This window comes from Triticum aestivum, chromosome 1D, assembly GCF_018294505.1.
Source record: "Triticum aestivum cultivar Chinese Spring chromosome 1D, IWGSC CS RefSeq v2.1, whole genome shotgun sequence".
NCBI classification, from domain to species: domain Eukaryota; kingdom Viridiplantae; phylum Streptophyta; class Magnoliopsida; order Poales; family Poaceae; genus Triticum; species Triticum aestivum.
Window position 1 is genome coordinate 326,667,421 of NC_057796.1, and position 72,089 is coordinate 326,739,509.

At 45.3% G+C, this 72,089-nt stretch overlaps 1 protein-coding gene and 3 non-coding genes across 4 annotated transcripts; all 4 read right to left on the reverse strand.

Moving 5' to 3' along the window:
* Positions 1–29,951: 29,951 nt before the first annotated feature.
* On the reverse strand, positions 29,952–30,068 carry LOC123183880 (small nucleolar RNA snoR100). The gene has a single exon (XR_006492869.1). It is a non-coding gene; the product is annotated as a small nucleolar RNA snoR100 (small nucleolar RNA).
* A 75-nt stretch (positions 30,069–30,143) lies between these two features.
* LOC123183822 (small nucleolar RNA Z155) lies at positions 30,144–30,222 on the reverse strand. The gene has a single exon (XR_006492815.1). It is a non-coding gene; the product is annotated as a small nucleolar RNA Z155 (small nucleolar RNA).
* Positions 30,223–30,326: 104 nt separating this feature from the next.
* Positions 30,327–30,430, reverse strand: LOC123183786 (small nucleolar RNA R41). Its single transcript, XR_006492804.1, has one exon. It is a non-coding gene; the product is annotated as a small nucleolar RNA R41 (small nucleolar RNA).
* Positions 30,431–42,761: 12,331 nt separating this feature from the next.
* LOC123181804 (cysteine-tryptophan domain-containing zinc finger protein 5) lies at positions 42,762–53,533 on the reverse strand. The gene is made up of 13 exons (XM_044594179.1): positions 53,157–53,533; positions 50,998–51,070; positions 50,776–50,909; positions 50,353–50,676; positions 48,992–50,265; positions 48,362–48,711; positions 46,848–48,292; positions 46,601–46,761; positions 45,992–46,152; positions 45,368–45,519; positions 43,920–44,451; positions 43,657–43,790; positions 42,762–43,217 (listed from the first exon to the last, which is right to left on the reverse strand). Exons 1-11 carry the CDS (start codon positions 53,289–53,291, stop codon positions 44,248–44,250), a joined length of 4,413 nt encoding a protein of 1,470 aa, XP_044450114.1. The 5' UTR covers positions 53,292–53,533; the 3' UTR covers positions 42,762–43,217; positions 43,657–43,790; positions 43,920–44,247.
* Positions 53,534–72,089: the final 18,556 nt, after the last annotated feature.

A 72,089-nucleotide genomic window follows, 5' to 3' on the forward strand; every position in this document is an offset into this window, starting at 1 on the left:
TAAACGATCCACTACTACCCAAATAGAATCATGTCCTGACCGGGTCCTGGGTAATCCGGTGATAAAATCCATGCCAAGCTTGTCCCACTTCCATTCGGGTATCGGCATAGGCTGCAGTAATCCTGCTGGCTTCTGATGTTCTGCCTTCACTCTCTGACATACATCACATACTGCTACATACTCGGCAATAGCCTTCTTCATACCAGTCCACCAGAAACGCTCCTTCAAATCCAAATACATCTTGGTGTTTCCGGGGTGTATTGAGTATGGCGAGTCATGAGCTTCCTGAAGTATTAACTTCCTGATCTCTGCATTATTGGGTACATATACACGGTCCTCAAACCATAAAGTTTCGTGCTCATCCGCACGAAAACCCTTGGCTTTTCCTTTGCTCATCTTCTCCTTTATCTCAGCAATTTCCTTGTCATCCTTCTGAGCTTCACGAATCTTTTCCCAATAATGTTGACTGAACCTCCATTGCTGCAACAAAACCTCGAGGAACTATCTCCAAACGAAGCTCCCTGAGATCTTCGGCTAAATCCTTTGGTAACCCTCCGCTTACGAGGGTATTAACATAACTCTTCCGGCTCAAAGTGTCTGCTACGACATTAGCCTTTCCTGGATGATAGTGCAGCTTCATATCATAATCCTTTATAAGCTCCAACCATCTCCTTTGCTTGAGATTCAGCTCCTTCTGCGTGAAAATGTACTTCAAACTCTTGTGATCCGTGTACACATCACAACGGTTTCCAATAAGAAAATGCCTCCGGGTCTTGAGCGCATGCACTACGGCTGCTAACTCCAAATCATGCGTGGCATAATTCAACTCATGCGGTCGAAGCTATTGTGAGGCATATGAAACAAATCTTGCGCCCTGCATAATTACACCTCCAAGTCCTTGGCGAGAAGCATCACAATATACTTGGAAATCCTTGCGTATATCCAGAAGAATCATCACTGGGGCTGTAACCAAGCGTTTCTTCAACTCCTGAAAACTGGCCTCACACTCTTCGGCCCACTTGAACTTAGTGTCCTTCTTCAACAAATCCGTCATGGGCTTCGCAGTCTTGGAAAAATTCTCAATGAATCTCCGGTAATATCCTGCGAGTCCTAGAAAACTGTGAATCTCTCCAACTGAGGTGGGTGCCAACCACTCAGTGACTGACTGAACCTTGGTAGGGTCTACTGCTATACCTTCTCCTGATATTACATGTCCAAGAAATCCAACTTCCTTCAACCAAAACTCACATTTGCTGAACTTGGCATATAACTGGTGTTCCCTGAGCTTCTCGAGAACTAAGCACAAATGCTCCTTGTGTTCCTCTTCATTCTTCAAGTATACCAAAATATCATCAATGAACATCACAACAAACTTATCCAAGAACTCCATGAACACCTTGTTCATCATGCTCAAGAAATAGGCAGGGGCATTTGTCAATCCAAATGACATGATCGTGTACTCATATAGCCCGTACCTTGTGGTAAAAGTTGTCTTAGGTGTATCCTGTTCTCGGATCTTCAGCTGGTGGTATCCTGATCACAGATCGATCTTGGAGAACACTTTAGCTCCTTGAAGCTGATCAAACAAATCATTGATCATCGATAGTGGGTATTTGTTCTTGATTGTCACTTCATTCAATGCACGATAGTCAACAACCATTCTCGAAGATCCATCCTTCTTCTCAACTAAGAGCACTGGGGCTCCCCACGGTGACGAACTTGGTCGAATGTAACCTTTCTCCAATAACTCCTTAATCTGCTTCTTAATCTCCTCTAGATCATTTGCGGGCATCCGGTATGGCCTCTTTGATATTGGTCCGGTGCCTGGCAACAGCTCTATCAAAAACTCTATGTCTTGATCTGGTGGCATGCCTGGTAATTCCTCTAGAAATACATCCAGGTAATCCTTCACTACAGGCACTCCCTCCTGAACAACTCCCGAGAGAGAATTTACTTGGGTCCTCCTTGGCGCATGCCTGGATACATACTTGATCCTTTTTCCCTCCGAGGTGGAGCAGAATTGACTTACTAGCACAATCAATGTTTCCTCCATACTTCGATAGCCAATCCATGCCTAGTATTATATCCAATCCTTGTGACTCCAAAATTATTAGGTCTGAGGGGAAAACATGGCTACCAATGGTTAAGGGTAACCGATCGCACCATCGGCTGGCCATATACTCTGCTCCTGGCGAGCTTACTAACATGGGTGACCTAAGGGCTAAGGTGGGTAACTTAAACTTGTCCATAAATCCCCTTGATATGTACGAATGCGATGCACTAGTATCAAAAAGAATGAGAGCGATAAATGACTTAACCAAAAACTTACCGATAACTGCATCTGGCTGCTCCTCAACCTCCTCCACGTTGATGTGATTCACCTGACCTCCGGTGAAGGGATTGGGCTTCTTCCCAGAACTTCCATTGCCATTTCCATTATTTGCTTCAGAACACTCAGTGGCGTAGTGCCCAGTCTTCCCACACTTGAAACAAGTAATGTGACTTAGATCCTTCTTGGCGGGTGTAGAGGGGTTGGAACGGTTCTGATTGCTACTTGCTCCATTCCCATTTCCATTCTTGGGACCACTGTGGTTGTGTGAACTTCCTCCATTGTGAGTGTGGCCTCCATGGTTATGGTGAGTATGTCCTCCCGAGTTCGCGGTAAAACGTGGTCTCTGCTGGGCTCCAGAATTATACTTCCCTTGTCCATATTTCCTTTTGCGGCTCTCTATCTGCTGCTTACCTTCAATCATAAGAGCCTTGTCTACCAACTCCTCATAGTTAGCAAATGTTACCACCATCAACTGCATACTCAGCTCATCATTCAGCCCTTGAATAAACTTCTCCTGCTTCGCGGCATCTGTGGCCACGTCATCCGGGGCATAGCGAGCTAACTTACTGAACTCATCCACGTACTGCCCCACAGTATGATTTCCCTGGCGTAAGTTGCAAAACTCATGCTTCTTCATGCTCATAGCTCCAGTTGAGACATGTGCAGTGCGGAACGCTTGCTGAAACTGATCCCAAGTGACATTGGCTATAGGGAAAGTGGTTGTGTAATTCTCCCACCATGAGGCTGCGGGTCCATCGAGTTTTGCACCTTCTCAGCATCTGTGCAACTTGCAGTGGTCAACTCTCTTCGAATCCTGCGTAGCCAGTCATCAGCAACAATCGGCTCGGTGCTACTGGAAAACACCGGCAGATTTAACCTCAGAAAACGGGCTAAGTTGTCAACTGGAGGTGGTGGGGGTGGGTTGTTGTTATTGTTGTTGTTGCCTTGATTCTGGACTAGCAACTGCATCAAGGCATTCTGTTGTTGGATCAACTGAGTGAGCTCCGGTGGGAAGACAAATCTGGGGTCACGTCTCGTAGGCATCTCATGGGTTTAGAGGGGAGAGATTAGAATAGAATGAGGCCTAAAGAGAAATCACTACCCATATGCACATGAGACAAACACAATCATATCACACCAATCAATTCAAACAAGGGCATACAAACGATCTAACTACCGTTACAAATTACTCGGACTACTACCATATACATGGGGGAATACTACTGATAATATGGTGGTCAACTAGAAATTTTGCTCGGTGGAAGACTCCATAATATCCGATTCAGCTTCATCTTCGTAATCATCATCACCACTGTCGGGGTCGGAGTCGGTGTCGTCGATGATGATGTAGTCCTCGGGATGGTCGTCATCTCCTCCTGGCGTGGGGTCTCCCATGAATACACCTAGCTTCTTCTTCAGGTCTTCATTCTTCTCTAGTAGCACTGTGATTTCCTCCTCATATCCATCGCGTGTAGACTTGAGTTCCTCTTCAAGCTCCATGTTCCTAGTCATCACCTTCTTCAGATCTATCATGTTGGCGCACATTTGGTTCTCCTGGCGGCGAATGTGCTGGTTTAACTCCTGGATGAAAGCTGCAATGGACTTGTCCCTCCTGGTGTTGATCATCTCCCATTGCTCATCTCGGCGCCCACATATCTGGTAGATGCTGTCCTTAAGATCCTTGTGATAAACTTCGCCGATGCGTCCCATGGCGATGTGGGCTGCCATGCTCTTTCCTAGACTCCAGGTTGGTGCATCAAAGGAAAACTATATGGGCTCAGTAACTGGCGTGAATGTCCTTCCTGGAACATGAACTCGAATCATCCAACACTCCTCTTCTGGTAAAGTGACGGTGTAGGTCCCGGTGAAGCTTGGTATTCCTATGTTCAGGTACCTAGTGACTTCCTTCAAGTGTCGTCCAAAAGGGGTGTCTTCATCCGGTTGAGCAAACTTGTTTCTTTGGTCCGCCATCTATAGAGTGGAAAATGAAGAGGAGTCGGAAATGAGTAGAGAAGAGTGACCTATGGCTTATCTTAGTGGTCGCGCCCTACAGTCAGCGTGTGCTCTGATACCATCTTGTAGCGATTCGACCTCAAACGGTCAAATCTCTGTGCATAAGTGGCATCCCTGGATCGGTAATGCTAACACACAAAGTACTCGAAGGATTTATAACAGGGTGCAATCACACATGTATTACATCGAATGTCTCAAAAGAGAACTTATTACAATAATATGGCTTAAGGCCATCTAAATAAGGTAACTGCGGAAGCATCGAAGGTAAATGAGTCCATCAACTCCAACGGCATAGCTGAGTGCACGACAATGACCTAGCGCACCTTACTCTTCGTCTGAAAAGTCTGCAACATAATACGTTGCAGCCCGAAAACAGATCAGCACATGGAATATGCTCGCAAAATAACAGTGTAGAGCAATGAACAAGGTAAATGCTAACACTACATGCATATATGGCTGGTGGAGGCTCTATGGTTATTATGTTTTTGCGAAAAGCCCATTTTTCCAAAGAAATATATTTTATTTAACTACAAATTTGGTTGATAAACATTGAGAAGGTTCCTCCAACTCAATCCCAATTAAACAATATTAATAACATAGCAGATTAAATTAAAAGTGATGAGATCAAATCAATAATTCAAGAACCAGATAATCAAGATGTCCATAACCGGGGACACGGCTAACCATGATTAGATTGTACACTCTGCAGAGGTTTGCACACTTTCCCCACAAGACTCGATCTCCTCCGTTGGATTTCTCGCACTACATGATGTTTGAGAAACGGATGACCGAGGCACAGTCTTTCAGAAGCATTAACTCTTTACTCTGGGTAGACAGTACCACCTACATCCCCTACATCTGCTAGTCTACCACTGAAAAGTCACGCAACATACTCAACTATGCTAGAGCCCATAATGGCTTGTGGCTACACACGGAAGTTTCTAGCATGAATAATCTTATGATCCCTTTGAGCCTGGGTGGCGAACCATAGGATGATCACACGGGTACTCCGGGATATCCTAGGACAACACTAGATTCTCCACGTGCATGTCGGTGTCAAAACCGGCGGATCTCGGGTAGGGGGTCCCGAACTGTGCGTCTAAGGCGGATGGTAACAGGAGGCGGGGGACACAATGTTTACCCAGGTTCGGGCCCTCTCGATGGAGGTAATACCCTACTTCCTGCTTGATTGATCTTGATGATATGAGTATTACAAGAGTTGATCTACCACGAGATCGTAAAGGCTAAACCCTAGAAGCTAGCCTATGATTGTGATTGTTGTTGTCCTACGGACTAAACCCTCCGGTTTATATAGACACCGGAGGGGGCTAGGGTTACACAGATTCGGTTACAAGGGAGGAGATCTACATATCCGAACTGCCAAGCTTGCCTTCCACGCAAAGGAGAGTCCCATCCGGACACGGGACGAAGTCTTCAATCTTGTATCTTCATAGTCCAACAGTCCGGCCAAAGTATATAGTCCGGCAGTCCGAGGACCCCCTAATCCAGGACTCCCTCAATAGCCCCTGAACCAGGCTTCAATGACGATGAGTCCGGCACGCAGATTGTCTTCGGCATTGCAAGGCGGGTTCCTCCTCCGAATACTCCATAGAAGATTTTGAACACAAGGATCGTGTCCGGCTCTGCAAAACAAATTCCACATACCACCATAGAGAGTATAATATCCCACAAATCTAATTTGCCGACAAATTTCGTAGCGTGACATCACGCCACGGCCCGGTCATTATTCGAACCGTTTTTCTCAACAAGCTATTGCACATATTGCGAGGCGGTTTTCTTGGCACGTCTTATCGAAGCAGAGATCGTGCCCCCTTATCACGGGATTCTCATCAATACGGGTGTGGGTAACCCAACCGCGCCATCAATCACGGCGCTTGGGGAATAAGCGAGTTTACCAGGCAAGTGGGGAGGCGCAGAATCCCTGCTGCCTTTATAAGGGGATAAGGACTCCCTTTCGCACCCACGCTTTCCTCTTCCTGATCCATTCCCCTCCGCTCGAGCTCCAGCGCCCGAGCGTTCATCTTTTCCGCCCACAGGGGTCTTTCAAAAATGTTCGGAACCGGAGCAAGAGGCAAGTGGATGGCCTCTACCATCCGGGAGAAGGATATCAAAAAGCTTCGGGAGGCCGGGTATCTGGCCAAGAAAATCGGCCACCGTCTCCCGACGGCGGGACAGATCGTCCCTACTCCGGAACCCCACGAGAGGGTTGTATTCCTCCCTCACTTTGTCCGCGGGCTAGGGTTTCCCCTCCACCCATTCGTTCGCGGCATCATGTATTATTACAAGATCGATTTTCACGATCTATCCCCCAATTCCTTCCTCAACATCTCGACATTCATCGTCGTGTGCGAGGCCTTTCTCCGCATCTCGCCACACTTCGGCGTATGGCTGAAGATCTTTAATGTGAAGCCCAAGGTAGTGAGCGGCGAGCACGCCGAGTGCGGGGGTGCTATGGGAGCAAGATGCCCAACGTCACATGGCCAACAGGTACCTTAATTGATTCCGTCAAGGAGTGGCAGCAGTAGTGGTTTTATATCACTGAACCGCGCGGCACGGAATGGGCCGCTGCTCCCGAGTTTCGATCCGGAGCCCCTCTGCGACTTACGTCCTGGGTCAAGAAGGGCCTGAACTGGTCTTCGTCTGACGAACTGTCGGTGCTCCATACGCGCGTTAAAGATATGGAGGACAAGAACATCGAACTTGTCAATGTAGTCCAGGTGATGTTAGTTCGCCGGATCCTGCCTTGTCAACACCAGACTTGCAATCTATGGGAATTCGATCCGGCCAAGCACCAGACCCTGCGAGAGCTCTTTGGCTCTTCGCACAAAGATATCTGGAAGGTGCTTTTCAAGTCCGGCAAATCATGGCCGGACTCAGCCGAGGACCGCGGGTACCAACTGTCCCGCCCTGCAAGCTCGGTAAGTCATCATACGTTTTATCCGCATAACCTAAGGGAAATGCTTGATGTGTTTTCCACAACTCTCCTAGGGCTGGACAAAGAAGGCGGAGCGGATCCACTGTCCGGCCCCGCTGCCCGAAGGACCGGCCAACTCACTTCTGACGAAGATCCTGGTCCCAGCGCCTTACAAGGTGCCGAAGAAGAAGGCCGGGAAGGAGGCCAAAAAGACCCCGGGCGGCCCTCATCGCCGCGGCACTTCAGACACAATATCTGAAGGCTCCAATGCCCGTTCTGCCTCCGAAGAGGACGAGGAGGAGGAAGACGAATCCCCAGCGGGGGGAAGAAAGAAAAGGACGGCCTCCATACACTTGGAGGTCGAGTCGCCTAGAAGGGGAAAAACTCCTTTTCCGGAAGAGTCCACTGCCGCCGCCGACAGCAGCCCGGCGTGGGATCCCAGGGCCCAGCCCCTGGTGAACTCGTGAGTATATAAAATCCGAACACGTTTATGCATCGAGACTCATCATGGCATAATATAACCTGAGCCATATTTTTTGTAGTCCGGCGAGGTCCCGCACCGAACAATCCTCATCAGAGGATTTGCTGAGCTCGGATGCTATGGAGAGCGGGACGCCCCCGAAGGCCCCTTCCCGCAGATATGTGAATAACACCGAGGCTTCATCCCAGAAGGACCCCGGCCAAGGAGGGGGGGAAATCATGAAGGCGGTGCCTGGAGGTCAGACTTCAGGGGCCGGAGACATGGGGGAGAAGATTCCCATGGGAGTCGACGGCGGGGGCCATCCTGAATTCGGCCCCCAGCCGGACGCAGTTCCGGAGACCAATACGGCCCCAGAATCGAGCAGGCGACCTCCCTCGGCTGGAGGGGGCGTACCTGTTCCACCGGCAACCTCTGTCCAACCAGAGGTGTCGGATGTTTTGCTGGCGGCGCTGAAGAGCGCCTCCATCGTCGATGAACACCGTGCCCTTATGGGTGCGGTGATTGAGAAGATTCAGTCTGCTGAGAGTGGACTGAATGAAGCCTGTGTCAGCCTTATAAGAGGCTTTGAGGTATGTTTTATGAGGTTTCGAAGAGTGTCATGGTATGGATGGTAGCCCCTGATACACTGTTCGGTGAAAGAAAGAACCGGACAGAGGATCAAATTTATGTTCGCAGGAAAACTCACTTGATGACATCTATCTCTCTTCTTTTATAAGCAGACGTCTATAGCGGCTGCTGCCTCTCATACTGCGGAGGTCTCCGGACTGAATCAAAGTCTGGAGCGGGCCAAAGAAGAACTTGGCCAGTTGAAAAGGCAGTTGGAAGATAAAATAGGTATGCGCAAGTCTTGTTCGCGTTTATTGCGAATGAATTTCCAGTATGATAAAAATATGTTTCATGATTTGCGCTAGGGATGATGACCAAAATCGAGGCTCTTAAAAAGGCTGTGGCCGAGGCCGAGGAAAAAGCAGCCGCAGAGCAGGTTCTTCGTGAGAAGCACGAGGCCAGGGTTATTGAAGCTGAGCAGGAGCTTCAAGAGGCCGTGAAGAAATGCGAGACCTTGAAGCAGAGTTTAACGGAGAAAGAATCCGAACTCACCAAGGCTCATCAGGCCGCAAGCGATGCCCGGGGGGAAACCCAAAGCACCCTGCAGGAGATCCCAGAGGCGAGGAAGATCACGGCGGGTAAGGCTTTTTCCATGTAAAGCAAGTATTTGAGGAGAAAATCATGTTTCTAGTTTTGAATTCGGATTTCTCCAGGGGTATTTGCGGAGCTGCCCCGCAGCATATCGGATGCCGCCCAATTCTACCGAGCCGAAGAAAGGAACGCTGCGGATAAGCTCTTCTGGTCACAGTATCTGGCACCGAATTATCCGGTGCCTTTTGCCGATCAGCTGAAACAGCTGATCGAACTGCATAGGGCGGCGGAACTAGCCATGAAGGATTTGATTATCCAGCTATGGCCCGCCGAGCCAATTCCAAGCAGCTACTTCGGGCTCGTGAAGCGGCTTGTAAGTGCCTGCCCTCGACTTGACGTCATCAAGCGGTCGGTCTGTATAGAGGGTGCGCGAATGGCCTTCACCCGCGCAAAGGTGCACTGGGGGAAGATGGATGCTGAAAAGCTGATGACCGAGGGACCGCCAGAGGGGAAGGAGCACCGCAAGCCCGAATTATATTATGAAAGTGTCATGAAAGGATCCTACCTTGCAGCGGAGCTATGCACCAAGGACGTTATATTTCCATGAATGCAAATCATGTTGTCCTTTGTAATGTTTTAACAAGGGCATTTCTATTGCCTGTTATATGAAAGTTTATCCTCCTGCGCGACCGTTTTATATATTAATCCTAAGACTTCGCCAGTCGTCGGCTTCTGCCCCCACGTAGGAAGTACGGGGGTGTTTGGGATAAACCTGATCACTCTGTATCCCAGTTTTGGGTCCTTCGAATGAGGTGTTCAGCACAACAAACCAGGCAATCATACTATAGGGCTTTATCACTCTCACTTAGCCATAGGAGCTTTAGGAAAGGAAGGTAGGCGCAGCCCCTGGTGCTCGGAAGACCGCACGAGGGGCTCTATAAGCACCTGATCGGAAGAAAAAACCAATCCATCGCACGCTGCATTGCTTATGGCATTATGCGGGAGAAATCCTTAAAGATTTTACAACCTCTCGAATAGCTGACCAGCTCTCGCCATATCATGACAGTCAGTTTTCGGCTTTCTCTACTGAGGTGCTCGTACGGAAGAACCGGGACACAATCGCAGTAGTTCTCCCTGTGCCGCCTTAGCCGATATAGCGGAACGTAAGGTAGCAAAACATGGGAGCCGGGCAAACCCAACATTTGACCCAAGACATGATTCGGAGCTGATGCATATAATGCTATAAGTTCGGGGTGCCGAACTTCCATGAAGGTGTTCGGACTTTATTGCCGTATTATGGGTAAAACAAAGCCCCTGGCATATTTTAAGGCATATCGCGATGTACGGATGCCACTTGACAAAAGAATTTCAATAAGAAATAATCAGCAGATAAGCGTCATATAAATCCACATGTTGTATTTGAATAGTACGTCGATGCGTATGAGTACAAGTAATGAGATAAAAAAAGGGGTATGACTGTGGAACCTGCTGAGACTAGGGGGGAAGAAGTTGTGTGCCGATCCGGAGTATAGTCGGATGGTCATTGCGGGGAATATCTAAGGATTCCCTTGTGCGTTTGAACTGCTTCCATGTCGCCTGTCCTGGTCGGCGCAAAGGTGAACCTGTGAAAAAGATGTAAGAAATGTTTGTGTGCCGGAGAGCGGTTGAGCCGCGGTATGTGGCCTGTCCTGGCCTTCGCCAGAGTGTTTAATTGAGCTCTGGACGAGCCGGGCTATCCTGCCGCGAAGTAGGTCAAAGTCCTTTGGCGGTGTCCGGGAGCCTGGCCGTCGACTCGAGGTTTGGCTGAAAGGTGCCGCTCGCTGCTTCTGTTGTTAAAGCAGCGGTAAACTCTTTGGTACGGAGGGAAAGTTCGGCCTTGCCATTAATCGTGATGACGCCGCATGGACCGGGCATCTTGAGCTTACGGCAAGCATAATGTGGCACCGCGTTGAATCGAGCGAACATGGTTCGTCCGAGCAGTGCCTGATAATCACTGCGAAAGGGGACGATGTCGAAGATTAACTCTTCGGCACGGTGATTGTCTGGTGATCCGAAGACTACCTCAAGGGCGATGGAGCCTGTACAGCGGGCCTCCACACCTGGTATAATACCTCGAAAGGTGGCTTTAGTGGGTTTGATCACCGAATGATCGATGCCCATCTTGCGCACTGTGTCCTGGTAAAGCAGGTTTAGACTGTTGCCTCCGTCCATAAGGACTCGTGTGAGGTGGAACCCGTCAATTATTGGGTCGAGGATTAGTGCGGCTGGATTGCCCTGATTAGTGTTAACCGAACGATCCGTGCGGCTGAAGGTGATCGGCCCTAGTTTATATTGCGGGATGACTATTTCCGTTAAGTCAACATCCCTAAGGGTGCGCCTCCGGTCCGGGTTGGGAATGTGGGTGTTGTTTACCACATTCACCGTTTGGATTTGCGGGGGGGAATTTCTTTTGCCCTCCTGTATTCGGTGATCTGGGCTCCTCGTCACCATCATCGCTTTGAGATCCCCCATCTTTGTTTTTGGCGCCTGACCTACCGGCTTGTTTGAAGACCCAGCATTCTCTGTTGGTAGATTGGCTGGCGTTCCTGGGGTGCCATGAATTTGGCATTGGCGGTCGAGTATGTGGTCCAGACTGGACGGGCCCGAATTGTCATTTTTGAGTGGCCCTTTCCGCTGACCGGACTTAGAGCCACTAAATCCGTCATTGACTATCGTATCTTCGGCGTTTTCACCATTTTTGCGGCGCTTGTGTTTGTTGCGTCGGGGTTTGCCGTTGCTATCTCTGGCCTCTGATGTGCCAGGGTTGCTTGTTGTGTTGTTGCTACGGGCCAACCAGCTATCCTCGCCCGCGCAAAAGAAGGTCATGAGTGTCGTGAGGGCTGCCATGGATTTTGGCTTCTCTTGGCCGAGATGTCGGGCAAGCCATTCGTCATGGATGTTATGTTTAAAGGCCGCTAGGGCTTCGGCATCCGGACAATCGACAATTTGGTTCTTTTTAGTTAGGAACCGAGTCCAGAATTTCCTGGCTGACTCTCCGGGCTGTTGTATTATCTGAATTAAATCATCAGCATCTGGTGGTCGCACATAAGTGCCCTGGAAGTTGTCCAGGAATGCGTCTGCCAGGTTCTCCCAACTTCCGATGGAGTTTGCCGGCAAGCTATTCAGCCAATGCCGAGCCGGTCCTTTGAGTTTTAGCGGGAGATACTTGATGGAGTGTAGATCATCCCCGCGGCCATGTGAATGTGGAGGAAAAAATTCTCTATCCATACCACGGGGTCTGTAGTACCATCATATGATTCAATGTTTATGGGTTTAAACCCGTCTGGGAATTCATGATCCATTACTTCATCGGTGAAGCGTAGGGGTGTGCGGCGCCTCTGTGCCAAGCTATGTCACGACGCAGTTCATACGAGTCTTGTTTGCTGTATTCGGCCCGGCCGGATTTGCTTTTAGTATATCCGGCGTGACGGTCGTTGTCACGCGTTGGGGGGCGCCCTCGTGATCCGTAAATTGATCTTTTATGTCCTGCTTTGTTTTCCAATATGTCTCGCAGGTCCTGCGTGTTGCCCCGGGCCTTGGTGTTTTTGTTTGACTGGCGACGGGGTGCGGGCTGGACTTCGGACTGATATGCCGCTCTGTCTCGGCCACAAGGTGGCCGATCAGCCGCATCATACGCTGGTAGTGTAGGTTTTAATGCTTCCTCCTCGAGTTGGGGTAGCAACCTGCGCTTTGGGTAACTCTTGGTTGGGCGCTCGAGTTCGTATTCCTCGGCTGCCAGGACCTCGGTCCATCTATCCGCTAGCAGATCTTGGTCAGCTTGAAGCTGCTGCTGGTTTTTCTTCAGGCTTTTTGCTGTGGCTATAAGCCGGCGCTTGAAGCGCTCGTGCTCGACGGGATCCTCAGACACAATAAATTCTTCGTCGCGGAGGCTCACCTCGTCTTCAGAGAGGGACATGTAAGTGTCATCCTCTGATTCTCCGTATGTCGCTTGTTCCTTAGGGCTGGCTTGCCCATCCTCCTGCTCGAAGCCTGGCTGGAGGGGATTGTCTTCGTCTTCGGCATTATCTGCAGCGGTATTGTCTCTTGTGCCGGTATCGCTGCTTTTTCTATGGCGGGGCTTAGAGCGGCACCGCTGACGCCGGTGCTTGGATTGCTTCTCGGAGGGATTATCCTCCGTTGCCTTATTGCCATCGCTTTCTTTGGGGGTGTCCACCATATATATATCATACGATGAGGTGGCAGTCCAGCGCCCTGTGGGCGGTGGTTCCTGTTCGTCTCCTACATCGTCGTCCATACCGTCGATGTCTTCGGAGCCGAAATCGAGCATGTCGGTTAAGTCGTCGACAGTGGCTATTAAGTGGGTGGTGGGTGGGGAACGAATTTCTTCGTCGTCCGCTTCCCACTCAAGCCGGACATAGTTCGGCCAGGGTTCTCCTGACAAGGAGAGAGACCTTAATGAATTTAGTACGTCGCCCAGGGGCGAGCGCTGAAAGATATCCGCGGAGGGAAACTCCATGAACGGTGCCCAATCAGATTCGATAGGCACGGGCACAGGCGCTTCGGAGCCCGTGGCCGGGGACGAATCCAAGTGTCCGGCAACACAGGTCTCATGGGAGGTGGAGTCAGCATTCGGCTCCATCGCCGCTGAGTACGCGGCCTCCATGGCGGGCTCCATCCACCCGTCCCCGGACGGCGCGATCTGCTCCGGATTGAGGGCTGGAGTGGCCACAGGTGTGATCTCCCGAACACTGTCCAACAGCAGAGCTAAGTCATGCTCGTCGTGATTGTGCGGCGCACCTGACATGGGCTCGAATCCATCGAAGATTAAGTCTCCGCGGATGTCGGCAGTATAGTTCAAGCTTCCAAACCTGACCTGATGGCCAGGGGCGTAGCTCTCGATCTGCTCCAGATGGCCAAGCGAGTTGGCCCGCAGTACGAAGCCGCCGAATACGAAGATTTGTCCGGAAAGGAAAACCTCACCCTAGATCGCATCGTTGCCGATGATCGAAGGGGCCATCAAGCCTTGTTGTGAAGGCACAGTGGAACTCTCAATGAAAGCACCAATGTCAGTGTCAAAACCGGTGGATCTCGGGTAGGGGGTCCCGAACTGTGCGTCTAAGGCGGATGGTAACAGGAGGCGGGGGACACAATGTTTACCCAGGTTTGGGCCCTCTCGATGGAGGTAATACCCTACTTCCTGCTTGATTGATCTTGATGATATGAGTATTACAAGAGTTGATCTACCACGAGATCGTAGAGGCTAAATCCTAGAAGCTAGCCTATGATTGTGATTGTTGTTGTCCTACGGACTAAACCCTCCGGTTTATATAGACACCGGAGGGGCTAGGGTTACACAGAGTCGGTTACAAGGGAGGAGATCTACATATCCGAACTGCCAAGCTTGCCTTCCACGCAAAGGAGAGTCCCATCCGTACACGGGACGAAGTCTTTAATCTAGTATCTTCATAGTCCAACAGTCCGGCAAAGTATATAGTCCGGCAGTCCGAGGACCCCCTAATCCAGGACTCCCTCAGTGCCCGCAACCAATCCACCCAGATGTGTATTAAAGTAGCCACCTTAAGTTAACCATTAATTAACAACTCTCACATCTGTCATGGATCACTCAAACCAAACCACGTCTACGAGCATAGCATAGCAGTATAAGCATAACGTAGAAGTAACTCCCAAGGTTTGAAATAAAGGAAAATAGGTTCTACCTCATCAACTACTTTCCAGACCTACATGTTAATCAGATCCTACTCATGCAATGTTTGAGGATTGGGACCAATGCATAAAAACTGGGTATTAAAGGGGTATGATCAAAGTGTTACTTGCCTTGCTGATGATCTGCAAACCCTAGTGACTCGTAGTAGCACGCTTCGCACTCCGGAAATTCTATCGCAAACAAACAATAGAATACATAAGCACTCAAGCATAGATGCAAGGGTAAAACTCAAATATAAAGATCCCAACTGAAAGTTCAACTGAAGAGCTTCGATTTGCAAAAAGAATCAATCAAATCGGAGCTACGAAACTCAAATTATGATCAAAAGATTCGAATTCAAATCTGCTTGAAACCAAATTTTTAATTTATCAAAACCATGTTCAAGTTGGTTAACTGGAAAGAGGGGTTCGAGACGAAGATTTTGGCGTTGGTTTCACTGGATTTGGACAAACGGTTAAAAAGTTGCGAGGGTTTAAAGATCAGGGCTAATCTATGATAAAAATAATCGCGGATAGGTCCCTAGCCGAAAATAAAATAAAAAGAAAAAGACTAACGAACGAACGTTCGTTACCAGAGACAAACGAACGAACGCGTTCGCGAACAGATGCGTTCGTGTGAACGTTCACTAACTAGAACCGATCGAAAAACCCGAGAATAAACCGAGAAAACCCTAACCCTAAAATAAAACCGATCTAGATCTAAACCGAAAAAAACGGCGGCGGAGGCGGTTTTTTACCGGTTCCTCGAAAAAGACCGGTGGTAGCGAGGCGACGAGATCTGGCGGCGGTGCGGGCAACGGCGAGGCGACGGAGCATCGCGGGCGGCGGCGTCGGCGCGGTGCGGGGGCAAGCGGCGGCGGCGGCGAGCAGCGGCGGCGGCGGGCGGCGGCGTGTCTCGGCGGCTGTGGTTGCGGCTCGGGTGGGGAGGAGATGCGGCGGGGCGGCGCGCTTATAAAGGGGCGGGGAGGCGCCGTGGCTTGGGGAGGGGCCAGCCCGGGGCGGAGTCCGGCTCGGACTCCCATCAATGTCCGTGCGCGGCACGGCGGCGGGGAAGGCTGGGTTTCAGCCCAGTCGGTCCGGGAAACCTTTTTTTCTAAATAATTACGCCGAAAAAACAAAAATCCTAATAAAATAGAAAAAAAAATCTATAAATGCCAAAAATAATTTTCACCGTGTGAACAAAATATTTAGAACAAAGTGAACATATTTCTAGCCTAAAATTGCAATTTTGAAAAATGCATATTTTCTAATTCGAATAAAATCTCAAATAAAGTATTTATTTGATTTTAACATTTTTCCTCCAATATTCCTCTCTTTTGAAGAAGTCATATTATCTTCTCTCTTTTATTTTAATATCGGAAATATTTCGGAGAGAAAATTATTAAAATCAAAATGATCCTCTTTTCAAATTTGAGAAAATTCAAATATGAAAATAAATGAAATCCCCAACTCCCTCCGTGGGTCCTTGAGTTGCTTAGGATTTCTAGGATCACAAACAAAATGCAAACAAAATATGATATGCATATGATGACCTATGTATAACATCCAAATTGAAAATTGGGATGTTACAAACCTACCCCCCTTAAGATGAATCTCGCCCTCGAGATTCGGGTTGGCTAGAAAATAGGTGTGGGTGGTCTTTCCGTAGGTCTTCCTCTCGCTCCCAGGTGGCTTCATCCTTGGTATGGTGGCTCCACTGAACTTTGCAAAACTTGGTAATCTTGCTGCATGTAACTCGGCTGGCAAACTCAAGAATCTTGACGGGTTTCTCCTCGTAGGTTAGGTCACTTTCCAACTGAATTGCTTCGAGGGGCACTGTATCTCTCAGAGGAATGTCGGCCATCTCTGCATGGCACTTCTTCAACTGGGAAACGTGAAACACATCATGAACTCCTGACAATCCTTCGGGTAACTCCAACTTGTAGGCCACTTCTCCCATACGTTCCAAAACTCGGTATGGTCCTACAAATCTCGGGGCTAACTTTCCCTTAACTCCAAATCGTTTAACTCCTCGCAGTGGTGACACGTGAAGATATGTTGTGTCTCCGATTTCATAGACTACCTCCTTGCATTTTGAATCTGCGTAACTCTTCTGCCTGGACTGAGCTACCTTTAGTCTATCTCGAATCAACTTAACCTTCTCTTCAGACTCTTTGATCAAATCTGGTCCAAACAACTGGCGGTCTCCAGCTTCATCCCACATTAATGGTGTCCTGCACCTTCTTCCATACAAAGCTTCGAATGGGGCCATCTTCAAACTAGCCTGATAACTGTTGTTGTATGAGAACTCTGCGTACGGCAAGTTATCATCCCAACTAGATCCATAATCTGGCGCACAAGCTCTCAACATGTCCTCCAGAATCTGATTGAGTCTCTCGGTGTACCCATCTGCCTGCGGATGAAATGTTGTACTGAACTCTAGCCTGGTACCCAAAGTCTGGTGCAGCTGATTCCAAAACTTCGAGATAAACTGTGTTCCTCTATCTGATACGATGGTCCTCAGAACTCCATGCAGGCATACGATCCTGGTCATATATATCTTGGCCAACTTCGCACTCGTATAGGTGGTTTTCACTGGGATAAAGTGAGCCACTTTGGTTAAACGATCCACTACTATCCAGATAGAATCATATCTTGACCGGGTCCTGGGTAATCCGGTGATAAAATCCATGCCAAGCTTGTCCCACTTCCATTCGAGTATCGGCATAGGCTGCAGTAATCCTGCTGGCTTCTGATGTTCTGCCTTCACTCTTTGACATACATCACATACTGCTACATACACGGCAATATCCTTCTTCATACCAATCCACCAGAAATGCTCCTTCAAATCCAAATACATCTTGGTGTTTCCGGGGTGTATTGAGTATTGCGAGTCATGAGCTTCCTGAAGTATTAACTTCCTGATCTCTGCATTATTGGGTACATATACACGGTCCTCAAACCATAAAGTTTCGTGCTCATCCTCACGAAAACCCTTGGCTTTTACTTTGCTCATATTCTCCTTTATCTCAGCAATTTCCTTGTCATCCTTCTGAGCTTCACGAATCTTTCCCAATAATGTTGACTGAACCTCCATTGCTGCAGCAAAACCTCGAGGAACTATCTCCAAACGAAGCTCCGTGAGATCTTCGGCTAACTCCTTTGGTAACCCTCCGCTTACGAGGGTATTAACATAACTCTTCCGGCTCAAAGCGTCTGCTACGACATTAGCCTTTCCTGGATGATAGTGCAGCTTCATATCATAATCCTTTATAAGCTCCAACCATCTCCTTTGCCTGAGATTCAGCTCCTTCTGTGTGAAAATGTACTTCAAACTCTTGTGATCCGTGTACACATCACAACGGTTTCCAATAAGAAAATGTCTACAGGTCTTGAGCGCATGCACTACGGCTGCTAACTCCAAATCATGTGTGGCATAATTCAACTCATGCAGTCGAAGCTGTCGTGAGGCATATGAAACAACTCTTCCGTCCTGCATAAGTACACCTCCAAGTCCTTGGCGAGAAGCATCACAATATACTTGGAAATCCTTGCGTATATCCGGAAGAATCAGCACTGGGGCTGTAACCAAGCGTTTCTTCAACTCCTGAAAACTGGCCTCACACTCTTCGGTCCACTTGAACTTAGTGTCCTTCTTCAACAACTCCGTCATGGGCTTCGCAATCTTGAAAAATTCTCAATGAATCTCCGATAATATCCCACGAGTCCTAGAAAACTACGAATCTCTCCAACCGAGGTGGGTGCCAACCACTCAGTGACTGACTGAACCTTGGTAGGGTCTACTGCTATACGTTCTCCTGATATTACATGTCCAAGAAATCCAACTTCCTTCAACCAAAACTCACATTTGTTGAACTTGGCATATAACTGGTGTTCCCTGAGCTTCTCGAGAACTAAGCGCAAATGCTCCTTGTGTTCCTCTTCATTCTTCGAGTATACCAAAATATCATCAATGAACACCACAACAAACTTATCCAAGAACTCCATGAACACCTTGTTCATCATGCTCAAGAAATAGGCAGGGGCATTTGTCAATCCAAATGACATGACCGTGTACTCATATAGCCCGTACCTTGTGGTAAAAGTTGTCTTAGGTGTATCTGTTCTCGGATCTTCAGCTGGTGGTATCCTGATCGCAGATCGATCTTGGAGAACACTTTAGCTCCTTGCAGCTGATCAAACAAATCACTGATCATCGGTAGTGGGTATTTGTTCTTGATCGTCACTTCATTCAATGCACGATAGTCAACAACCATTCTCAAAGATCCATCCTTCTTCTCAACTAAGAGCACTGGGGCTCCCCACAGTGACGAACTTGGTCAAATGTAACCTTTCTCCAATAACTCCTTAATCTGCTTCTTAATCTCCTCTAGATCATTTGCGGGCATCCGGTATGGCCTCTTTGATATTGGTCCGGTGCCTGGCAACAGCTCTATCAAAAACTCTATGTCTCAATCTGGTCGCATGCCTGGTAATTCCTCTGGAAATACATCCGAGTAATCCTTCACTACAGGCACTTCCTCCTGAACAACTCCCGAGAGAGAATTTACTTGGGTCCTCCTTAGCGCATGCCTGGATACATACTTGATCCTTTTTCCCTCCGGGGTGGAGCAGAATTGACTTACTAGCACAATCAATGTTTCCTCCATACTTCGATAGCCAATCCATGCCTAGTATTATATCCAATCCGTGTGACTCCAAAATTATTAGGTCTGAGGGGAAAACATGGCTACCAATGATCGCACCATCGGCTGGCCATATACTCTGCTCCTGGCAAACTTACTAACATGGGTGACCTAAGGGCTAAGGTGGGTAACTTAAACTTGTCCACAAATCCCCTTGATATGTATGAATGCGATGCACCAATATCAAAAAGAACGAGAGCGGTAAATGACTTAACCAAAAACTTACCGATAACTGCATCTGGCTGCTCCTCAACCTCCTCCATGTTGATGTGGTTCACCTGACCTCTGGTGAAGGGATTGGGCTTCTTCCCAGAACTTCCATTCCCATTTCCATTCTTTGCTTCAGAACACTCAGTGGCGTAGTGCCCAGTCTTCCCGCACTTGAAACAAGTAATGTGACTTAGATCCTTCTTGGCGGGTGTAGAGGGGTTGGAACGGTTCTCATTGCTGCTTGCTCCATTCTCATTTCCATTCTTGGGACCACTGTGGTTGTGTGAACTTCCTCCATTGTGAGTGTGGCCTCCATGGTTATGGTGAGTATGTCCTTCCGAGTTCGGGGTAAAACGTGGTCTCTGCTGGGCTCCAGAATTATACTTCCCTTGTCCATATTTCCTTCTGCGGCTCTCAATTTGTTGCTGCTTACCTTCAATCATAAGAGCCATGTCTACTAACTCCTGGTAGTTAGCAAATGTTGCCACCATCTACTGCATTCTCAGCTCATCATTCAGCCCTTCAATAAACTTCTCCTGCTTCACGGCATCTGTGGCCATGTCATACGGGGCATAGCGAGCTAACTTACTGAACTCATCCACGTACTGCCCCACAGTACGATTTCCCTGGCGTAAGTTGCCAAACTCACGCTTCTTCATGCTCATAGCTCTAGTTGAGACATGTGCAGTGCGGAACGCTTGCTGAAACTAATCCCAAGTGACATTGGCTATAGGGAAAGTGGTTGTGTAATTCTCCCACCATGAGGTTGCGGGTCCATCCAGTTGGTGTGCGGCAAAACGCACCTTCTCAACATCTGTGCAACCTGCAGTGGTCAACTCCCTTCCAATGCTGCGTAGCCAGTCATCAGCAACAATCGGCTCGGTGCTACTGGAAAACACCGGCGGATTTAACCTCAAAAAACGGGCTAAGTTGTCAGCTGGAGGTGGTGGGGGTGGGTTGTTGTTGTTGTTGTTGCCTTGATTCTGGACTAGCAACTGCATCAAGGCATTCTACTGTTGGATCAACTGAGTGAGCTCCGGTGGGACGACAAATCCGGGGTCACGTCTCAGAGGCATCTGATGGGTTTAGAGGGGAGAGATTAGAATAGAATGAGGTCTAAAGAGAAATCACTACCCATATGCACATGAGACAAACACAATCATATCACACCAATCAATTCAAACAAGGGCATACAAACGATCTAACTACCGTTACAAATTACTCGGACTACTACCATATAAATGGGGGAATACTACTGATAATATGGTGGTCAACGAAATTTTGATCGGTGGAAGACTCCATAATATCCGCTCCAGCTTCATCTTCATAATCATCATCACCACTGTCGGGGTCAGAGTCGGTGTCATCGATGATGATGTAGTCCTCGGGATGGTCGTCATCTCCTCCTGGCGCGGGGTCTCCCATGAATACTCCTAGCTTCTTCTTCAGGTCTTCATTCTTCTCTAGTAGCACTGCGATTTCCTCCTCATATCCATCGCATGTAGACTTGAGTTCCTCTTCAAGCTCCATGTTCCTAGTCATCACCTTCTTCAGATCTATCATGTTGGCGCACGTTTGGTTCTCCTGGCGGCGAATGTGCTGGTTTAACTCCTGGATGAAGGCTGCAATGGACTTGTCCCTCCTGGTGCTGATCATCTCCCATTGCTCATCTCGGCGCCCACATATCTGGTAGATGGTGTCCTTAAGATCCTTGTGTAAACTTCGCCGATGCGTCCCATGGCGATGTTTGCTGCCATGCTCTTTCCTAGACTCCAGGTTGGTGCATCAAAGGAAAACTCTATGGGCTCAGTAACTGGCGTGAATGTCCTTCCTGGAACATGAACTCGAATCATCCAACGCTCCTCTTCTGGTAAAGTGGCGGTGTAGGTCCCGGTGAAGCTTGGTATTCCGATGTTCAGGTACCTAGTGACTTCCTTCAAGTGTCGTCCAAAAGGGGTGTCTTCATCCGGTTGAGCAAACTTGTTCCTTGGGTCCGCCATCTATAGAGTGGAAAATGGAGAGGAGTCAGAAATGAGTAGAGAAGAGTGACCTATGGCTTATCTTAGTGGTCGCGTCCTACAGTCAGCGTGTGCTCTGATACCATCTTGTAGCGATCCGACCTCAGACGGTCAAATCTCTGTGCATAAGTGTCATCCCTGGATCGGTAATGCTGACACACACAGTACTTGAAGGATTTATAACAGAGTGCAATCACACACTTATTACATCGAATGTCTCAAAAGAGAACTTATTACAATAATATGGCTTAAGGCCATCTAAATAAGATAACTGCGGAAGCATCGAAGGTAAATGAGTCCATCAACTCCAACGGCATAGCTGAGTGCACGACAACGACCTAGCGCACCTTACTCTTCGTCTGAAAAGTCTGCAACATAATACGTTGCAGCCCGAAACGGGTCAGCACATGGAATATGCTGGCAAAATAACACTGTAGAGCAATGAACAAGATAAATGCTAACACTACATGCATATATGGCTGGTGGAGGCTCTATGGTTATTATGTTTTGCGAAAAGCCAATTTTTCCCTACTGACAAAGGAATATATTTTATTTAACTACAAAGTTGGTTGGTAAACATTGAGAAGGTTCCTCCAACTCAATCCCAATTAAACAATAATAACCCAGTAGATTAAATTAAAAGTGATGAGATCAAATCAATAATTCAAGAACCAGATACTCAAGATGTCTATAACCGGGGACACGGCTAACCGTGATTAGATTGTACACTCTGCAGAGGTTTGCGCACTTTTCCCCACAAGACTCGATCTCCTCCGTTGGATTTCTCGCACTACATGATGTTTGAGAAACAGATGACCAAGACACAGTCTTTCAGAAGCATTAACTCTTTACTCTGGGTAGACAGTACCACCTACATCCCCTACATCTGCTAGTCTACCACTGAAAGAGGTCACGCAACATACTCAACTATGCTAGAGCCCATAATGGCTTGTGGCTGCACACGGAAGTTTCTAGCATGAATAATCTTATGATCCCTTTGAGTCTGGGTGGCGAACCATAGGATGATCACACGGGTACTCCGGGATATCCTAGGACAACACTGGATTCTCCAGGTGCCCGCAACCAATCCACCCAGATGTGTATTAAAGTAGCCACCTTAAGTTAACCATTAATTAACAACTCTCACATCTGTCATGGATCACTCAAACCAAACCACGTCTACGAGCATAGCATAGCCGTATAAGCATAACGTAGAAGTAACTCCCAAGGTTTGAAATAAAGGAAAAAAGGTTCTACCTCATCAACTACTTCCCAGACCCACATGTTAATCAGATCCTACTCATGCAATGTTTGAGGATTGGGACCAATGCATAACTGGGTATTAAAGGGGTATGATCAAAGTGTTACTTGCCTTGCTGACGATCTGCAAACCCTAGTGACTCGTAGTAGCACGCTTCGCACTCCGGAAATTCTATCGCAAACAAACAATAGCATACATAAGCACTCAAGCATAGATGCAAGGGTAAAACTCAAATAAAAATATCCCAACTGAAAGTTCAACTGAAGAGCTTCAATTTGCAAAAGGAATCAATCAAATCGGAGCTACGAAACTCAAACTACGATCAAAAGAAATTCAAATTCAAATCCACTTGAAACCAAATTTTTAATTTATCAAAACCATGTTCAAGTTGGTTAACGGGAAAGAGGGGTTCGAGACGAAGATTTTGGCGTTGGTTTCACTAGATTTGAACAAAAGGTTAAAATGTTGCGAGGCTTTGAAGATCAGGGGCTAATCTGCGATAAAAATAATCGCGGATAGGTCCCTGGCCGAAAATAAAATAAAAAGAAAAAGACTAACGAACGCATTCGCGAACAGATGCGTTTGAGCGAACGTTCACTAACTAGAACCGATCGGAAAAACCGAGAATAAACCAAGAAAACCCTAACCCTAAAATAAAACCGATCTAGATCTAAACCGGAAAAAAATCGGCGGTGGCGACGGTTTTTTACCGGTTCCTCAAAAAAGACCGGCGGGATATGGCGGCGACGCGGGCAACGGCGAGGCGGCGGCATCGGCGCGGTGCGGCGGCAAGCAGCGTGTGGCAGCGAGCGGCAGCGGCGGCGGGCGGCGGCAAGCGACGGCGGCGCGGCTCGGTGGCGGTGGCTGTGGCTCGGGTGGGGAGGAGAGGCGGTGGGGCGGCGCACTTATAAAGGGGCGGGGCGGCGCGGTGGCTTGGGGAGGGGGCCGGCCCGGGGCGGAGTCCGGCTCGGACTCCCCTCGGGCGTCCGTGCGCGGCACGGCGGCGGGGTAGGCGGCGGCGCGCGGGAGTTGGGCTGGCTGGGTTTCGGCCCAATCGGTCCGGGAAACCTTTTTTTTAATAATTTCGCCGAAAAAACAAAAATCCTAATAAAATAAAATAAAATTGTAAAAATGCCAAAAAAAATTCACCGTCTAAACAAAATATTTAGAACAAAGTGAACATTTTTCTGGCCTAAAAATGCAATTTTGAAAAATGCATATTTATCTAATTCGAGTAAAATCTCAAATAAAATCCAAATAAAATATTTATTTGATTTTAACATTTTTCCTCCAATATTCCTCTCTTTTGAAGAAGTCATATTATCTTCTCTCTTTTATTTTAATATCGGAAATATTTCGGTGAGAAAATTATTAAAATCAAAATGATCCTCTTTTCAAATTTGAGAAAATTCAAATATGAAAATAAATGAAATCCCCAACTCTCTCCGTGGGTACTTGAGTTGCTTAGGATTTCTAGGATGACAAACAAAATGCAAATAAAATATGATATGCATATGATGACCTATGTTTAACATCCAAATTGAAAATTGGGATGTTACACAACCCGACTTTAACAATGGTCTCAAGTAAAGTCCGGGTAACCGTGTGTCCAAAACATCAAGGAGGAAAACGCGAGGAATCACCCTCGGTGAATTCCACTCGATGTAATCATCAAGGTGAACGTGAGAGGAACCACCCTCGAGGTTCACACTTGAGGGGTTGCACGACAGAGTCGTATTGGGAATGGTGAAGGAGGAACCACCCTCGTTGACCACGACCGAATAGCTACACTACAGAGTTGTCATCAGGAGTGCGTTGCGAGGTATCACCCTCGGCACTCGATAGTAGCTCTGTAGAGTCGAGCAACAAAAGGGGCATGATGTGATGTGAGGTGTCGGGCTCTGGTCGTCGATCACGTTGATCGAGTCGTTGATGATGAAGCAGGGGCAACAAGGACAAGGTGGGGGTCACTGATGGATCACTAACCAACCTATACTAAGCAGTTTAGGATAAGCAGGTAAGGTACAATGAGCGGGTTACAAAAGCAGGCTATGCATCAGAATAGGAGCAATCAATTACAGTAGCAAAATCTAATGCAAGCATGAGAGAATGGAATGGGCGATATCGGGATGATCAAAGGGGGGCTTGCCTGGAAGCTCCGCTGAAAGGGAAGAAGGGTCATCGTCGACGTAGTCGATCACAGGGGCATCAGCAGCGGTCTCGGGGTCTACCGGAGAGAAGAGGGGGGAAGAAACAATAAATACAGAGCAAACAGGAGCAATACTATGCATGACAAGACAAAAAGCAGCACTAGGCGTGTTCTAACGCGATGCTACACGATACCGGCGAAGGGGGGAAACATCCAGGAATGTTTTCACAAAGTTTGGCATTTTCGGACAAATGAATCGGAGGGGAAGGTTGCATGTTTGCTATGCTAGGGACATGTGACAGATGAATGGACCGCATATTCGGATTCGTCTCATCGTTCTGAGCAACTTTCATGTACAAAACTTTTTCATCTGACTTGCGGTTAATTTTCTATGAATTTCTAAAGTTTTAGCAATATTCTGAAATCATTATTAATTCGAAAATAAATATTAAAACCCTAGATGCACCCAGCACAAGGTACACAGAATTGCATCCAGTGGCTGACAAGTGGGCCAGGTGGTCCCAGTTGACCAGTCAACGTTTGGATGGTCAAAAGGGGGTGGGGCCCCTGTCATTGAGACATCTAACTAATTATAGATTAATTAGCTAGTTAATTAAGTTAATTAACTAATTAATTAATTTTTTAACATTGTTATTTATTTATTTATTTTAAACTTTTTTTAACAGGAAAAGGGGGCTGGGGGCCCCACTTGGTAGAGACCAGGGGGTTAGCGGGCGACGGGCGTAACAGGCGCCGAGGCGGGGCGGACCCGCCTGGGCTCGCGGGCATACAACCGGGGCATGGCCGCGGCCACGGCCTGGCGCCGGCGAAAGGCGCGACGAGGCGTAGGCTGGGGCCAGCGGCGGCCGGAACGCAGCCGGCGAGCGGACTACGCGGGCGCGGAGCCGCGGCGGGGCGGTGCGGGCGCGAGGGCACAGCCGCAGCAGCAGGGGAAGTGCAGCGACGACGGCGGAGCAGCGGGCGAGCGAGTGCGGGGCAACCGGAGACGGCCGTCGGCGGCAGTGGCGCAGGCGGGGCACGCACCGGGGCGTGGTGGGAGGTTCGGCGATAGCGCGCAGCGGCGCAGTGGCGCAGGCGGGGCACGCACCGGGGCGTGGTGGGAGGTTCGGCGATAGCGCGCAGCGGCAGGCAGCACACGCAGCAGAAGCAGAAGCTTCAGGCGGCAGCAGCGCGGCGGAAGGCCGCGGGGTGCGGGCAACGCTGGACGGCGACGTAGGCAGCAGCAGTAGCAGGCGGAAAGGGGAGCAGTAGGGGGCGCATAGCAGCAGCAACGCGTGCGGCATGGGCCAAACCCGGGCGAGCTTCGGCTCTCATGGCGATGGGGGGCTTCGGGCACGGATACGCGGAGTAAATAGGGGGGGTCGAACGCAAGCTCACCAGAGAAGGACATGGAGGCTCGGTGGTTGCTTAGTAGCAGCAGAAAACTGGCAACCGTCGGAGAAGCTCGTCGGAGCCAAAGATGGAGACCAGGTCGCAGTGCTCGCTGCAGGGGTCCCTTCGTGATCCAGCGGGCGAGGAGGATGGAGCAGTCGACGACGGTGCTCTCAGACTCGGTCTTGCGACATGGGGACGATGGTGGCCGCGGGATCAACAAAGGCGGCGACGACGGTTGTGCTCGGGCGGAGCGGACAGAGGAGGATAGCGGCGCGCGGGGGGGAGGAGGTGAGGTCTAGAGTTGCCAATGGGGTCGAGGGGGGTTCTTATGCCTTTGGGTAGCCGGGGGATCGTCGTCACGCGCCATGGCGCGGCTGGATGCCCGCCACGATCCCCTGATGAACAGAGGAAGGAGGAACGAGCGGGGTGGGTTGGGCCTGGTGGGTTGGCCAGTTGGGTCGGTTGGCCATCTGGGTCAAGGCCCAGCAGGGAGGGGGACTTTTCCTTTTTCACATATTTAAAACTGTTGTCAACTTTAGCTACTGTTTTCTATTAAATTGCAAAACTAAAAGAGTTTTGTTAGAAAAGAGACTTGTCACATAAAACAAGCACATCAATTCTAGGAGTCACAAAAAGTTTGAGGCCAAAAGGAATTGCCTAACATTTTTAGAAATTGAAAAGGCCAGTTTTAAAAGTTGTTGGACAACTAAATAAATTCTAGGGGCACTTTGGCCTAACCATTAACGAAGGATTACTGTACTTAATTATCCGGGCGTCACACTAGTCCATTGCATAGAAGTTGCAAGGAGGTTGTTCATAAGAGAACAATAGTTGATCGATATAATGAACAAAAGGATCATACTCCTACTGTGAATAGGATGTAAGTTATGAATATTGATGATAGAATTAAACATCCATAACACTAACGCCTAAATGTCGCAAGACTAAAAGAATATCACAATGTGTGGCACTGCATTTAGTTACATTGGAGAAACCCGCATGGAGAAATTCCATAGTGATGGATTTTGGAGTCATATGATTACGAATCATCTCACGCTTGCAACTTTCGTCCAAATAGTGAAGTCAACTAAAATACCGTTCACATGCCATAAAGAACGAGCAACAAAATAATTGAAAATATGCATATTGATGTATCTAGTCCAATAAGTGTTATTGCAAGCAATGGATTTATCTATCTTCAAGGATGACTCGATTAGGTATTTATACTTACTAATTGAGACATAAATCTGGATTTTTTGAAATGCTTCAAAAGATTTTGAGAACAAAGTAGAAATTATTGTAACAAGAAAATTATGTTTCTACAATTGGATTACAGAAAAGAATATTTAAGTTATAAATTTAGCAAATGTCTGATGAGCTGTGAAAAATATTTTATAGCTTGCACCTCCTAGAAACACTATTAAGAGTATAGTGTTTTGAATAGATGTAATCAAGCTATGTATGACATGGTGCGATCAAAGATGACATTTATTATTTCACCAATATACTTTTAATGTAATGTTTTAGAGACTGTGCCTTTTACACTAAAAGAATGCCATCAAATTTATTGAAATAAGTACTACCTTGTAGGCTATCCTAAATGGTTGAGTCTATCACTACGCTAAGGCAAAGTGTTTTGTTAGAGAGTGCAAATTTTTTGAAGAAAATATTTTATGCAATAGAATGAGTGGAAGGACAGTGAACTTAACAAGATTGTAGAATCATCGTGATCAGGTCAAAGAAAAAAAACACTAGAAGTGATTCTAGAATTTTCTATATACTTCAGTCGAACTTGCAGCTGCACCATATAGGTTGGCAAAAATCATGCAGACCTTCACCGTATGCAAATGAAATATTGTTGAAACAAACAATGAACCTATAATACACAGAGTAACATTGATGGACCCTGACACCAAAATTGGCTATACGTCAAAATAACCCAAGATGGTATCCATGCACATAATTCAAGTTTAGAACTTGATAGACCATCTGAAATATTTGAAGTCTATAGTGTAATGATGGATCTATATATTAACAAAGATAAATTTTTTTTTATAATTTTAGTTTATGACAAGATAAATAAGTTGATTATGACTGAGATTGTCTTATCATAATAATACTTAAAGTCGCGAACCAACATGTGGTTGGTATTCCTAGCCCACCAGGGTTCAAGTCCTAGTGCTCGCGTTTATTCTGGATTTATTTCAGGATTCCGGCAATACGCTTTCAGTGGGAGGAGGCGTTCCCGACTACGAGGCACCTACAGTGACTTCGTAAAATCTCAAGATGATATGCCGGCTCAGTCTCTCGAAGGTGCTTATAGGGGTAGGGTGTGCATATGCACGTTCGTAGGGGCGAGTGTATGCACGTTTATATGAGCGCTTGCGTGTATACTGTGTTCAAAAAAATAGTTAAACTCAGTTCACAGCTTAAAGTAGCAATTACTAAATATTTCAGTTTTGCCTTGTAAGAATGCCGTCATACGTAAGATCACCCAAGAAGGACACATGTGGCAGCAAGCAGGACTGCTCAAGGGCGATCTAGGTAGTTTCTTTAGCCAAGTGGAAAAGTGGGCTACCACGCCAAGTTAGCTTGTATAGGGTGTGGCCTCTAGTAGGGTGGGAGTCGCGTTCATCTTTGTAATGTAATGCTACTGTCAAGGGGACCAAAGGCGTTCCAAAGTTGGTGTTGCCACAACAAAACTACAAAGGCAGCAAACTAAAAATTGGATATGAAATTGGATTTCATTTCCAATTTCATATCCTTAATTTTTCTTGTCACAATGGTCATTTGATTCTCAGGATTGAAATCTTCGGGATTTTTGAGGATTTGCGATCGATTTTGAAAGAATTTTTTCATTTACTAATGTGTTTCGTGAATTATGTGAATAGTGTTCAAGAGAAGAATTCATATGAATCAAACAAGCCCTAGAAAATCTCAAACTGTCTTCCTCCACAGCTGCTCAACGACAACAGTTCTAGCTGTCGAAACAACCGTTTGCCTTTATTTACATCCACATCTCCTCAAAACTTGGCTTCATGAGCCAAAAGGAGCGCCCAAGTTCGATTTCGTCTACAACAACTCATATTCAAAATGTGACTATTTCTCTCCAATTTGCTCCACCTCATGAAAAAACCTGTCACAACTTCTGACGGCAGCTTAACCGGCACGTTCGTACATGCCCTTAAGGCAAGTCCAAATCCATCGGTAAGCGTAGCTCAGATCAGCGTCAGTCATGGGAAGCTGTATTCGAGAAACAAAATTGTTCCTATTGGTGTGCATCATTTTATTAGTACTTTATTATCTGAGCCATTAGCTTTCTGTATTAGGGCGTGGGATAGTTATTTATGTATTTAAAATTCGTTTCATTTTAATAAGAAAATGAACGTGGTGCGAGTAATGAAAACAAGGTGTAGTGCTTCCTGCAACAAACTTATGTCTTGCTGTTTCAAGTTTGCTGTTGGACATAAATACAATCTTCGTTTTTTATTGCAACGTAACCTGCCTCTGATGTAACATCAGACAAGCACAATCGTTCCCAAAGACATAATCCCATGAGCACCAAGCCAACAAATTATTCTTCTCGAGAAGTCAGCAAGTCAAGGAAATAGGAATGTTGGTCAAATCCAGGCCCGCGAGATCAAAGCCCGAAGGCGTCAAGACGAGCAGACATATGCAGACCACCGGTATCGGTACTCTCCGTGCACATTACCATGCTTCCTTCCTCCCTCGATCCAGAGCATCGGCTTGTTGTGCACGGCACAGATTCAAACTAGAAATAAAGATGCAGAAGAAACATTTTCGGTTGATCAGATAATTGTAGTCTGTATTTTGGTCAACACGACAGTCAAGTTTCTGTACAGGTTTATCCTCACATCAACCAAAGCAAAGAATAATCGCCTTTGAAGCGAGATACAAGAAAACTTCCCAGGGAGAACCGAAAGCAGGAAAGAACCAGTAAAAATTCAGTAAAACATTAGTGTATTGGGCAGGCTCAGAAGGATCCATTGGTTTCTCTCAATCAGGAGGAGGGAAACTAAGTTCCCGTCCCTCAGAAAATCCCTTTACCGTTGCGCATCACAGCCGCCAACAAGATTGGGCCAAAAATGAAAGGCAAGAGCGAAACGACGAGCAAAAACAAGCAAAATTGTAGCACAGGGGCTACAAGAAGAGACGCATCGTGCTCATGGGGGAGGGGACGGCGGCGCAAAGGGAGGAAGTTGGTCGGTCGATAGGTTAGATTGTGATGTTGGGAACCTTCGGCTTATATAGGCGAGACTGGTGGGCTAGGGTTTGGATGGTTAGGGCTTATTTGGGCTTCACCTTCTGCTTTGTGAAGGCCCATTCTATCCGGTGTGAGGAGGGTTCCGCTAAAAAGAAAAACAGTGTAAAGAGTAGGCAAAAAAATATTCCCTCCGTTTCAAATTAGTTGACTTGAATTTGTCTAAATACGTATATATCTATACTTGTTTAGTGTCTAGATACATCCGTGTTTAGATAAATATGAGTCAAGTAATTTGGAACGGAGGGAGTAAAAAAGATCCATTGGTCCTCTCTTTGTCGAACTGAAAAAAATCTAGCTGTTTGCCACATCTCCTTGTCGTCTCTACTTCGGGACTGGGGGGCAGCTAAAAATACACTTAGACTAGAAAAGGCTAAAAATGCACTTATTTTAACCAACATCTCTTTTTTTTAGGGAATGGCCTTGTGCACACTTTGTTCATACTCAAATGACAGTTGTATCGAACAAAATGTCCGGTAAAACAAAGCTAGGAGAATTGATGTTCCACCCACCACTACTTGAGTCATGCACACATCTGGGAATATTATGTGACATCAGATTAGCTTCCCTAAGGTAGTGAGTGAAAAGAGGCCTCGAGTGAAAATCATTGAGCCGATTTTCTATGAACCCTCCGAAAACAGTCTGCAAGAATTGTCGTATAGGGACTTCACACTTCGATTACTCGATTGAGTGCTTGTATAATCTCTAGAGAATTTGTCTCCATCGTGACATGCTTTCATCCCAGCTCTTCCACCACTCTGAGACCCCTTTGCATAGTTATAGCCTTTGTTGTCTTACATTCATATAACCAACTTTTCCGTTGAGATTTCCCGTCCCACCTCATTTCACCCCCACGTATGGGGAGAAACACGGCTCTCCCCGTTTTCGGTGATCGTCACTGCTTCCTGCAACCGTGCTCGACCTCTGCCGCTTCTTGCTTGCGAAAATGGGGGCTATGTGAGAGTTGCTTTAACATTTTGTCAAGATTTTTGAGCCCACACATGGCATCCATGCTCTATATTTGCAAAGTGATTTTGTATACACAATGTAAAGTGTGGGAAAAAATAGTTAATGGAATGTCGTGCTACAACAAGTACAAGGTCAAACAAGAAAGTACACGACATGTTGTGCAAAGATATGACCACGTGTGCTCCGAAAATAAAAAGTGTAATTTTAGTGACATGATATTACATATCCATTTGATCTACACATTTTAATGAAGTACGTTTTAAAATATATTGTGATAAGACACTTGTTTGAAAAATGTTTGCTCCTATATCATTTTGCACTCTTGTGATGAAAATTAGCCTCTGTATCGCAACTATGTGAATGCCTCTGCTTTTACTACATCTATCAAATTTATATGTACCTAGAAGTGCAAATTTATTAACCATTGGCTACCACTACTAAATAATAAAACATTGTACTTTCATATTATGTCTACACTATGCAACATTGTACTTTCCACCCAACTTTTATATGCATGTTGGGCCTTACATTTGAAGTAATTATTGGATTAGGTGATAGTCAAATTGACTTTGCCAGGATGATGAAAATGTTCAAATCTTAAGTCATGGGCTAATACTCGATCCCACAAAAAAGAAACCGAAATCTGACGAACACAATGACAAACAGGAAAAAGGAAATATCATTGTTCACTTTTAGTTTGATATAAATATCCTAATATGTTAGTTTGTGATTTACTTACCCATATTAGCGTGATTGTGTAAATAAATGCTTATCAAATATAGTTTGTTGTCGGAATCGGGGCTCCTCAGACGCAAAACACAAGGTTCGTACTCTGGGGCATGCACGAAGGACTCTGCTAGGCTATGGCTTGCTGCTCACTGCCCCACAGCGGTGCTCCATCGTGCTTGAGCGAGCGGAAGAAGAAAGTGTTGGGGAACGTAGTAATTTCAAAATTTTCCTACGCACACGCAAGATCATGGTGATGCATAGCAACGAGAGGGGAGAGTGTTGTCTACGTACCCTCGTAGACCGTAAGCGGAAGCGTTAAGTGATGCGGTTGATGTAGTCGAACGTCTTCGCAATTCAACCGATCCTAGTACCGAAAGCACGACACCTCCGCGATCAGCACACGTTTAGCTCGGTGACGTCCCACGAACTCTTGATCTAGCTGAGTGTCGAGGGAGAGCTTCGTCAGCACGACGGTGTGATGACGGTGTTGATGAAGTTACCGACGCAGGGCTTCGCCTAAGCACTACACCGATATGACCGAGGTGGATTATGGTGGAGGGGGGCACCGCACACGGCTAAGAGATCAATGATCAACTTGTGTGTCTATGGGGTGCCCCCCTCCCCCATATATAAAGGAGTGGAGGAGGGTGAAAGATCGTGGATGTCGCCTAGAGGGGGGTGAATAGGCGCTTTAAAATAATTACGGTTTAGGCTTGAACAAATGCGGAATAAACCTAGCGGTTAATTTGACAAGCACAAAACCTACAACAACTAGGCTCACCTATGTGCACCAACAACTTATGCTAAGCAAGATAAACAACTAAGTGATAGCAAGATATATGACAAGAAACAATATGGCTATCACAAAGTAAAGTGCATAAGTAAAGGGTTCGGGTAAGAGATAACCGAGGCACGCGGAGACGACGATGTATCCCGAAGTTCACACCTTTGCGGATGCTAATCTCCGTTTGGAGCGGTGTGGAGGCACAATGCTCCCCAAGAAGCCACTAGGGCCACCGTAATCTCCTCACGCCCTCGCACAATGCAAGATGCCGTGATTCCACTAAGGGACCCTTGAGGGCGGTCACCGAACCCGTACAAATGGCAACCCTTGGGGGCGGTCACCGAACCCGTACACTTTGGCAACCCTTGGGGGCGGTCACCGGTGTTGGGGGACGTAGCAGAAATTCAAAATTTTCTACGCATCACCAAGATCAATCTATGGAGTAATCTAGCAACGAGGGGAAGGGGAGTGCATCTACATACCACTGTAGATCACGATGCGGAAGCGTTGCAAGAACGCGGATGAAGGAGTCGTACTCGTAGCGATTCAGATCGCGGTTGATTCCGATCTAAGCACCGAAGAACGGTGCCTCCGCGTTCAACACACGTGCAGCCCGGTGACGTCTCCCACGCCTTGATCCAGCAAGGAGAGAGGGAGAGGTTGGGGAAGACTCCATCCAGCAGCAGCACGACGGCGTGGTGGTGGTGGAGGAGCGTGGCAATCCCGCAGGGCTTCGCCAAGCACCACGGGAGAGGAGGAGGAGGAGGTAGGGCTGCGCCAGGGAGAGGAAAACTCATGTGTTTGCAGCCCCCAATACCTCAACTATATATAGGGGAGAGGGAGGGGTCTGCGCCCCCTCTAGGGTTTCCACCCCAAGGGGTGCGGCAGCCCCAAAACCCATCTAGGGCGGCGGCCAAGGGGGGAGAGGGGGAAACTTGCCCCCCAAGCAAGGTGGAGGCACCCCCTCCCCAAACCCTAGGCGCCTTGGGCCCTGGTGGGGGGGCGCACCAGCCCACCTAGGGCTGGTCCCCTCCCACACTTGGCCCATGCTGGCCTCTGGGGCTGGTGGCCCCACTTGGTGGACCCCCGGGACCCTCCCGGTGGTCCCGGTACATTACCGATAACACCCGAAACTTTTCTGGTGACCAAAACAGGACTTCCCATATATAAATCTTTACCTCCGGACCATTCCGGAACTCCTCGTGATGTCCGGGATCTCATCCGGGACTCCGAACAACATTCGGTAACCACGTACATACTTTCCCTACAACCCTAGCGTCATCGAACCTTAAGCGTGTAGACCCTACGGGTTCGGGAACCATGCAGACATGACCGAGACGTTCTCCGGTGAATAACCAACAGCGGGATCTGGATACCCATGTTGGCTCCCACATGTTCCACGATCTTCTCATCGGATGAACCACGATGTCGGGGATTCAATCAATCCTGTATACAATTCCCTTTGTCTATCGATATGTTACTTGCCCGAGATTCGATCGTCGGTATCCTATACCTTGTTCAATCTCGTTACCCGCAAGTCTCTTTACTCGTTCCGTAACTCACATCATCCCGTGATCAACTCCTTGGTCACATTGTGCACATTATGATGATGTCCTACCGAGTGGGCCCAGAGATACCTCTCCGTTTACACGGAGTGACAAATCCCAGTCTCGATTCGTGCCAACCCAACAGACACTTTCGGAGATACCTGTAGTGCACCTTTATAGTCACCCAGTTACGTTGTGACGTTTGGTACACCCAAAGCATTCCTACGGTATCCGGGAGTTGCACAATCTCATGGTCTAAGGAAATGATACTTGACATTAGAAAAGCTCTGAGCAAACGAACTACACGATCTTGTGCTAGGCTTAGGATTGGGTCTTGTCCATCACATCATTCTCCTAATGATGTGATCCCGTTATCAACGACATCCAATGTCCATGGTCAGGAAACCGTAACCATCTATTAATCAACGAGCTAGTCAACTAGAGGCTTACTAGGGACATGGTGTTGTCTATGTATCCACACATGTATCTGAGTTTCCTATCAATACAATTCTAGCATGGATAATAAACAATTATCATGAACAAGGAAATATAATAATAACCTATTTATTATTGCCTATAGGGCATATTTCCAACAACCGGTACCCGTCAAATTGCTCGGGGCGATCTCCACAACCTAATTGGAGACCCCGACGCTTACCCGGAGCTTTACACCACAATGATTGAGCTCCGAACACCACCAACCGTCTAGGGCGCCCAAGCACCCAAGAGGAACAAGCTCAAGGGCACCAAGCACCCAAGAGTAATAAGCTTCTCAACTTGTAACTTCCACGTATCACCGTGGAGAACTCAAACCAATGCACCAAATGCAATGGCAAGGGCACACGGAGTGCCCAAGTCCTTCTCTCTCAAATCCCACCGAAGCAACTAATGCTAGGGAGGAAAAAGGAGGAAGAACAAGAAGGAGACACCAAGAACTCCAAGATCTAGATCCAAGGGGTTCCCCTCACATAGAGGAGAAAGTGATTGGTGGAAATGTGGATCTAGATCTCCTCTCTCTTTTCCCTCAAAAACTAGCAAGAATCCATGGAGGGATTGAGAGTTAGCAAGCTCGAAGAAGGTCAACAATGGGGGAAGAACACGAGCTCAAAGGATAAGGTAGAATGGGGAAGAAGACCCCCTTATATAGTGGGGGGAACAATCCAACCGTTACCCCCAAAACAGCCCCGCAGAGGGTGGTACTACCGCAGGAGGCAGCGGTACTACCGCTGATCACAGCGGTACTACCGCTCCCCCGGGCGGTACTACCGTGGAGTCTGGAGGGCAGGAGAGTGACAGACCCGAGCGGTACTACCGTGGTGGTTGGGCGGTACTACCGCTCGTGAGCGGTACTGCCTCCCTACTGCCGCTGCGAAGTACCGCACTATCCGACACGAAAAATGACCCCTCGAGTCGACGCGGTAGGGGCCTAGTACCGTAGCGGTACTACTGCTGAGGACCCACCAGCGGTACTACCGCTGCGGAGCGGTACTGCCGCTTGTGACCCCTAAGCGGTACTACCGCTGGGTACCGCGGTACTACCGCTGGGACCATCCTAAAGCCACTTCCACGAAAACAAGAATACTCCACGGGAAACCAAAACTGCCATAACTTCTGCATATGAGCTCCGAATTGAGCAAACTCAAGCTTGTTGGATACAAGACGACGAGTAGCATCAAAACAGCGACTGGTTATAGTAAGAAGAGGCAAGGAAGGTATGCCAACAAAATAGAGGAGTGAAACCTCCAACCGAGAAGAACCGGCATAACCTTCCAACATCGAAAACATCATAGAAGATGCGAGTGAACTCCGTTTTCGATGAACTCGAGCTTGTCATCAAGATGACCATAAGCTCCAAAACTCACAAAGAGAAGAACCAAACAAGAACCAAGAAAGATGATGCAAGGATGCAATGGTTTGAGCTCTCTACGAATGATACGATCAAGCTACTCATCGAGAGCCCCCCTTGATAGTACGGCAATCGATCCTATAACCCGCTCTCCCAACTACCATCACGAGACCGGTAAAATAGAAAACCTATCAAGGGCAAACCTTTGCCTTGCACATGGTCCACTTGAGCTAGATGATGATGATCTTGACTCCCTCAAGTTGGACCACCTTTCTTGGTTGCGTTGGCTCGATGAAGACTAGTTGATTGCTCCCCCATACTCCACTATGGGTGAGCCACTCTTCCGCACATCTTCACAAGTCCATTGTCACCACAATGGACGGCAAGCTTCAAGCATTTGATCTCTTCATGATGCTTCACTTGAACTTGCACACCGCAACATCTTCACAAGTCCATTGTCACCACAATGGACGGCAAGCTTCAAGCATTTGATATCTTTCATGATGCTTCACTTGAACTTGCACACCGCAACCTAACCCCACAAAGAACTCTCACGAAGATCATGGGTTAGTACACAAAGCGTAATTGACAATGCTTACCACACCATGGGATTGCTTGATCCCTCTCGGTACATCTTCTACGCTTTGTGAGTTGATCAAGTTGATTCACTCTTGACTTAGTCTTGATCAACCTTGAATCTTTTCAACTCTCTTCTTTTGTATGATGTCTTGAAGATATACATGAATGATCACACAATCTTCTTCTCCAAGACATGCTTGCAATAAGCTCAACTCTCACATGACCAATCTTTGGATAATTCCTTAATAACACCTTGATCACCACATAAACTCCTTGAAACCAACACATGAACTTCAAGAAATGCCTATGGACAAATCCTTCAAATGTAACTCAAGGCAACCATTAGTCCATAGAGATTGTCATCAATTACCAAAACCAAACATGGGGGCACCACATGTTCTTTCAGAGGGGGAGAGGGCCAGCCTCCTAGGCGCGCCCAAGGGGGGAGTCCTACTCCCGGTGGGAGTAGGATTCCCGTTTCCCTAGTTGGAGTAGGAGAGGGAAGGAAGGGGGAGAAGAAGAGAAGGAAAGGGGGGCCGGCCCCCCTCCCAATTCGGATTGGGCTTGGGGGGGCGTGCCCCCACCTTGGCCGCCTCCTTCTCCTTTCCACTATGGCCCATTAAGGCCCATTGACTCCCCGGGGGTCCGGTAACCTCCCGGTACTCCGGTAAATGCACGAACTCACCCGGAACCATTCCGATGTCCAAACATAGCCATCCAATATATCGATCTTTATGTATCGACCATTTCGAGACCCCTAGTCATGTCTGTGATCATATCCGGTACTCCGAACTACCTTCGGTACATCAAAACACATAAACTCGTAATACCGATCGTCACCGAACGTTAAGCGTGCGGACCCTACGGGTTCGAGAACTATGTAGACATGACCGAGATACGTCTCCGGTCAATAACCAATAGCGGAACCTGGATGCTCATATTGGCTCCCACATATTCTATGAAGATCTTTATCGGTCAAACCGCATAACAACATACGTTGTTCCCTTTGTCATCGGTATGTTACTTGCCCGAGATTCGATCGTCGGTATCTCAATACCTAGTTCAATCTCGTTACCAGCAAGTCTCTTTACTCGTTCCGTAATGTATCATCCCGCAACTAACTCATTAGTCACATTGCTTGCAAGGCTTATAGTGATGTGCATTACCGAGAGGGCCCAGAGATACCTCTCCGACAATCGGAGTGACAAATCCTAATCTCGATCTATGCCAACTCAACAAGTACCATCGGAGACACCTGTAGAGCACCTTTATAATCACCCAGTTACGTTGTGACGTTTGGTAGCACACAAAGTGTTCCTCCGGTATTCGGGAGTTGCATAATCTCATAGTCTTGTATGTAATGATGTGTACCAGACCTGATGTGTGCCTTGCTATTAGCTTAGCAGGGAGGTACCAAAGTAATCCAGGAGTGGATCACTGGACAGCGGTCAAGAACATCCTGAAATACCTTAAAAGGACTAAGGATATGTTTCTTGTTTATGGAGGTGACAAAGAGCTAGTCGTAAATGGTTACGTCGATGCAAGCTTTGACACTGATCCGGACAATTCTAAATCACAAACCGGATACGTGTTTACATTGAACGGTGGAGCTGTCAGTTGGTGCAGTTCTAAACAAAGCGTCGTGGCAGGATCTATGTGTGAAGCGGAGTACATAGCTGCTTCGGAAGCAGCAAATGAAGGAGTCTGGATGAAGGAGTTCGTATCCGATCTAGGTGGCATACCTAGTGCATCGGGACCAATGAAAATCTTTTGTGACAATACTGGTGCAATTGCCTTGGCAAAGGAATCCATATTTCACAAAAGAACCAAGCACATCAAGAGACGCTTCAATTCCATCCGGGATCAAGTCCAGGTGGGAGACATAGAGATTTGCAAGATACATACGGATCTGAATGTTGCAGACCCGTTGACTAAGCCTCTTCCACGAGCAAAACATGATCAGCACCAAAACTCCATGGGTGTTAAAATCATTACTATGTAATCTAGATTATTGACTCTAGTGCAAGTGGGAGACTGAAGGAAATATGCCCTAGAGGCAATAATAAAGTTATTATTTATTTCCTCATTTCATGATAAATGTTTATTATTCATGCTAGAATTGTATTAACCGGAAACATAATACATGTGTGAATACATAGACAAACATAGTGTCACTAGTATGCCTCTACTTGACTAGCTCGTTAATCAAAGATGGTTAAGTTTCCTAACCATAGACATGAGTTGTCATTTCATTAACGGGATCACATCATTAGGAGAATGATGTGATTGACTTGACCCTTTCCGTTAGCTTAGCACTTGATCGTTTAGTTTACTGCTATTGCTTTCTTCATGACTTATACATGTTCCTATGACTATGAGATTATGCAACTCCCGATTACTGGAGGAACACTTTGTGTGCTACCAAACGTCACAATGTAACTGGGTGATTATAAAGGTGCTCTACAGGTGTCTCCGATGGTACTTGTTGAGTTGGCATAGATCGAGATTAGGATTTGTCGCTCCGATTGTCGGAGAGGCATCTCTGGGCCCTCTCGGTAATGCACATCACAATAAGCCTTGAAAGCAATGTGACTAATGAGTTAGTTGTGGGATGATGCATTACGTAACGAGTAAAGAGACTTACCGGTAACGAGATTGAGCTAGGTATTGAGATACCGACGATCGAATCTTGGGCAAGTAACATACCGATGACAAAGGGAACAACGTATGTTGTTATGCGGTTTGACCGATAAAGATCTTCGTAGAATATGTGGGAGCCAATATGAGCATCCAGGTTCCGCTATTGGTTATTGACCGGAGACATGTCTCGGTCATGTCTACATAGTTCTTGAACCCGTAGGGTCCGCGCGCTTAAAGTTCGGTGACGATCGGTATTATGAGTTTTTGTGTTTTGATGTACCAAAGGTAGTTTGGAGTCCCGGATATGATCACAGACAAGACGAGGAGTCTCGAAATGGTCGAGACGTAAAGATCGATATATTGGACGACTATATTCGGACACCGGAAGTGTTCCGGGTGGTTTCGGAGAAAACCGGAGTGCTGGAGGGTTACCGGAACCCCCCCGGGAGAAATAGTGGGCCTTATGGGCCTTAGTGGGGAGAGAGAGGGCTGGCCTAGGGCAGGCCGCGCGCCCCTCACCCTCTGGTCCGAACTGGACTAGCAGAGGGGGGGCGGCGCCCCCTTTTCCTTCTCCCTCTCCCCCTTCCTTTCCCCCTCCTAGTAGGAGTAGGAAAGAGGGGAGTCCTACTCCTACTAGGAGGAGGAGGACTCCTCCTGGCGTTCCTACAGGGGTCGGCCAGCCTTCCCCTTGCTCCTTTATATACGGGGGCAGGGGGCACCTCTAGACACACAAGTTGATCTGTTGATCTCTCCCAGCCGTGTGCGGTGCCCCCCTCCACCATAATCCACCTCGATCATATCGTAGCGGTGCTTAGGCGAAGCCCTGCGTCGGTAGCATCATCATCACCGTCGTCACGCCGTCGTGCTGACAAAACTCTCCGGCGAAGCTTTGCTGGATCGAAGCTCGCGGGACGTCATTGAGTTGAACGTGTGCTGAACTCGGAGGTGCCGTGCGTTCGGTACTTGGATCGGTCGGATCGTGAAGACGTACGACTACATCAACCGCGTTGTGCTAACGCTTCCGCTTTCGGTCTACGAGGGTATGTGGACACACTCTCCCCTCTCGTTGCTATGCATCACCATGATCCTGTGTGTGCGTAGGAAAATTTTGAAATTACTACGTTCCCCAACAATAACAACTTTATTTATTGCCTCTAGGGCATATTTCCTTTAGAAAGGAACACGATGATTTACCTAGGTTCGGGCCACCTTGCGGTGTAATACCCTACTCCTACTTTGTGGTGGATTGCCTCGCGAGGAGGATGGGTATGAACTAGTACAAGGGGTGAGTTGGCTCGCGAGGGCTCGGGGGGTGAATGGATTTGGTGGTCTCGACCGATCTCACTTCTCTCTCCCTCCCTCTCTACGGTGGAGGATGGCCTATACTTATACTGGCCCAATCCTCTTCCCCCAAGGCTTTAGGCGGGAAGGGATACCACAACGGTCAATTTTGAAGGGGGGCAGTAGTACAACTTATCCTGACTAATGGTGGTCTTCGCCTGCAAAGTTTCTGGTCGTGACGCGTTGGTGGGCTCGGTGATGATCTCCGTCCTGACGTGCCCGTGGTCTTGGTCTCGTTGCATCGGAATGGCAACCTTTAGGGGATTCCTCAGGAACCCGCGCACGTCCTTGCCTCCTTAGCACCAAAGAGGAAAGTGTCCTTACTTGCGCCCGCTGGCGCCCTCCTGGCTCCGCTCGTCATGGCTCACGTCACCACGCGCCTCATGAGGCTAGGTGGCGAGCCTAGAAGTATCCGCCCGCGAGGGGCCTCGTGAGGCCACCTCAGGAGACCGCCCTGCGGGAGGCTCTCGTGAGGCCTTGATGTAGTTCGCCTCGCGAGGCGGGGGCCCTCGCGAGACGATGCCACGCGATGGACCGTAGGCAGACGGGCCTGGGTACCCCCGGTCCCAGAGCCCCGACATCTGTGTTATAATTTGATAAAATGTGTGGCAAGTAAATTAATGTGCAATTTATCTCAAAGATAAGTAAATTAAGGTGATTGATTAGCATACTGGGTAAGGTGCAGACAAAGGGTGTGACGGGACAAAAAAACTAGTTCGACAAAAAAATCGATCGAGAAACATGGTGGGAAGGGAGAGAACCGGTTGACGAACCGTTCTGCCGACAGAAAAAGGAACGCTACTCTTTTTTTAAGTAGTATATAGATAGATAAAGTAGATAGAGAAGGAAAGTAGTAGATATTTGGTGCAGCGATTCGGTGCCCAGGCTCATCTGCACTCGGCCTGAAAAAATTCAAAACAAATACTAGAAAAATTCAAAAAAAATCCATTTTTTCCCATGGTAGACAATTTATTGCGTGAGGTTCGCTCCAAATTTTAGTTCATTTGGATATCTGAGTAGCTCTCAGCAAAAAAGACAAATCGGGTCAAAATAGTACATGAACAATAAACTGTTTTATAGACCCCGAATTTGTCTTTTTTGCCGAGAGTTTCTCAGTTGTCCAAATGATTTGAAAATTAGCGCAGACCTCACGCATCAAATTGTCTACCGTAGGAAAAAAATTGGAATTTTTTTAATTTGTTTAGTATTTGTTTTGATTTTTTTTATTCAACACGGGTGCAGATGAGCCCAGGCTCAGAAAGGGATTTTCCATATTTGGCATAGTTCATAGCGGATATTTCCAATTTAGTTATCGTGCTGTATTTTTATGACACGACGAGATGTTAATGACGTTGATATCTTGTCTTCGTAAAATTTGCGACGGTGTCATGTATACTGTTCTCATGGCTCAGCGCTTGGAGTGGTAACCATGGTGCTCAATCTACACACATTCGCTACCACCCGATGTCTAATCAAGCTTCATCGGGAGATAACTTTTTTTTGCAGTTTTTAAATTCTAGAACCTGTGATAGATTGATGTATATGACTCGATTTGCTCGGTACAAAACAAATCGACTTTTCAATTTATGCAGGAAGGATCCGTCCACAAAGCATGACATTTCAATTTCTCGAAAGCTGGCCTACGCGTTATTCCTAATCCTCTCAATGCAGCACCAACAACAAAAGCAACCCAAAGACGAGCAGTTAAAAAAAATGCCTTTCTTTCTTAATAACAGCAGGAGCATTTACATCACTCATACGTCATTACAACGGCATCGCTGAAGCAGGACCCCGAACAACAGTCAGACAAGCACACACTGCCGTCATCATTTGTTGTTAGGTCAGCCCAAAAATTGTGCTTCCAGCAGCAAAAAAAGAAAAAAACATTTGGTTACATGGTGCCTCTATAATCAGTTAATTCTAAGCAAAACATTGTCAGGTAACAAGAACAACACATGTCAACCAAAATCGGTAAAAAAAACATTTGTTTACTGTGATGTTCTATGTAAATGTACACAGGTATGGGGCAAAAATGGGCAGCAATTAGCTTAAGGTGATGCATATGTACACAAATTTAAGAGTCAGGTGGTTGCCGACGTCCTCGTCCAGCCTCTGCGAGTTTGCTCATTAGCGGTTTCATCTCCCGGTGTGTCTCCCAAACTGAAACACAGCAGAGAGGTCAATGTGCTTCTTCCTACATCACTAAAGCTATAAACATGTAATTAGACTGGTACATAAATTTCCACCAGACCTGGCCAGAGTTTACTAAAGTTACCATGGCTTTTACAAAAAAGGCTTCAAACAAATTCAAATAGGAAGCACAAATTAGTTTTTCTCGAACAAGTAATCACAATTAATCATTGCATGCTGTTGGTTAACACCGATTAAAGTTCATGTTCCCCTTTTCTCCATGATAATCAGAAAAAGGAATCGCATACATTTAGTTTGCCACCGTTGTTACTCGATGGACTATCAAACATATCTAGTGCAGAAACACCAACAAGATGCAATCATGCAAAACTTTTTCCTTGTAATTATCAATTAAAAATGCATGATTAAACTCAGCAAATAGCTATTGAGGGATGGTGGAGATTCTTGCCTGTTGGAACCTTCATAAATAGACCAATTGCAGAAGGGGGGAATTAGACCGCTCTTCTGAGCCCTCACCTAAGGTTCTGTGGCCACTCATTTAAAAGTTTGTAGGTTTAACATGCTCCTACTGCAATCTTCTCCCTGTTTAACAAATCATTACATCCGTGACAAATAAACATAGATGCAAGGCAGTAGAGGGCACTCAGGCATGAGAAGGATGCAATGTTCCAAAGAAAGAAAGAAAAGGGAAATTTCACAAATATTTCTTACCGGTACAACAGTTAACAGTCGGGTTGCCTTCAATAACTTGAATTGCGTAACTCAACATACATCAAAACTGAGAACTTGGAATGTAGCAATTTACATCTGCAGGCTAACTCTTGGTTTAAAACCCATTTGGCAGAGGTCAAAATGATCACCCTAAAAGAATATTTCCAGGCAATAACGATGGCAATGTGACCCCTTCTCCCTTCATTCACACTAATATACTGATTCATCCCAGTTCACGCTTACACCCATTTGGTGGTACCATTATAACAGAAATGCCGAAGCAACCTGCCATCATATATCACTATTCACAGGAAAAATGTTTGTTCTATTATTTAACACCTTCATGGTTGATGGATTCCAATGAATGGCGAATCAGTTGTAGCAGGCCCTTGACATTGTGAAAACTGAATTCAAGGACTTCCCTAACAAGAGCAATACCATCAGCCTGACCCTTTCCAATATCAGTAACATAAGCAGCTAATGAACTTTGTGATTTTCTGGTTCCGTCAAATGCATAATTTATGTCATCTGCCTGCAAAGAACAGTCAAGAAATAAAATACTCTATTAGCAAATTGAACAGACATTTTACTGAATGATCATAAAGAAATTTTGTGATGCATTGCAGTGTATTAGAGTAGTTCAGTACTTCAGTGACCGGGATATATGTTGTCTTTTAGTTACCATGAATTAGATAACTAGTCAGCCTGAACTAACAAGATAACTTGTAACATAAAACCAAATAGTTGAAGATTATTAGTATTCTTTAAATTTGAATTACCTGGAATATAAAGTATCCAGTAGCATCTTTCAATTCGTTTCCATTAACAAGACCTAATTATTCTGAACTACTAGAAATTAGTGCAGGCAATGCCACTGCAGTTGTAAAACAAGTGCATTTGCACAATAAGAGCAAATGACTACACCGTCTGTGCGAGAATGAAGTCAAACTAATCTGATGTGGAATAGAAGGAAGTAATATTCTAGTTTTTACCATATATGAGGGACATATTTTTGGTAGGTAGTGGCCTGTCACATACTTAGATAGAGAAACAAAAGGAGAAGTTGGATGCCCTTCATCATTAATTTTCAGCAGACAGTTAGTTTTTCTAATTATATATCCACTCTTCAGTACCATTAGGTGCCATACTTCACCTTATCTAGCAAACTGAAGAGATCACGGAAAAACATTCTGCCAGAACAGGAAGCGAGATGATTTTTTTTGCAATCATTAAGCTCCATGAGAATATCATGTTTCTACAGCAAAAAATGCATTGTTTTGCAGTAAACTGAATAATAAATCACCGAATAGAGAATTACTAGCTTGCGCAATGCTAAGTTTTTATAAGTTATCAACCAACAGTCAGTTCACATTTATCAAAAGCCTTAGCTCCAACAAATCTAATAGGACTCATGATACTGATACTGAATGTCAAAAACAGTAACTTACATAAGCAAGCAACCCCATCAAGTGATGATTGTTCCGGGGTATGGAATTGCCACCAATTTTAGGAGAGTACAAAGCTCTTGAAATAGCCTTAGCAGCTGTACTCTGGTTATTCAGATTATCAACATCTGAGGCAGAAGATGACGGTGACTCAGCTAGCCCAAAAAGAAGAAATTAAACAATCAGAAGGTCAATCGTTTCAAATAAAGATGAATGGCGAACTTATTCGCATTGATATGACAAAGATAAAATGAAGGTTGCCTTTGTCTAATAAATCTCACGGGAAAGATAACTTCCAAATAAAAGCTGACACACTTCCGCTTTATTAATATCGACCAGACACTAAGTGTGCCTAATTTGGAGGTATATTTGGTTCGAGGAATGTGTCAGTCCTAGGATCATCCGTTAATAACCCTTAAAGTGGACTTTATGTGTGATCGGAAAATAAGGTGTATTGGTTCATCACCATGCAATTCTATAAAAGTTGAGGAATAAGGTTAACCGATTTTTTTTGGATCACTTGCCTCATGATAGACCAATCTATTTCTCAAACCAAACACTCAAGCAGGCCCTTATTATGACAGGTTGCAAGAATTATTTGAATAACTACGCAACTCGAGGGAAAACCTGGAGGAACCATCAAAGATGTTGCTTGCAATGCATGTTTGTCTTTAATAGCACCAGGATGTTTGTAGAAGGCAGCCTTCATATATGCCACTTCCACACATTTATAGGCCAAAGCAGCACTTGCCATTTTCTTAAGCCGCTCAAATTCACGGGCACAAAATCTAATGAAACAAATCAACAGTGAAACATTAGTATAGTTCATTGCAGGTGAGAATCATATGGCATTAAAATATGTATGTAAAAGTTGAGGAAATAAGTAGAACTGCCATCAATTAGCAACTACTCCCTCCGTTCCTGAATATAAGTCTTTTTAGAGACTTCAATATAGACTACATACGGATGTATATAGACATAGTTTAGAGTGTAGATTCACTCATTTTGCTCCGTATGTAGTCCATACTGGAATCTCTAAAAAGACTTATATTTAGGAACGGAGGGAGTAAATATGAAGGCTTGTCCGCAAGAAAGCAACATGTGATTACAAAGGATGGAAGCCCTAAAATACTAGCTACAGGAATAAGTAGCCATGAAGATAGGGTATATCAAACCAAATACTATTAACAGATAGACATACTGTCTGAATCTTAAAGAGACGGCATTGTTGCTTACCCACAGAGGTTTCCTGTTTCGGAATATAGTCTCATAGCTTGTATAGAATCCCCTTGCTTGGAGCTATCAATACTCGGAGCTTCCAACAGAGATGCAACATGGAGAAATTTCAGGCCAGCCTCAAAGCACATGTTAGCACTCTCAAGGTCATCTCCCTTTTCCTGCAACAAGGGATGCACATGAGGGGCAACACTCTGGATGAAAACATAGACACAAAGGTTTCGAGTAATTTACTAAATATTCAAACCTTTAAACGTTTAGACAAGTGCTTCAAATCCCGAGCCTCCTTCAGTAGCACAGATGTGTTTACTGGATTCAAAGCATCACGACTAAGAGTTGCTTGTTTTGTATTTTCAAGAACAGCCTTCTTTAGTTGCTTTGCCTTGTACAAGAGATCGCCATTTGATGAATCATTTAATGCTGGCTGCTGCTTGCTTCCTTTAACAGTTGATGGATTTGTTTTCATATCCTTCTGTTCTGCATCCCCTTTATCAGGCTTAACCTGTACTGGATGTTTACCAGAAGTCAACTTTGCATGGTCACATTGGTTTGAACTCAGATGAGGTGGTGTTTTCCCGTTTTGAAGGGATGGTGGCAGTTTGTCATCACCATTGCCACGTATTGAAAGGACGTGTGAATTAACTTTCTGTACCTTCACTGGATTCAACAGACCATTCCTTGTACCAAGTCCAGAATCTTCATTTTTTGAGCATTCATTGTCTTGTTTATCCTTCTGCAACTCCCCATCCTTCAAAACATGATGATGCATATCTCCACTGAGGCAGCCAGAACCATGAGCCTTAGCATGATTGGAACCAGATCCAAAATCATTTTTTTCCTTGGAAAATGACAAACAGCTTTTTCCTGATTCTTGAGAAAGTACTTTTTCTGCAACTGCACTTGGATACCTTTTATGCTGATCCACAAGATTCTTATCGGAAGTTCTCAAGGGTGAAGAAGAAACTGACTCTACAGGAGAGGCCCTTGTTTCTTGAAAATCAACTTTACTCTTGTGGGAGCTAGACACCTTAGATGAACTGGAGGTAGCAGCTGCAGATGCTTGTGCATGACACATATTTTTCTTCATGGAGTTTTGAGAGAGCAGCGAATGCTGCTGGAGATGAGTATTCTCTTGGTGTTGCTCACTTAAACACTCTTTGTCACTATCAGTTCCAGCAATGGGGCCTCTGGCATGGGCAACTTTCCTATCATCTGCCTTCAAAAAATTCAGCTCTGGCATAGGGTTTTCCTTGGCATGATTACTTTCACTTAAAGCTTCTTCCACGGTATGCTTTGGAAAGGCATTGCTAACTACAGGGTCCGGACCACGCTTGCTTAGTTGCCTTTGTTTCGATTTTCTATTCTTAATGGACAATTCTGGAACATCGGATCGTCCTACATCTGAAGTCCTGATGCCCCCATTTGAGATAATTTTATCATCATTACACTTAACTAATGAAGATGAACCATACTTTCCCATGCTAGGTGAAACACCACTATACCGATGTAAGCTTTTTGGAGTTCCCTTGATTGAAGGACTGCTTTTGCTAATCTCAAACTCAGAGGGATGATGCTTGGCTGGCTCATTAGGTTCCTTCTTCATTTTCTTTGATGCCCTAAGACTATCATGATCAAATCCTACACTGCTGCTCTTCGATTCTGGATGCAGCCGGTCTACTGAAACAGTTTCACCTGCATAAATTGAACCATTAGAATCAAATGACTGAAATTAGGAAGAGAGAAAATGCTCAAGACTTGCACCATCATCTGACGATCCTATGTGCTTCCGTTTTCCCTTCTGTTTAGGGAAGCAGTCAACATCATCAGGATTTCTACTTGTAGGAGCCTCTAGCTTCTTCGAAGATTTTGACATCTCACCCATCTTTAAATTATTTGATGTATTTGCACTGGAATCAACTTTCAGTGTCCCTGATGTAGCGATGGATTTTATACCGCCCTGAATAGTTGGTGGAATCGTAGCTGCGCATACGCCTGATGTAGCAATATCATGGCGAACATCCACACTAATATTATTTTCAGGTGCAAGGGGCATTGCACGAAGGGCTTTTGTGGTCTCATCCTCGCTTACTTTGCAGTTATTCATTCCATGCCTACAAGTTACAAATACCTATCCATTATATCATGCAGATAGTAAACAAGATATTCGAGCAACACTTGCACACTGAAAATTTATACATGACCACATAACTAGAGATATGTGCAGGAGCTTCTAAGGTAACGGTTTGAAAATATTGCACAAATAAAATCTAAAAATAGAATTGAAGGAAAACTTCAGAGTTACTGCAATTCAGAGAAATTAGAGGATATAGATACTACGGAAATGCATAAAAATAACTAAAACTGAAGAAAATGTCTCTTGCAGAAACTTACAACCAACTCTGCATGCTACACCGCCATTTTTTGGGAAGTACATCTGGATTCATCCAATAGGGTAAAAGGCGCCATTTCTCACACTTATCACAACATACCCACTGTTCGTTTATTAAAACAGGTTCCACAGGCACTGCCACAGATGATTCCATAGCTCCAGTCATGCATGCTGATGGCACAGGAGCTGATCTGTCAATATTCAAGGGAGATATCTTGTGGTCACCATCATTTACACCATCTGACCTGCCATTATCAGTTTCTCCGGATGAAACAGTCTCCTTCTCCAGCTTCACACTCTTATCTTCACCATGAGATTTTCGAGTGATGCCATTGCTCAATTGCTTGTGTGCTTTAACCTTGAGCTTCTTCCCGGACGGAGCAGTTTGCAATGAGGAAATTTTCATTTTTCGTTTCGGCATTCCAGAAGGATTTCCACCTACATTTTCGGTGATAATATCCATGGAATCTGCATTAACTAGACCCCCCGATTCCTCCCTTTTGCACTGTGATGGTTCATCTTTTACATGCACCACTTTTCTTTTGTCTCTGTCAACTGATGTAGCAGTACCACTAGGAGGAAGATTGTTTGGTTGACTTGAAGTTGTAGAAAGTCGATGATCATATCCATCAGAATCATATTTGATTTTATCAACAAGTTCTTGACCAAGTGTAGGTTCTGTCTTACTGTCCTTGCTCAAGTTGTCAAAGCTATTTCTCACTGTACATGCTTCTGAATTTGCTTTACCCTTTGGATAATTATCATCATTTGCTAAATTAACAGCTTTTACATGTACTGACTCAATATCTCTCAAAGGGATCTTGTCCCTAATTCGCCCTTTCAGTGGAACATTCTTTGTTTCCTTCAGATGATTTGAAACATCAGTCACCAATTTTGCTGATGCCTCAAGTGAATGTTGTTCTGTCTGCATACTTCCAGGTACAATTGAATCTTTATCATCTGAGATATCCAATAAATCAGGCATAGTCCCATTATTCATAATCGTTGAATTGTCACGCTTGCTTTTTGAACTCTTAATATTCAGAAGATGATCCTTCTTTTCATCATAGTTATATTTATGCACCATCTGATCTTTGTCACCTTGTGCAGCAGAGGTCGTATGACACCAGTCTCTGTTTAATTCTGTTTTGTCATCATCAAATGCAGGTGCTTCGTGTTTCTTTCTTGCAGATGCTGACTTCTTTCTCAGTGCCAGAATATTTTCTGTAAGGGGTGAAAGCAAGAGTCCTCCAGGAATAGGATGGCAGGTCATTATCTGTTCAAACAACACAATGATTAACTCTTTAAAATCAATCAACAAAGGGTTTTACCAAGGCAAATAAACTGATGGGGAAAATGTAACCTGCAAAATGGTATGCGGAGATTCGTCGGGCAGATTTTTCGGCTCAGGAGCCCCGGCGCACCCATCAAGGCTGTCATCCATAGAAGAGGAAGGGGAAATGTCGAGGCCCAGACCACTGTAGATAGCAGCAGTATTTCTTGCAAAGTGTCTATTGTTGTTCACCTTGATACGTATTTTCGGCGCCTTTTGTTCAGGACCATTGACTGCTCTGTTCAACATCCGTTGCTGAGGATTACCATTGGTCCCATTGGATGTTCTTTGACAATAATCATCCTTTCCCCTGCTATCTAATCCATTCTTAACAAAATGACTCTTCTGTGCACTCTGGAATCACATCAGAACAATTTAATAGGATGCTAATGTTTATGTACCACATGGATCCTACTAAGTAAACATGCAATGGTGAAATTTGCACAAGTATACCTCCACTGGAACATAAGGTGATCTAGAGGCACTGCCACGGTTTGGTGGAACTGTAGGGCTTCTAGATTGAGTTGCGACAGAAGGGGAATGCTGGTTTGGAGGCAAGAATGAACCATAACCCCCATATCGTGACCCTATGTAGTGTGAACGATTTTTCACATACATCAGTACAAGAATAATAACCCTACAGGGCAAACAGGGTGCAGCTTTTATTCCCCTTACCCAAGTTCTCAGCAAGTACTCCACCTTCAAAGTCCTTCTGGAAATGACCCAACACATTTTGAAGTCTTTCATCCTGTACATCATATTTCATTTAGAAGTTATAAATCTTTCACAAAGAAAGAAGTACTTGTTTAAAAGTTCAGTTCATATAAAATAAGGAGCATGCGTGGGAGAAAGCCGCTATTTATTAAGAGTATATATGTATATACACCAACTAAAGTTGAAGACCTAATATCTACGCCTCATTAGCAGTAGTTAAATATAGTCTACCAAAATTGTTCATGCTCTAACATTTCCCAAAAATTCAAATATTAACCAGGGGGTAAGAACCCTATAGGTTTGAGACCTCCATGTCACAGATAGATTGGATCCCCTCAATCCAAACAAACTCATATGAGTTACGTCCTCCATATGCCAGAGGCAACATCATCGCGTACCTCACTTTTCAGTAATGAAAGCAGGATCAAGAATGCAAACCATGAATAGATATATGGAATATGGTATGTACATATGTCCTTTTAGACCATAGCCACAATATGCCATTGCATAGGAACAGGCATATCATGCAACATCAAATGAAATTTCTAAAACACAGAGAATCTCATATGATACTACCTTCCTATGTAACTATTCCATAATATATTTCTGCAAGGTTCCAAAAAATGCAACTATTATCTGTCTCATCACCCACCTAGTAGTGATTATGCAGAGTAATGGTGATTATACGGTACAAGCAGGAGCACCAATTAATTGTACATGGCAAGTTGATCCATTTTTAGAAGACTATACTTTTGTCAAAAGCAAAACTTTCTGTATGCATTCTAATACTGAAATTCCTGATGCACAAAACAGTGTTCTTATTTCTGTACATCCTACCAACCCTACCAGCACACATGCTTACATGTGAAATAAAAAAATAATGATAAAGTGTAGGATGTCAATAGAGAGAGTTTTAGTCAAATACAACTAGATGTCATCTAATCGTATAGAAATTTGCATCAACTATGGTTTTTGATTATGCTACTACTGTGGTTGGTACCTTGTTTGACAAAGGAGTCCATGTGAATAGACAGGTAGTCAACTAATACAACAAAGATATAGGTCTATCCTTTAGTTGGCATAAATGTGGAGCTTCTTATAGATAGTTTTATACTTTATGATGTAACATGTTCCCTTAATTAATAGAATCAGATCGCTCGCCTATAAAAACTTCTATACTTTCAGATCATACAAGACAGACTTCTACGAGAAAACAAATATGGGTTATGTCTTGGCAGGTTTAGTGAGCCTCTAGATTAGAACCAGAGCAAGCTTATCAAAAGCAACTACAAGACAATAGCAGATGGTTTGGCTCGACTGGCACAACTTCTTCACATAGCAGTTCTGTTACCTATCACAACAGAATCTAGCACCACGAGATAAATATTCATCTCTTATTTGATAAGCACGAACTTCACACGAAAACATATCCATGGCTCAAAAACACCCTGCATCAGCCCATCTCCCACGCCATTTACTTCATTCTATTTATACACAGTCAGCAATCATCTCAGACAGTTTTGACCAAGAGCAAATGTAACTGAAAGCAGCCATATAATCAATTCTGTGAACTGTTAAAGTATCATCCTGGGTTAAACCGATGCAAGTGACAAAAACCTGTTTGTGTGTTAAATTATGAAAGCTCCTGAATTCACTTAAAAGATGCACCAGAAATCACTGTAAACAAACATGGGGTGGCAGAATAAAAACTTAGAAACTAACTGGACTCCCCAGCATCAGCTCCAAAGCCAACACATAATTCCCAGGAAATCAGCTAAAGCCAACACATTAACCACATTTCATCTGACCAGGGGGGCAGGCAATTACCTCAGAAACCCCCATGGGCACAACAGCCATGATAACTGTTCTGGATTATACAAACAACCATACCGGTTAGTAATCACCTCCATTATGAACCAGAAATAAAAACCCGGCAGCTGATACGCAGCAGAATTCACGCAAAAATTCGTAATGCTGCAAGCGAGCTAGCACAATTACTAGTGCACGAAACAATGAGGCAAGTACAGTACACCAGGGTGCCACCAGCTCATCAACCATCCAATCCAATCCGCCCGCACGGAGAGAAGGAAAAAAACACGAAGCAAGAGAGCGTCGCTTACGATGTGTGTGAGCGAGTCGGGATCAAGGAGCTCGTGGCCGCCCGCGTCCGGGCCGCCGCCCAACGCCTGGCCGTCCTCGAGCTCGAGCTCCCCCTCCTCGTGGCCCGCCTCCCTCCGAGCCCCGCCGCCCAGCATCTTACATCGGCGCGGAGCGATCCCCGGCGATCGCCCCAACAGCTTCTCCGGCAACCGCGGACGCGCCGCGCCGCGCCGCCGAGATCACCGCCGCCGCCGCCGCCTAGGGTATCCTGCGTCGTTTTTTATTTAGATCTTTATTTTATTTTTCTGTGTTTTCTCGCTCGTCGCCTTGGGTGTGTTCTTCTCGGAGGAAGCGGGGAGGAGAAAGAGGAAAATATTTCACGACGGGAAAATATTGTTAACGCGCACGGGCGCCGCTAGTCACCTGCGCTGCTAGTCCGGAGCAGGATCCAACCAGCGAGCGATTAGCTCTTTCCCGGATCGGTCCCTGTGTGATCCAGATATTGTCTCGTGCGCGTGGCTGCCGCGGGATCTCCGTCTGGCGGCCGGGACGGGGGCTCGGGGGAGCAGAGGTGAATTTCTTTGTTTGGAGTGGGTGGGGAGGGAAATGCGGCGTAGGGCACGTCGCATCGTCGCTTGTGCGCGAAACAACACATGCTTGGAAAGGAAACGTGAGGCGATTGGTGTTGGTGAGAGCATCCAGCGCTGATGCGCCACGCGATGGGGGTCGGTTTTGCCATATTTGTGTCCGACTCGTGGCAACCAGACCAGACAACAAACATGAGACGATGCTGTAAAACCTTTTGGAGCCATCGATGACGTGTGGCGGTGTCGCGCACACCAAAAACACCTGTTCCTGTGCACCATGAAAAGGGTACGGTGCTCGTCTGATTGCTATCTAGATTGTGTGCACGTGTCCAGAATATATTGGGATCTGCGGGATTAGGTTTCTCCGACTTAAGTCATCTGCCTTTTTCTTTTTCTTTTTGGAGAAATTTTTTGATCTATTCATCTTCAATCATGGCAGTACAACGAACACCAAAAATAAATCAATCTGCCTTTAAATAGCTGATGATATATGAGCCCACGTGTTAGTCATTCAAAGTTAGGTAAGTCAAATAATCTTCTTTCCGCAAAAAAAGTCAAATAATGAGTGCTGCTATTTGACCCCCGAGCTCATCTGTTCTCATCATGAATAGTAAGATTCAAAAAATACTAAAAAACAAAAAAAAGAGATTTTTTTTGCATGGAAGATGCTTCGATGCGTGAGGCCCGCTTCAAATTTTAACTCATTTGAGCATCTAAGTAGCATTTGGCAAAAAAGATAAATTTAAAGTATGTGAAGCAGTTTACTGTTCATGTACTATTTTGACCAAATAAGCTGAAGTTTGGAGTGGACCTCATGCACCGAAGCATCTTTCATACCAAAAAAATGGATTTTTTTTTTATTTTTAAGATTTTTATCTGAATTTACTGTTCTTCTTTTCAAGGATTATTAGGTCAAAGAGTCTCAATATATATATGACATCATCAGCTTATTAACTTGCCGTGTCGAACACAAGATATGTTTGTTGGTATTAGAGTGAACTAGTTTTCAAGACACGAAAGGTGTGAGATGTGTTTCTTGCGAAATTCGCAGGGACACCCATCTGCACCGCAGTTAATCCGTGTTGTGATTTTAAAACTCGATTTGACCGAAAATTTCCCAAAATAATAGGCGAAAAATAGGAAGCATGTGTACGACATAATATACATATCCATCTTGTATTACTACTTCCTACAACCGTTCTTGTACATTACATTCCTTCTACTTTTCACACTACAATTTTTGTTATTGACTATATACTTCTTCCCCCTTCAACCAATCGTTCCGCTCAATCATTTTTGGATTCATTGTCACTATTCATATTCTTCTTCCATTTATACTGTTCATCTTCTTCGTTGATACACCTGTCACTTTATGACTTTTCTCATACTCTATGGATTTGGTCTGTGTTTTTCCTTTCAACCAGTTGGTCATGTTCTTAGCGAACCTTCTTGATCTTCGCTCCGAACCTTCTTGATCTTCACTCCGAACCTTCTTGATCTTCACTTCAAATTGATTTTTGGGCCTTCTTAGCGAAGTTCTTGAAGTTCTTTTGGACCTGCGATTTGTCATCAAGAAATAAATCTGGAAAAATCATCAACAATGACCAAACCGAAAGAGTCACTACCTAGGCTCTTACAAGCATTGGGGTCGAAGAGATCCATGTGAAGCAGTTCAAGTGGTCTTCTCGTGGTCATGATGTTCTTCACGGGGTGACTCCCTCCAACTTGTTTTCCTGCTTGACAAGCACTACAAAGTCTATCTTTGTCAAATATAACATCTTTAACACCAAGGATATGATCACCTTTAATGAGTTTATCAAGATTTCGCATGCCAACATGTCCTAACCTTCTATACCATAACCATCCTTTAGAAGATTTAGCAATTAAACAAGTACGAGGTTGGGCTCTCTTAGTGAACTCAACAATGTATAGATCACCTCTACGAATGCCGGTAAAGACCATACTGTGATTATCTCAATGAAACACTTGACAATCTACTTCGATAAATAAGACATTGAAACCAAAGTCGGCTAGTCTAGATACGGAAATAAGTTTGTAATCAAGAGATTCAACGAGCATGACATTTTGAATGGAGCTATCATTGGATATGGTCACCTTACCAAGGCCAAGTACCTTACCCTTGGAGTTGTCTCCAAAAGTCACATACTTGCATGGAGCATCATTTTTGGCAAGCTCACGGAACATGTCTTTATCTCCGGTCATGTGATCGGTACATCCACTATCAAGAATCCACTCTTTTCCTCCAGATATGTAATTCCGAAGATTCGCCATGAGACTAAGATTCCTCGAAGTCTTTTCACACACAATATCAAATTCTTCGTCCTCATCATAATAAACATGCTCAATGTCATCATCATCGTCATGCATGTGATCATCACCTAGTTCAAGTGATTCATTAGATTTATGACCATGACAATGTTCAAGTTTATGAATTCTAGTTGTTTCCGTGATGATGCTACTAATAGTTCCAACATCACCCTTTGCACGCATAAGATCACTGAGCTCAAATAGACATTCATCAAACTTGGGGTCACTAGGCTTCATCTTATGAAAAAGCAATGGACTTTTGAAGAATTTCATCTAGATTTTTTAAAGAGTAATTTGGAAAGTGTTCCTCAAGATAATTCCATATAGTATATGCACATTCAAAGGTTGGCAAGCAAACAAGCACATTTCTAGGAAATCCTCTAATGATAATATAGATAGTCCGAAGAGTGCGAACCATGTCAAGATACTCATCGGGGGTAGGATGCAAAGTATCACTAGGAGGTACATAAGGGCTAAGAGTATACTTGCTCAAATTATATTCATTGAAGATCTCAAGCATTTCATTTTTCCATGAACCATAAAACTCCCCATCAAGAATAGGCACTCTATGTCTAAGACTCCCGAACGTAGACTCATCCTTCTTCCTCCAAAGGTGATTAAACCAAAGCAATGAAGACCAATGCTATGATACCAATTGAAAGGATCGAGAAGAGGGGTCTAGAGTGAAGGAAATATGCCCTAGAGGCAATAATAAAGTTGTTATTTATATTTCCTTATATCATGATAAATGTTTATTATTCATGCTAGAATTGTATTAACCGGAAACATAATACATGTGTGAATACACAGACAAATAGAGTGTCACTAGTATGCCTCTACTTGACTAGCTCGTTGATCAAAGATGGTTATGTTTCCTAGCCATAGACATGTGTTGTCATTTGATGAACGTGATCACATCACTAGAGAATGATGTGATGGGCAAGACCCATCCGTTAGCTTAGCACTATGATCGTTTAGTTTGTTGCTATTGCTTTCATCATGACTTATACATGTTCCTATAACTATGAGATTATGCAACTCCCGAATACCGGAGGAACACTTAGTGTGCTATCAAACGTCACAACGTAACTGGGTGATTATAAAGATGCTCTACAGGTGTCTCCGATGGTGTTTGTTGAGTTGGCATAGATCGAGATTAGGATTTGTCACTTCGATTGTCGGAGAGGTATCTCTGGGCCCTCTCGGTAATGCACATCACTATAAGCCTTACAAGCAATGTGACTAATGAGTTAGTTGCGGGATGATGCATCACGGAACGAGTAAAGAGACTTGCCGGTAACGAGATTGAACTAGGTATGATGATACCGACAATCGAATCTCGGGCAAGTAACATACCGATGACAAAGGGAACAACATATGTTGTTATGCGGTTTGACCGATAAAGATCTTCATAGAATATGTAGGAGCCAATATGAGCATCCAGGTTCCACTATTGGTTATTGACCGGAGATGTGTCTCGGTCATGTCTACATAGTTCTCGAACCCGTAGGATCCACATGCTTAACGTTCGATGACGATTTGTATTATGAGTTATGTGATTTGATGACCAAAGTTTGTTTGGAGTCCCGGATGAGATCACGGACATGACGAGGAGTCTCGAAATGGTCGAGACGTAAAGATCGATATATTGGAAGGCTATATTCGGACATCAAAAAGATTCTGAGTGGTTCGGGTATTTTTTGGAGTACCAGAGAATTACGGGAATTCGCCGAGGGAAGTATTGGGCCTTCATGGGCCTTAGCGAAAAGGAGAGAAGGGCACAAGGGGAGGCCGCGCGCCCCCCATGGGCTGGTCTGAATTGGACTAGGGAGGGGGCGGCGCCCCCCTCTTTCCTTCTCCCTCTCCTACTCCTTCCCTCTCTCCCCTCTTGCAAAAGGAAGGGGACTCCATTAGGATTGGGAATCCTAGTTGGACCCCCCCTATAGAAGCGCCCCTCCTAGGCCGGCCTCCTCTTCCCCCCTCCTTTATATACGTGGGCAGGGGGAACCCCAAAGGAACACAAGTTTCTCTTAGCCGTGTGCGGTGCCCCCCTCCACAGTTACACACCTCGGTCATATCGTCGTAGTGCTTAGGCCACTACAAAAAAATACACTTTTGTGATGATACGTGTTTGTCACAGTAGGTCATGTTTTTTGTCATGCATGTACATCCATGACAATTTTATGACAGAATCAAGATAGTCATACATGTGCTGTCGTAGAAGTGTTTCATGACATTACCAAAATTATCATCACGGAAGTGTCCACTTCCATGACCATAAATCATGTGTCATAGAAGTACTTTCGTCAAGGGTGACCGACACGTTGATGACCCACAAGTATAGGGGATCTATCGTAGTCCTTTAGATAAGTAAGAGTGTCGAACCCAACGAGGAGTAGAAGGAAATGATAAGCAGTTTTCAGCAAGGTATTCTCTGCAAGTACTGAAATAAGTGGTAACAAATAGTTTTGTGATAGGATAATTTGTAACGAGCAACAAGAAACAAAAGTAAATAAAGTGCAGCAAGGTGGCCCAATCCTTTTTGTAGCAAAGGACAAGCCTGGACAAACTCTTATATAGAGAAAAGCGCCCCCGAGGACACATGGGAATTATCGTCAAGCTAGTTTTCATCACGTTCATATGATTCGCGTTCGGTACTTTGATAATTTGATATGTGGGTGGACCGGTGCTTGGGTGCTGTTCTTACTTGAACAAGCATCCCACTTATGATTAACCTCTATTGCAAGCATCCGCAACTACAACAAAAGTATTAAGGTAAACCTAACCATAGCATGAAACATATGGATCCAAATCAGCCCCTTACGAAGCAACGCATAAACTAGGGTTTAAGCTTCTGTCACTCTAGCAGCCCATCATCTACTTATTACTTCCCAATGCCTTCCTATAGGCCCAAATAATGGTGAAGTGTTATGTAGTCGACGTTCACATAACACCACTAGAGGATAGACAACATACATCTCATCAAAATATCGAACGAATACCAAATTCACATGACTATTAATAGCAAGACTTCTCCCATGTCCTCAGGAACAAACGTAACTACTCACAAAGCATATTCATGTTCATAATCAGAGGGGTATTAATATGCATATAGGATCTAAACATATGATCTTCCACCAAATAAACCAACTAGCATCAACTACAAGGAGTAATCAACACTACTAGCAACCTACTAGTACCAATCCTGGACTTGGAGACAAGAATTGGATACAAGATATGAACTAGGGTTTTGAGAGGAGATGGTGCTGGTGAAGATGTTGATGGAGATTGCCCTCTCCCGATGAGAGGAGCGTTGGTGATGACGATGGCGATGATTTCCCCCTCCCGGAGGGAAGTGTCCCCGGCAGAACAGCTCTGCCGGAGCCCTAGATTGGTTCCGCCAAGGTTCCGCCTCGTGGCGGCGGAGTCTCGTCCCGAAAGGTTGCTTATGATTTTTTTCCTCGACGAAAGACTTCATATAGCAGAAGATGGCCACCGGAGAGCCAACAGGGGGCCCACGAGGCAGGGGGCGCGCCCCCCACCCTCGTGGCCAGGTGGGGCCCCCTCTGACGTACTTCTTTTGCTCAATATTTTTTATTATTTCCAAAAATGACTTTCGTGGAGTTTCAGGACTTTTGGAGTTGTGCAGAATAGGTCTCTAATATTTGCTCCTTTTCCAGCCCAGAATTCCAGCTGCCGGCATTCTCCCTCCTTATGTAAACCTTGTAAAATAAGAGAGAATAGGCATAAGTATTGTGACATAATGTGTAATAACAGCCCATAATGCAATAAATATTGATATAAAAGCATGATGCAAAATGGACGTATCACACATGGCATCCACCGTAACAGGTCGCCGTTAAGCTATCAGGTCCGGTTTTGGATCCGATAACCCGTTAACAGCCCGGACCAATGGGTATTTTCCACGTGTAAAATTCTCATTGGCGAGAGGAAACACGTGTTGGCTCACCGTTGGGACAGATGTCATCCACTCATTGGAAAGGAGGCGCCTATGATACGTCGACACGTGGCACGGCCCAACAAAGGCCCGTTCCGGTGAAAAGGCCGGCCCGTTTGACTTGGTCAAAAGGTAACGGACCGGCCCACGAAAAGCGTGTTAACGGCCTGTTCGTATATAGCCCATTTATGACCCGGTAACTACTGGCCCGTTACGGCCTATCGGAATCAAGCCCAGTAGCTTCATCTGGGTCGTCCAATATGATTCCAGCCCGTTGTAACTTCCGGCCCATGTATGGCCCATGATGTCTTTCGGCCCATATGAGGCCCTTTATAACTCTCAGCCCATTAAAGGCCCGAGATGAAACTGGCCCATAATGAACATTGTATCGCTTTATACCCATTAACGACCCATTATTCCGTCGGTCGTTCCCAGCCCGTGTTAACTTTCGGCCTTCTAAGGGCCCATTTATTCTTGGGCTCATTTCTAGAATTCGGTTAGATACGGTCCGTTACTGGCCTGTTCCATTTGTGGGCCAAATACAGCCCGTGGTTACATTCGGCCCGTTTGTGGCCCGTTAACCCGTTGGGTTGTTTTCATAGCGTTATCAAATACGGCCTATTAACGGCCCGTTATGGTCCACGAATAGTACGGCCCATGTCTGGCGAAATCATTATACGCCCCGTAGAAGGCCCATGGATCCTACGGCCCGTAGAAGGCCCATGGATCCTACGGCCCGTAGAAGACCAATGGATCCTACGGCCCGTAGAAGGCCCATGGATCATACGGCATGTAGAAAGTCCATGGATCCTATGACCCGTAGAAGGCCCATGGATCCTACGGCCCGTAGAAGGCCCACGGATCCTACGGTCCGCAGGAGGCCCATGGTTACAACAGTCCGTGTGTTGCCATGATTATTGTGGCCTAGTTACCAAAAATAGGTTATTGTGGCCACTAGAAAAACGCGGAAAAAGAACTGCAGTGACTACAAGCAAACAACTAAACAAGACAATAAGGAAATAAATAAGCAAGCAGCTAGCGCTAGCTTATTACAGCTATTACACATATTACATCCACTGGGCATCAAAGTTTGCCACCCGTGCAAATATAGGGAACAAAGCAGCATATTACATACACTGGGCGTCAAAATTGGCCACCAGTGCAAATAAACGCGGCAGCAAAACAAGTCCATAACTGAAACAACTTCAGAAGAGCTCAAGAAACGTTATCCTGGGTATCCACCATGCTGGCAATAAGCTTAGCAAGCTTATTAGCTTTGTCCTGTTTGGCGCTAAAATCCTCTAACGCTTGCTGTTGCACCAGAAAGTATGCATCTGAATGCTCCAGGGACTTCCGCAGTCCTTCCGCTTCTTGTCGCAACACAACTAATCGATGTCTTTCAGCTTGTAGTTGAGACTCAAGAAACCGAACTGATTCAGACAGTGAGTTTGAATAGCTTGTGCAAGCGGCAGTGGCCAGTAACTCGAACAGTAAACCAAGACAGGACTTTGGGGTTGCCTCACTGTCTTCAAGATAGTTTTCCTTAGCTGTTTTATTAGCTTTGTTGGAGACCAACAAGGATGTCTCACGATCCTGAACCTTATCTGCATTACTTCCTTTATCATTGCTTAATAAGGCACTCTTCCCCAATATTCAGTCAGCATTCTAAAAGAAGAAACAAGCAGACACATAACATGTTTAGCATGTACTAGTATATGAAACTCATTTCGGTGAACTAGTTCATTAGTAAGGTGGACAAGATTAAACTACCAAGTCTTCTATTGCCAAGTAGTACATTATAAAAGCATCAAAAAAACATATATCTATGTCCTATGGTCACTGCATTGTCTTACCAAATCAAAATAGAGACACGGTTCAAATCATATCAGTTCAAGAGAAAGCAGCACTGAAAGAATACGAAGCGTGGGAAACTAAACGGCACAACAAGATTTCAGATGGGTACCACGGGTCTACATGTACAACAACACTATTGGCCCTGTTATGATGCTAGTAATGTGCATGATATGAGAAGTCAACTGTATACACAATTGAAATTGAAATCAATAGAGCTTTTTATAAGAGCAAGCCTGTTAAAGAAACATGCGTAAACATACCTGTTGTGCCATTGGAGTTTCCATTGTATCGTTCAATTTAAAAATAAGTTTGTATGAGTAAATGCAGTGATACAAGAGTAAAGCAGTATGCACGATAGCAATGGAATCTTAAATGAGAACAATTGTTCTTCAGGTTTAAGCACTTGTTCTACATGAACAGAGTACAGTAAGACGCAAGAATATAGTACTTAAAATAAAATGAGCTCATAGACCTTACCACATTCTTGGTTCGGGACCAGTAAAGAACAAGGTGTTCCCAGTCATCGTCCAGTAAATGTGTCTCAGGAGAACGTAAGGGAATTTGATGAGTTTCTTTGCCAGTGAAGTATGTTTTCTTCAGGTAATTCCGATACTGCCACCAAGCATTCTTGAAGATAGCAGAGGTATTAGCACAGGTTACCTCATCTTGAGTTTCCAAATCGGTCCTTCTCTATAGAGAAAAATGGGAAAATTTATTGTATTATAACCATCATGGAGGTAGAATGTATGGGACAAAGCAAAGTAATTGCCATGAATAACATTACTTACACATAACTCCTGGACAAACACCTGCAACTGGCATTTTCCTTCATTTTCAGTATAATATTTCCATGATGGGAAGATACGCACATACGATTTGACAACATAAAATGCGATAGATGCTAAACTATGAATGGCTGGTTGTGCTTCCTCCACAAGAATAAGTGTACTAACTGGTGGAGTTGGGGTTCGCCGTGGTAGTACTGGCGCTTTGGGCACTAGAGTTGCCTTACTAACTGATCTTGTTTGGGAGCTCTATGGTGGAGATGGTGCTGTGTCAACAGGAACTGGGTTATTATCTGCTGGGGTTGGGGTTAGATTGGGTGAAGTTGGTTCTCTGTCCATCGCAGTAGGTGTAAAATCTGCGAGAGTCTAGGTTATGTGTGGTAGGGCTGGTTCTCGTGCATGTACAACCGGGGTGCTATCTCCACCAAGAGGTAGCACTGTTTTATTTGAAGACCGTGTTTTTACTCCGCTAGATACTGCCATCATCCGCTCCAATTGAAATGGTTGATAAACAGGAAACATAGTTGAATGTATAGACATTGTATGAGAGACAGATGCAATAGATAGTGTGGAAAAAAGAGGGCGTTAAATAGTTGACATGTATATTGTTTAACTAAAACTGGTAGCATGACATAATTTCACATATATGATGTCTATCTAAACTGGATAACATAGCATAACATAATACAAAGATATGATGACTAACTAAACAGGATCGCATGACATAATTCACATACATGTTATCTAAGTAACCAGGATCGCATGATTTAATTCACATATGTGATTTATATGCTAAGCGGAGGGCATTCGCATATATGATGTCTGAACTAAGAACATGGTGTTGAATATTGTGTATATGATGTCTAAACTATGCAATGCAAGACACCATATGCATGATATGAGCAGTAGAACCGTGCCAAGCTAGAGCATACACCTCGGTGGGGGAATAGGACTGGTCATCTGTCTCTGAATCCATCTCCGAGGAGCTATCAGGACCCAGCAAGAGATCTGCTTCGACATGTAGCACTGTTTGCTCTGAAGGCCTTGTTTTCGCTCCAGATTTTTCCATCACCCACTCAAATGGCTGATTCACAGGAAGAGTAGTTTAATGTACAAACATTGTCGACAAATGGAAATTTAATGAAAAAAAGGATGGGCTAGATATCATTCAAATATATGATGCCTGGTTAAACAGGATGGCATTGCACATTTCACATATATTATGGCTGGCTAAAAGACATGAGACTGCATAATTCCCACATATGATATTGAAACTAAATAGGTGGCATTACAAAACATGTCTAAACTAAGCAAATGACATATATGATGTCGAAAGTAGGCACTGCAAGGCAACATATGGATGATATGACTAACATCATCATGCCAAGTTAGAGCAAACACCTTGGGGGTAAATAGGAGTGGTCAGCTGCGTCGGAATCCGCCTCAGAACAGATATCTTCCTCTGGATTACAATCTGGAGAGGGGGGGGGGGAGGGCTTGCCATTGAACCCACCATGGAGCGATGTCTGCATGACATTGTATTGCCGCGCAAAACTCTTCTCTTTTTCTCTACATGTTCAACATGACTGTGTACAATATCTGACATGCATACAAAAAATATAGTGAGATTATGTAAGGAGAGCATGCAGAGATCTAGAGTAATGGTAACAACCAGTGGATGGATCCAAAAATAATGATAGCAGGCTGATGATTGCTTTAATTTAATAAAAAACAGATGATGATTGCTTTACTATTTGTTTCCCACCCAAGATGAACAACATAGGCATACCATAGGTGAACCAGATATTAGACAGAGATACTATTCATTGCTGCCTCGATATGTGCCCCATAACTAATTTAGAACTCAAGTTTGAACATCAATTTGGACCTGACTTGGAGTCTAAGAGGTGAACAGGACAATAAAGTAGCAGGTAATATTAAGCAATGCATAACATAAGCAGAAACAAAAGAGTGTGACCTCTCTTGTGGACCCGTGTACTCCTCAGGTTCATCTGCTGAGTCGATGGTGGTGATGCCGTTGCGGTGGGTGCCGGCGGCAGGGAAGGAGATCTGAGGAAGCGAAAGACGGTCAGGAGTCGTGATGTCTGGTTTGGTGGATGCTTTTGTCAATGGAGCAGCTCAGGTGAGGCGGACGATGCCGTGGAATTTTCACGGCAGATGTCCTAGCAGAAGGACTTAGTTGTGGAGCCATTGCGACGTAGTTAGCTTAAAGGGGTTAAAATGGGACAAAGGATACGAGGAGTTTATACTGGTTCAGCCCCTTACGGTGAAGGTAAAATCTTAATCTAGTTTGAGGTGGTATTGCTAGGGTTTCGATTACCAGGGAGCGAATACGCTTAGCCTGGCTTTCGATCTGTGTTTCTTGCTAAGCCGCTGCCGAGTCATCCCCTTATATACACGGGTTGTCGCCCCGCGGCTTACAGAGTCCCGACTGGCTCATACAAATGTGTCCGGCCCGGTGACTTATCTTACATGCCTTACAATACAAGTCACATATACATGGCAGTTTACACTTACGGGCCTGAAGCCGCCCTTGGGTTTTGGGCCCTTTAACAAGCCTACTACATGAACCGCCATCTTCAACATATTCATGGGCTTGGTTTATGAACTGCCATTGGGATAACCCGGCCCCTCCTGGCGGGTCATATCCAATAGTCATATCCCCAACATTATGCCCCGGGTTGATTTGAACTTGTTTATGTCAATCTTCAACACTTAGAAAAAACCCTTCTTCATCTTCTTGTGAGATATTGTAACCCGCCATAACGTCATCTACTGGAATTACGAGAAACTGCCATGACGTCATCTATCATTAATTGCGCACAATACCCATCATATCTTTAACAGATCCTTATTTTCTAATAACCTCCCAAAAATCGAGGCGCTCATGTCGTCACATATCCATTTTCTTGTCTCCTCGATTCCCGCGCATGCCACTTATCCTTCCAGCCTTATAAATAGGGCCACGGGTCCTCTTTTCACTCCCCCCCTTTGTCTTCTTGTCCTCATCTTCCTCCACGTGACGCTCCAATGCGCCCGAGCTCCACCATCATCGATCTTCGTCAACTGCTTCAACTCCGACCGCTGCACCACCCTGAATGAACCAGAACATCTCGGCGCCCTTCCGCTGTTCATCAGCGTCGGTAAGCATTCACTTTTCCTCTTAATAGATCCGCCTTAGGGTTTCCCTGTTCGTCGGTGTTCATCACCGTTCCTCCTCTTTCCTAGGTTGCATAGTTTTGATCTGAAAACGACACAAATCTTGTGCGATAGCAGTTTCAGCACTTGTTTTTTAATATCAGAATATATCCTCATTGCAACAGATCTCATCTGGGCATACCCACTTTTCTGCTGCCGCCACCTTAGGTTTAGATTTTATTTCATTTCTCTGAACTACTGCAGATCCAATCTTATAACTCCAATCTGTGAAACCTGTTTGTCCCAACACTTAGTAAAATTCGCTCGTCAGATCTTGAATACCAGTGCTTGTCATGGCGGCTTACATCACCGGCTTATAATTACCCATATATCATTAGGCCCCATTCAAGTCGCCACTCTGAATATGTACTGTTGCATTTTGCTTCCGACTTACTGAATCAACTTAAACCGGCCGAATTTTTATTTCCTTTAGGCTTCTTTCTTCATAATGCCGCCGAAGACAACCACCTCATGCAATTGGGTTCCTTCCATTGTCATTGAGAACACACTCAAAGACTTTGTCAAAATCGGCTTTTTACCAGCAAAAGATATCCTGCACTGGCGCGCCCCCAAGCCAAGTGAAGAAAGACCTCACCCAAAGGACGGTGAAGTCATTGTTTTTACTGATCACATGAACCGGGGCTTCTCACCACCCGGATCAAAAAAATTCCGAGACATTCTGCACTTCTTTCAACTCCATCCTCAAGACATCGGACCCAATTCCGTGTCAAATATTTGCAACTTCCAAGTTTTCTAGGAAGTATACCTTCAAGAGGAACCCAGTGCTGACCTCTTTAGGGAATATTTTTATTTGAACCGCCAAAACGAGTTTACGAACGGACCCAGCCTGAAACTAGGCGGAATCTCAATTCAACGGAGAAGACATGCTATCTTCCCCTATGCCCGCTTGCCGAGTCACCCCAAAGATTGGAATCAGACATGGTTTTACTGCAAAGATACTTCTCCGGCTGACGAGAATCCACTGTCGGGTTATCGTGTCCAGCGTTTTGACTCAAAGCATCGTCTTCCTGAAAAACTTACCACTTCTGAACGTGCAAAGCTTGCTCCCACCATTGCAAAGGTCAAGGTTCTGCTGGGAAATGGGTTAACTGGCATTGACCTAGTTCGGTGCTGGATTTCTTGGCGAATCATACCCTTGAGCCGCCGACCCGGCATAATGTGTACTTACACGGGCGGTATAAAGGATCCACTGCGCCACAGCTCCGTGCGTTTAACTGACGAAGCAATCAATGAAATGGCAAAGACTCTTCTGAATGAAGACGCGGAAGACTACAACAAAGTGGGTCTGAACCCTTTCTGCAAGCTTAACCCGCCACCGGATGTGAGTCTCTGAATCCCTTACTTTTATCTCATCATTTAAATGTTCTATTAACTCAACTTTGATGACTTTCACAGGCTGAATCAGATTTTTGGAAAAATACATATGATCATGAAGCCGCCAAAAAGGCCAGGGCCGCCAAGAAAACCACCAAGAAAACTAAGAAGAAATCCAAGTGCTTCTGAGTTGTTTGAACTAAATGACAGCTATGAGTCGGAGGTAGCCCTTGACTCCCTTGGCTCCTTTTTCAATTACCTTATTGACAATGATTATTATCAAGATGACACGGGGGCCAGCCAAGCAGTTGAAGAAGAGGTAACTATTATTTCCTCCGGCTCAGCACCTTTGCCAAGACAGAAAATTCGACGAGTAACCCAGAAAGTAAGGTTTTCACACCCCTTAGCTCATTTGGATCCTCACTTTCTTTTGAAGCAATAGTAGCACGAGAACCGGCGACAGACTCGGACCAGCGGAGGTGACGAATTATCCTCCGGCTTACCGAACACTCCAGCTCCACGGAAACGTTGAAACGCGGTCCTTTCGAACTTAAACTCTTTTTACCCACTGGCGGGCCTCACTCGCCAGCCACTTAATTCTTCCGATTCAAACTACCAGGAGACTTCTCGCTCTTCCTCCGGTGACTCATCGCAAACCCAGTTTCTGGCTTTCAAGACTGCCCCTGGGTAATAACAATTTCTTTTTATTCTCTACCTCCTTATGCTCTTACACTTGTACTGACTTGTCATAACCCGTGCAGTGGACAAGCCAAGCCTAGCAAAAAGGTGAAGGTGACCAAGCGAGTTAAAGAACCTAAGGTCCATGAACCGGAGCAGCAAGTCCCAGCATCAGACGTTTCTGAAAAACAACGAGAAGAACCTGTTCATGATGTCCCACTAGAAATTCCTGACCTCTCCGGCGACCAAACAAAACTCAATCCTTTGAATACTGAATCATCAAACCCACTTAAACCGTCGGAGACTCATGCTGATGACGTTATGATCACTGGCACCGGCTTTACAGAACCGGGAAATCCAACTGTCTTGGCCAGACATTCCGCTAAACAAGAGTTCATTGAAAAGCGGAAAGTGAGATTTGATGTCGCTCACTATTCTCAATTGAGCAGTAGTGAAGTACTCTCTGGCTACCTCAACCAAGTACACTCCAGCCGCGATCTTGAAATCGATATGGTGAAGCAGATGCATCAAAAATATGAGGTATGAATTCCTACTTAAATAAGTTACGTCCACCTTGCCAGCCCCCAAGTCTACTGGATATGATAAAATTAAATATACTGTAGACTTTAGAATAACCATGAACATCTTTGTAGAATCCTTCCAAGGTCGGCTTTCATATTTATAGTTGAACCGGTTTTTAAACAATTAACTTTGCATCTGTAGTCCCGAAGGGCCGGTTTAATCTGCATGAATGAGCCGGTCCTGTTCACCATTGTTTATAAAGAGAGCTTACCTGTATAGCTCCCATAACTCGGTTGTGATTGTTTACGACACAACCGGGTTATCATAAAGCAGTAAGGAGACACAAGCGATATGCATTAGCCCCCAAGTGCCAAGTACTCTTGCTTGCAAAGTGCTTGGGACTTACTGTCATGAGTCGTTGTATGAAGAATATTTCGGCAGGCATTAGTCCCCAAGTGCCAAGTGTTGTTTCTTGCAAAAGGCTTGGGACTTATATTCCTGCAACCCAGATATGAATGTATTTGCAACTTTGTGCTTGTACAGGATGCCACTGCTGAACTTCAATCACAAATGGCTGATGCAAAGACCCGGCTGGAGAATCAAGAATCCGAGACCCGAAAAGCTGAGTCAAAATTCCAATTTAGCGTGGCTGAAACGGAAAAACCGAAGACCAGTTTTGAGGCGGAGAGAAATGCTTGGGCTAAAGAAAAGACTGCTTTGACGCAGCGAGCTAAAAAAGCGGAGGTGGCTCTTCAAGAGGTGACCACGGAGCTCACCGGTTTAAAACACCGTGTATCCCAGATGGTTTCTGCTATCTTTGGTGAGTCGCCTTCCTAATCATCAAAAGTGAATCTTTTCCTTGATATTACAAACCGCCTCTAACCAATCTATGACTTACTCAAGTCCCAGGAGCAGCAATCTTAACCAAGATATGCTCGTGAAGCTCAAGGCTGTTTACACCCTTGTTGAACAGCTATACACTGGAGCTCAACGTGCACTGGCCACAATTTCTCCGACTAATCAAGCACCTACTCTCTTGATAGATGTCTTGAAAAAACGTTTTGTGCTGCCTGCTAGGATTTACGAGATGAAGCATCATCTGCAAGAGCCGGTGCCATGACAGCTTTTAGCCGGGCCAAAGCATGGGTACCAGAACTAGACCCGGCTGATGTAGCTACTGGATACCCAAGCTTGAAAGAAGATGGCACTCCATTTGATCAAAAGGACTTCGCTGCGTGCGTGAAAGAAATACGTCTAATGGCGACTCTGATTGCAAATGACACGGACCTTTCAAAATACCACCCGGCTTATAACAGGGAGAATCAGAAGATGCCCACGCCGGCTTACAAAGTGATGGATCTAATCCCTCCAATGTGTTAGCATACTTTCGCCCCTGAAGTTGACCCGTCCGAACTTATAGATGATGAAGCTGAATTTCAAGCCTTGTGTGGCATCGATTGGTCATCACCAAACTTTCAGACGGCGGAGGAGGACGAAGAACTGGAGAAGGATGATCCGGAAGCCTCAAGTCAGCAAGGCCAAGAAGAGTGATCCGCCGGGCGGGTTACATATGTGATCCTTTGAAAAAACACTCGATCTTTATTGGCTCACTGAGCCATGTAATAGGCTAGTGAAACCTTGATCTGTCGTGCCATCGTGCATGTTTTTGTTTTGCGCAATACTGATGATCCACCATTAGAAAGCTACTGCTTTATGCTTATGATAGCGTTGATTTGAGCAGATCAGATTGAACAGCACCCTACACACAAATAGATTACAATTGCCCAGGCGGTTTACCGTCGGGCGGGTCACAATGCCCAAATTAAACCGCTGGGGACAAATAGTCCATAACCAGGGCCGGGATGACCACAACTTGTATATAATATAATATCATACCTGTGGTATTTACGTAAACTGCTAGCTTATCAGCTCCATGCAATTAGAGCTTTTAGATCCATACCTCTAAGCATAAGATTATTATTCTCTGGCGACTTAGAATCTGCCATCCTGACGGGTTGCAAAGACCCGAAGATGCTTCAAATATGAGACATAAATAGGGCAGCTTGGCCCGATTTGTAAAAACCATATGGTAAGAAAAAAGAGATGATATAAAGCCAAAATCAAAAATCAAAAATCAAAAAATCCGAGGCTTTTGCAGGCCGCCGAGCCAAAGTTTCTTCTTCAATGAAACTAGCCTGATGGCCACTGGAAGGTCCGTGCTTTCTGTGAGCTGGCTCTCACATGACCCAATCGACATTTGAACCCAGATAAGTGCAGGTCTTATTAAAAGATAGACTTATCAGGAGTACGCGGGGTCGGAGTAGCATCGTGCATCACATGCTGATTTATCCAAGTCCCAAAGAAGGCAGCTTATGAGCCTGGGTCTATCCTGGCTATCTATAAGCCATGCTCTCTCATGACAAACCGGCGTTTTAACCTTAACAAATTCAGGATCTTTGGTGAATACACCTTTAAAAGATTGATTGTTAAGAGTTCGGCGGGTCAATCAGGATTACCTGATGAAGAAGCAGCTGGCATACAGGCAGAAGGACCTGGAAGGGTTATGTCCTCTTTGGTGAATACACCTATGTTTGAACAAAATAACCCAGTCAAGAGGGTAGTAATGCTATGTTCTCTTTGGTGAATACACCTATGTTTGAACAGGAAGCCCCCAAGTGACGTATTTGTGAGTTGTGTTCATCGGGTACCTATTTTTGAGTTGTGCTGTGCATCCAACTCTCTTTGCTCCCTGTAATTGGGGCGTGAAGCCTCTTAAATGAGCAGGTAAAACAATGATAAAGACTTAGCTTCAAAGAAGTGAAACGACAGAGGCCCTGAATTATCAGGGATGCCGGCTTTATTATACTGTTTATAATATATACATCGTCAAACTATGTACATCATGAGAGCCGGTGGCTCAAGTATAGTAGGGCGGAAGATGAGCAATATTCCACGGCGACGGGTCTCCTCCTCTGATGTGCGTGAGTCCTTGTGGTCTTGAACATCGATAAGATAGTATGACCCATTATGCAGATTCTTGCTGACCACAAAAGGTCCTTACCAAGGTGGGGATAACTTATGCATATCAGTTTGATCCTGGATAAGCCGGAGCACCAAGTCGCCTTCTTGAAAGGTTCTGGTTTTGACCCGGCGGCTGTGATAACGACGTAGATCTTGTTGATAAATCGCCGAACGAGCCGTCGCGAGGTCACACTCCTCATCCAATAGGTCGAGTGCATTCTGACGTGCTATTTCATTATCAGCTTCAACATAAGCCGCCACACGGGGCGAATCATGACGGATGTCACTAGGGAGAACCGCCTCTGCTCCATAAACCATGAAGAAAGGTGTGTAACCCGTAGATCTGTTGGGGGTTGTATTGATACTCCATAACACCGAAGGTAACTCCTCCACGCAACAGCCCGACGTTCTTTGCAAAGGAACCATAAGCTGGGGCTTGATACCTCACAGAATCTCTTGATTAGCTTGTTCCGCTTGACCATTAGACTGGGGGTGAGCCACGGAGGAAACATCAAGTAGAATATGCTCTCGTTGACAAAATTCTTTCATAGCACCCTTAGACAGATTAGTGCCATTATCCGTTATAATGATGTGGGGAAAACCAAAACGGAAGATCACCTTCTTGATGAATTGAACCGCCGTTGTGCATCACACTTGCTAACCGGC

Bases quoted from the DNA above. Each gene is read 5' to 3' on its own strand.
- LOC123181804 (XM_044594179.1), bottom strand. From the start codon at position 53,291: ATGCTGGGCGGCGGGGCTCGGAGGGAGGCGGGCCACGAGGAGGGGGAG. The intron at 48,712-48,991 runs GTAAGTTTCTGC...TGTAACTTGTAG, and splicing joins TGTAGCATGCAGAGTTGGTT to GCATGGAATGAATAACTGCA. The intron at 45,520-45,991 runs GTTTTCCCTCGA...TTTTTGGGCTAG, and splicing joins ATCTTTGATGGTTCCTCCAG to CTGAGTCACCGTCATCTTCT.